This window comes from Lagopus leucura, unplaced genomic scaffold (genome assembly GCF_019238085.1).
Source record: "Lagopus leucura isolate 7727_CA_CO unplaced genomic scaffold, USGS_WTPT01 Super-Scaffold_73, whole genome shotgun sequence".
NCBI lineage: Eukaryota > Metazoa > Chordata > Aves > Galliformes > Phasianidae > Lagopus > Lagopus leucura.
The window spans coordinates 7,617,895-7,689,983 of record NW_024962252.1 but is presented as its reverse complement, the minus strand read 5'-3'; the positions used below and the strand labels follow the sequence as shown (position 1 = coordinate 7,689,983).

General features: G+C 40.5%; 1 protein-coding gene across 1 annotated transcript; it reads right to left on the bottom strand.

The window, feature by feature from the left end:
- Window positions 1-25,605: 25,605 nt before the first annotated feature.
- On the bottom strand, window positions 25,606-71,701 carry NOL10 (nucleolar protein 10). Its single transcript, XM_042888363.1, has 21 exons — window positions 71,613-71,701; window positions 71,227-71,272; window positions 69,966-70,064; window positions 69,285-69,362; window positions 67,487-67,524; window positions 64,224-64,360; window positions 63,426-63,491; window positions 61,903-61,963; window positions 61,313-61,398; window positions 60,970-61,048; window positions 59,497-59,646; window positions 57,123-57,189; window positions 53,545-53,597; window positions 36,346-36,472; window positions 35,482-35,561; window positions 35,264-35,362; window positions 34,817-34,906; window positions 32,882-33,055; window positions 32,273-32,520; window positions 28,176-28,278; window positions 25,606-26,004 (listed from the first exon to the last, which is right to left on the bottom strand). Exons 1-21 carry the CDS (start codon window positions 71,676-71,678, stop codon window positions 25,885-25,887), a joined length of 2,067 nt encoding a protein of 688 aa, XP_042744297.1. The 5' UTR covers window positions 71,679-71,701; the 3' UTR covers window positions 25,606-25,884.
- Between the last annotated feature and the right edge of the window lie 388 nt (window positions 71,702-72,089).

The following is a 72,089-nucleotide window of genomic DNA, read 5'->3' as shown; positions in this document are numbered from 1 at the left end:
GCAAATAAAAAAACACCCAGACCCATTCTTTCATTCTGAGGTTAGTGGACCGTGTCTTTCCAGCTTAGCTTTCTGGACACAGTGGCCATATCTGAACCTCTTTGTGAGACTGGAACTAAGCTGTTCACAAGGCCTGGATGAGGAGAAAGCCCAGACAGGGCAGACACATCCAGAGGCTCACAGCATCTTAGTGGAGCTGGACTGAGTGCAGGTTAAATTCATTCATGGTGGCGATTTATGGCAAATGGGATTTGGATCAGTGTGAACATGAATAAACCATATCAAACAGACCACTAGAAAGCTGCATGATAAAGAGCGGTTTCAGTCATGACCAATCTGATTTCTGGCCAAATCAGAGGGTGAAAGGCTCCATATCCCATTACCATCCACCCCAGAAGCTATCTTTAGACATTCAGACCATCCCAAATCTCTGGGGTGAGGAAAAACAGGAAGGGAAAAATGTACCGTGAAAAAGATAAAGCAAGTTTGGGCTTGTGGCCTGGAAGTAAAAAAGAGGCATTAAATGGTAGCAGCTGAGGAGGAGTGACAAAAAAAGAAACATTGAACCTTGAAAAGATAAATAGATTTAATGGCATTTTAATACTCATCAGCTCTTTATGCTGTTTATAGCTTATGAAGAAGGGTGGATTTTTTTTGGTTATACTTTCTTCTTTTTTTAAACTTATCTTCTTCAGATGTTTTCAGCACATCCTTAAATAAAACCAAGATCTGAGACTTTACCAAATTAATTTGTATCATATCAAAGTTGCATTTTATTTTCTGAATTGGTCTAAGCGAGAAGAAACAAGAGAAAATGTATGTACTGATTTCTGCACCAATGTAATGACATGCTTCAAAGCATGATTTAGAAAATCACTTGAGCACAACCATGTTCAAATTGACAATTGACCAATCTGAACTGGACAATATTAGATAGTGAGATTTGTTTAAATAAACAAAGAGAGAGAATTTAGATGGTTTCAATTCCTAACATGATCTAGAAGAAAATCAGTTTCCAAGAATGATTCCCTCTCTTTGAAGGGAGACACAGTCTGCACAGTTCAGGCGGGCAGTGAAGAAATTGCTCAGACAAGCCTACGGGCAATGAAAAGAGATTTCAAGGGTTTAGGGCGCTTAGTTCAAGGTGCAGGAACACAAGTAGTCTTTTGTTCTGTACTATCAGGGGCGGTCTGGGATTCAGAGCTTGCACGGAAGGTCCAAGCAATGAATAACTGGCTCAGAGGCTGGTGCTGAGCCAGAAACTTTGGATTCTTCGATCATGGGGTAGTTTACTCGGCCCCTGGCTTGCTGTCCAACCATGGAGCTCACCTATCTCAAAGGGGGCAACGAATCTTAGCTCAGGAGCTAGCGGGGCTCATCAATAGAGCTTTAAACTAATTATGACGGGGGAAGGGGGCAGTACAGGCCTCACAGGAGAAGAGCCTAGGGGAACAATTGTAGAGCTGGGAGTGAGGCAAATGACTTGGCTCAAGTGCATCTATACCAATGCACACAGCATGAGCAATAAGCAGGAGGAACTGGAAACGATTGTGCGCCAGGCTAACTATGATCTAGCTGCTGTTACTGAAACATGGTGGGACTGCTCCCATGACTGGAGTGTTGAGATAGATGGCTATAAGCTCTTCAGAAGGGATAGACAAGGAAGGAAGGGCGGTGGTGTGGCCCTTTATATTAAGGACTGTTTTGATGTTGAAGAGCTTGAGATTGCAAATGATAAAGTGGAATGTCTATGGGTGAGGATCAGGGGGAAGGCCTGTGGGGGAGACGTCGTAATTGGAGTCTGTTATAGACCACCAAATCAGGATGAGGAGATGGACGAAGTGTTTTACAAGCAGCTTGCGGAAGTCGTGTAATCGCCAGCACTTGTTCTTGTGGGGGATTTCAACTTCCCTGATATATGTTGGAAATATAACATGGCGCAAAGAAAACAGTCCAAGAGGTTTCTCGAGTGTGTGGAAGATAGCTTCCTTACACAGCTGGTACAAGAGCCTACCAGGGGTGGTGCCCTGCTCGACCTGCTCTTTGCTAACAAAGAAGGTCTGGTAGGTGATGTGAAGGTTGGAGACTGTCTAGGGCAGAGCGACCATGAAATTGTAGAGTTCTCTATTCTTGGAGATGTCAGAAGGGTGACTACCGAAACTACTATTTTGAACTTCAAGAGGGCGGACTTTGACCTGCTCAGGACGCTTGTAGCACGGGTCCCTTGGGAGTCGCTCCTTAAGGGTAAAGGGGTCCGGGAAGCCTGGACGCTCCTCAAGGTGGAAATCTTAAAAAACAAAAACAGGCTGTCCCTGAATAGCGTAAGGCGAGCCGTAGGGGGAGAAGACCGGTGTGGATGAGCTGGGAATTACTGTCAAGACTCAGGAAGAAAAAGAGAGTCTATGTCCTGTGGAAGAAGGGACAGGCTACTAGGGGAGATTACAAGGAAGTTGCAAAGGTATGCAGGGAGGAAGTCCGGAAGGCGAAAGCCCATCTTGAACTTAGATTGGCCACTGCAGTAAAGCAGAATAAGAAATCCTTTTACAAATATATCAATGGCAAGAGAAAACCCAAGGATAATCTCTGTCCTTTAATTGATGCGGCGGGGAATGTGACCACAGATGACAAGGAGAAGGCTGAGGTCCTCAACGCCTTCTTTACATCTGCCTTTAATAGTCAGACCAGCTATCTTCAGGGCACTTTGTGCCCTGATCTGGATATCTGGGCTGACATGCAGCGTATCTCCCCGGAGATCGAGGTGGAGACAGTTAGAGAGCTCCTCCTCCATCTGGACAGTCACAGGTCCATGGGACCGGATGGGCTTCATCCTAGGGTGCTGAGGGAGTTGGCGGGGGTGATCACTAAGCCGCTCTCGGCTATCTACCAGCGCTCCTGGTTGACTGGAGAGATTCCAGAGGATTGGAGGCTTGCTGATGTGACTCCCATCTACAAGAAGGGCCGTAAGGAGGATCCGGGGAACTACAGGCCTGTCAGCCTGACATCAGTGCCAGGGAAGGTCATGGAACAAATCCTCCTGGGAGAGACCACACAGCTTGTCCACGGGATCAGGCCCAGCCAGCACGGGTTCATGAAAGGCAGGTCGTGTTTGACCAACCTCATCTCCTTCTACAACTGGGTGACCAAACTGGTAGATGAGGGAAAGGCAGTTGATGTAGTCTACCTAGACTTCAGCAAAGCCTTTGACATGGTCTCACACAGTATCCTTCTGCAGAAACTGGCTGCCCATGGCTTGGACAGTTTTACCCTCCGTTGGATAAGGAACTGGCTGGAGGGCCGTGCTCAACGGGTGGTGGTCAATGGAGTGAAGTCCAGCTGGAGACCTGTTACAAGTGGTGTCCCCCAGGGGTCGGTACTGGGGCCCATCCTGTTTAATGTCTTCATTGACGACTTAGATGAAGGGATTGAGTGTACCCTGAGTAAGTTTGCAGATGACACCAAGCTGGGAGGTTGTGTCGATCTGCCTGAGGGCAGGGAGGCCCTGCAGAGGGATCTAGATAAGCTGGATCGCTGGGCTGAGATGAATGGGATGAGGTTTAACAAGGCCAAGTGTCGGGTTCTGCACTTTGGCCACAACAACCCCAGGCAGCATTACAGGCTTGGGGATGAGTGGTTGGATGATTGTGAAGAGGAAAGGGACCTGGGGGTGTTGGTAGATGCTCGGCTGAACATGAGCCGACAGTGTGCCCAGGTGGCCAAGAGGGCCAACGGCATCCTGCCCTGCATTAGAAATAGTGTGGCCAGCAGGAGCAGGGAGGTGATCATCCCCTGTACTCAGCACTGGTGAGGCCGCACCTCGAGTGCTGTGTTCAGTTTTGGGCCCCTCACTACAAGAAAGACATTGAGGCCCTGGAACGTGTCCAGAGAAGGGCAACAAAACTGGAGAGGGGTCTGGAGCACAGGGCTTATGAGGAGCGGCTGAGGGAGCTGGGATTGTTCAGTCTGGAGAAGAGGAGGCTCAGGGGAGACCGCATTGCACTCTACAACTTCCTGAAGGGAGGCTGTGGTGCAAAAGGGTCTGGCCTCTTCTCCCAGGCAAATAGTAGGACCCAAGGAAATGGCAAGAAGTTATACCAGAGGAGGTTTAGGTTGGATATTAGGAGAAACTTTTTCTCTCAGAGGGTGGTCAGGCACTGGAATGGCTGCACAGGGAGGTGGTGGAGTCGCCGTCCCTGGCAGTGTTCAAGAGGTGTCTGGTTGAGGAGCTACGAGAGATGGTTTAGTAGCTTGTGGCACTGATAGGAATGGGACTGGATGATCTTGCAGGTCGTTTCCAACCTTGTGATTCTGTGATTCTGTGATTCAGCAGGGCAGCTTGTTTGCAAAGAGTGTGGCTTCATCACAGTCCTCTGCTGCTCCCTAAGGGATTGCCACCCCTGAAGTCATGGATGTGCCTTCCCTTCTGGATGCTTCTTCTGGGCTCTGCAGCAAAGCCATTAGCCTCTCTGATCCAGTCATCACTGATTTATTGAATGGGACAAAAAAAAAAAAAAGGGAAAAATTAAATTAAAGCCATTAATCATTGTGTCTTCATTGCACTGTCCAAGGCTGCCAGGGAGTCCTCCGTGGTGCCATCACAGCACCCTCACTGTGGAGCTGAGGGCAATGGAGGAGGGCATCAACTAGTCAGTCTCCATGCTGACTACGCCTGTTCTGGAGGCCTGCTTCTCTGAGTGATTTCATCTGAAACAGAGGTTTTTAAAGAGACTAACAAACTCCTGATCTACCTGTCAGAGATGGCAACCTTGTGGGAGCGCGCTGTCATGGCAGCTTTGCGCTTACTTCCAGGAAGGACTTTCCTGCCTACATGTAGTTACTTGAAAGCTACACACAACAGGGTAATAATGTCTCTCCTTGGTTTGAGACTGCAGTACCTACAAAAAGATGAATGTCACGTGGCTATGGGAGACACCTGAGGACAAAGGAACCTCGACAAACTCCAGGCCTTTCAGAGTCCAAGAAGTTTTTGGACAACGCTCTCAGAAATATGGTCTGAATTTTGGGTGATCCTGTGTGAAGCCAGGAGCTGGCCTCAGAGATCCTGATGGGTCTCTTCCAACTGGGGATATCCTGTAGTTCTGTAATTCTGTAATTCCTGACACCATGATATCTTCACCGCTAGCAAACAGGATGCCTGAGTGCCCCACATACCAGCTGTGCCTCTCTCACACTTGTTAATTACTCTCATGAGCATGTTTCACAAACTTGCAAAGCTATTTCTCCTCTGAGACAGAGAATCACTCCTGTTCCAAACACGCAGCAGAACTAGACAGTTTCAGCGACTTTCTCAAAACCTCATGGGAAAAAGCAGGGAGGAATGAGATCTGAAGTTCAGCCCCCCAGCCCAGCGCCCTAACTGTAAGCCCATCCTTCCTTCCACACACTCAGATCTAACAGGAAGCGGAGATAAAAAAGGAGGCTACCAGCATGGCCCCGCACCGCCTGCCCGCGGTGCCGCAGGAAGCACCATTGTTATTTCGAGCCAGGCGATCCGCACACATCAATCTCTGCTCTGAAAACACAGCCGCTGGCAGGAGCCCCAGCCAAGGACACTGCTGATGGAGATGCCACGTCGAAACGGATGTCCAGGATGTTTGTGACCATCGGGGCTGGGGGCTGGGTGGTCTCTACATCTGCAGCTGGACCTGTTCCAACACAGAGCTGCTTGTAGCGGAGCATGCCCCATTTCCTTGTCCCTGGCTGCTCCACAGTTTTGGGTGACTTGTGCTCGTGCAGGGAAATAAGGGCATGCAGAATAACGTCCTTCGCAATGCATCGCATAAATAGAAACACTCTGCTTCTACTCCCACCTTCCCAGAAGACTCAACACAAATCCTACAGCAAAGAAGACAGAGTCCTGCAGCCTTCGGCGAGTCTGAGATCACATTGGTAAAATTCCTGCTGCCTTTAGGAACGGCGGTGTTGTCACAGTGTGCAGGACAAGCAGATCCCCTTCGCAGCAAGCAGGCCTTCCTGCTGAAGGCTGGAACGCACAGCAGGCTGCCGACCTTGCGGGGGCTGACATGATGAGTAAGGACAAGTCTCATGAGTAAGACCCACAGGACTGGACGCAGCTTGTTGCTCCTTCAAGTGCGTGCAGGCCTGCTGAAGCTGACCTGTAAATTAGTCAAGAAAATGAAAGCTAAATGTTATTCTGTCCTCCTATTGAGACAAACCACAATTCTTTCCAACAGTACTTCCTGGGTCTCACTGGTTAGGAGCATATCTGTAACTGCAGTGGTGCCAGCAGTACCATTAACACTGAGGGCACAAAATGTGAACCAAAGCACATTGTAAGCACTGGCCTGGGAGGGAATGCCATGAGATGGGAGTCACTGCAACTTGCCTTGTGCTAAATCTCAAGGAAATTGTGTTTGTTCTTCTTACTCATCTTTGCACACTGTTCATTTGTCATCATCAAACGGCACAAGCATGCAAGATATATACTATCATCAGCTTTTGTAGGCACCCACGAGTATTTCCTTCTGTTTGCTTTAAAACACTTCCTGCTCCAAGGCTGACACAGGGCAAAAGAGGGACAGCATCAGTGGTGATGCTGATGTAGACAAAGGTTTGCTGCAGCCTGCCTGTTTGCGGGGGCTTACCTCAGTGTGCTGATTAAAGAGATTGCAGTGATCTCTTTAGAAGAGATTTATGCGCTGTGACTGTGTGCATGCAAATCCCTTGCTGTAAGTAGCTGGGGGTGAAGCTGTAGTCAGATCATGCCAGATCCAAGTGCAAAGTATTTGGGATGAGAAACTACAAACCTCTTAAAAAGCAAAAAACTTCTCATCAGATGCCACTAAGACACAGGTGTCCAACCCTTTGGCTTGCCTGGGCCATACTGAGTGAAGAGGAATTGTCTTGGGTCACACACACAGTGGCCTCTGAAATAATGCCTCCTATTTATTTCCTTGGAAACTTGAGGCCATATCTGGAGTACTGTGTTCAGGCCTGGGGTCTCCAGTACAAGAAAGACACAGAGTTCTTTGGAGCGGGTCCAGAGGAGGGCCACTAAGATGATCAGAGGACTGGAGCACCTCTCCTGTGAGGAAAGGTTGAGGGAACTGGGCTTGTTTAGCTTGGAGAAGAGAAGGTTCTGGGGAGACCTCATTGTGGCCTTCCAGTACTTGAAGGGAGCATATAAACAGGAGGGGGAACGGCTGTTTACGAGGGTGGGTAGTGATAGGACAAGGGGGAATGGTTTTAAACTGAGATGGAGGAGGTTCAGGTTCGATATTAGGAGGAAGTTTTTCACATAAAGGGTGGTGACACACTGGAACAGGTTGCCCAAGGAGGTTGTGGATGCCCCATCCCTGGAGGCATCCAAGGCCAGGCTGGATGTGGCTCTGGGCAGCCTGGTCTGGTGGTTGGTGACACATAGCAGGGAGGTTGAAACTAAATGATTGTTGTCATCCTTTTCAACCCAGGACATTCTATGATCGTATGATTCTACAACTATAGAAAGAGCACAGCAGCACTATTTGATAGAACAAAATCTCAGCTACAAAACAGTCTCCATTACTAACTCTGCATTTTCAGCAATGAACAAAAGACTGTGTGCCATGCTTGTAACAATCTGCAAAGGTGACCCACTGTTGCTGTCACCACTGCTGGAGCATCACCCACCACCTCACTGTGCTCATATGCACTGTTCAGTCTCTACAAACATTCAGTTAGTGTTGGTCAGTGTCAATGGGTGCCATTGTTTCCGCATGGAGGAATTCACTGACACATCTTTGCTTTATACACACTTCCATGTCAGATGCCATTGTGTCAGACTGCCCTTCTGCTGCCATCTGTCACACAGCAGCAACGTGTGATGGGATATTGGTGAGAAGGTTCACTGTTGACTGCCATCCCACCAACATCCACCTCTGATACTGTAAACCAATATAATAAAATAGCAGGCCTTAGTTTTGGAGCAGCCTTCATAAAATATATGCTACAGTTCACATCTATAAGTACCAAAACTTATTTCAGTATTTAATATTTTTTATTAAAACAAAAAGAGAGCAACAAAAACACAGAACTGGTGGGATACGTGACCCTGTTCTTGTGAAACCAACACATCAGAGCAGGTTTGATGGCAGAGGCTGCAATTCTCAGAGAGCTCTCAGGGCGTTCAGTAGAGATTTTTGTTAAGGTTTTCCTTCTCCTGTAATTCATCCTTGAAAACAGTTGTTCACAAATGCATGTACTGCCAAAAATCCATGACATGAATAAGGTGTTATTGTGAATGAGGGATATGTCTCTCTGCTAAGATAGGGCTTACAAAAGTAAAGAGACATGGTCAGACTCTTGATTTGAAAGTCTGATTGCAACTCCATACGCTCCATTTGAAAATTCCCGTAATATGTATGTATACATATGGGAATTTTTGTATTCCCATAATGTATAAGATAATGTACTTATGTTGGCTGAAAATGGAATCACAAACATACAAAAAAAAACAAAACAAAAAAAAAAGAAAGATGACTGTGCTCCCTGTGCCCCTGCCCCAGGTGAGCTCTTAGTTTGTGCTGTAGCAGGGCTGGGCTGGCAAGCTCTGCTTCAGACCTTCCTCATCATCATCAGAGCTTACAAGCCAGCCAGCAGTAGTATTTTGGCTTGTAGAGAGTTGCTCAACTCAGATCTGAAGGCCATTGAGTTTTTTTACCAGAGCTAAATCTGAAACGATAAATGTTCGCTCTAGGAAGCAGAGCCTAAACATAGAAATACTTCAAAAGAGAGTAGCTTTTTCTTATCTTCTAGTTCAGTGAGGGCAAATGATTTACGACTGCCTGTCTCTTCTATTAACGACGCTCCTTACTCCCTAGCCTTATTCCTTCCCACTTTCTGTGCTCACCATCCTTAATTCTGAAACCCCTTGTTACCACACTTGGCAGTTCTCCCCTGTACTTATCCAAACCCTCTCTTCAGAAGAAGCATGGCACTTTTTTCTTGCCTGTGCTGATATGATACAAACTGACATCTGCTACAAAGCCATGTGATGAAAGGAAGCCCTTGCAAAAATCTTTAACACTGAATACAGAATTCTATTAGAATAAGAAAAAAACAAATTAACAGTATTCTGTCTCTCTCCATGCTCCTGCCAGAGATGCTCTGAAATCATCCTCATCTGCCACCCCACTGCAGATTTATAAGTGGCAATACTCCATAGATCCTTGCAGCTATGATTAATTCTATCTGGGAAGAAAGAAAGCCCCAGAATTCAATGAAGAAGTTACCACATACAAAAGAGATGTTGCTCAATAGTGGCTCGCTTTCATTTTATTAGGACTATAATGCTGAAATTAGTTGTTAGTGTTTTGAGGTCTGCCTTTGATCTTAATAATATATGTGGTGAGAACTGGACAAATCAGTAATTGGATCCAGCTGGAAACAAAGTAGTTGGAAAAAAAAGCCATTTCGGGATCCTCTGTAGTTGCTTAAGTAAACCCTAGGATTAAGGACATGCAAATTTTACTGGGGAGAGGGCAGAGGAGATGGGCTTGCAGTACTGAACAGAAAAACAAATGCAAATGACTTTAGGTGAGCCAACTGAAAATGCTTCATTTGAATTAACTTCAAGAAAATGGAAACCAGTTTTGGCCAGGTTTATCTGCAGTGAAGATTGTCGATTGCAGCCAGTGGTGGGGATACCTATCCACAAGGTTTGTCAGAGCTGGTGAAGGAGGTTGATGGAAGCTGGCTGTGGAGCTATGTCAGAGCAAACTTGGGAACTGAGACCTTCCCCTGAGCCGTGCCTGCTGATGACCTCCATATGCCGCCCGGAGTGGAGTCATCCCAACATCACCTGATGCAAGTGTGCTAAGATCTACAAAATATTTCAGTATTTGAACACAAGTAGCACCTCCCAGAGGAATGCTTTAACCAGCAGGCTATACAGTACTCAAGGCTGGATGTGGCTCTGGGCAGCCTGGCCCAGTGGTTGGCAACTCTGCCCACAGGAGGGGAGTTGAAACTAAATGATTTTAAGGTCCTTTTCAACCCAGGCCATTCTATGATTCTAACTTGATCGTCAGAGGTGTATAGAAAGTACCTGGTCCAGCCACCTGTGTCAGAGACCCAGCCTTCTTGCCACTTGTGAGTGATGCCCTAAGTCCTTCAAGAGTCCAGCCTAAAAAATACAGGGAATCCAAATCAGAGTTTAGATAGGCCAAGATTACACTTCTTAACAAACAATTTGCTCCCTTTAAACACTCATTACAATCTCTGTTAGATGTTGCAACATAATCTTTGATTTCCCTACTGCTGATAGCTAACAAGGACATGCAAACAATAATGGGCTACCACCACATCAACCCTCACCTTCACCTATTGTGCCATGGCTCCAGGATGCAGCTAGCTAAACCAGACACGATTCCATTTGTCTATTTGTGCTAAATGCAGATATACCTTCAGAACAGCAGAGGTGTGTTATGCTCTGCTATGCCCTGTTTTCCAGCAGGATTACAGAAACACCACCATCAAGACTACAAGCAGGCAGAGTGGCAGTCTGCCAAACAGGTTTTATTCCACAAACACATCCTCTAAGCTTCAGCGTTGTGTGCTGTGCCCGGATTTCATGAATGCAATAACAACAAAACAAACAAACAAACAAACAAAACTGTTCTCTTGTCATCTCAGAGGTTGTCAGCAACAGTTAAAAATAAGATGGAAATATTTTCATTTCGTTGCTCTTGTTTTAAGGGAAAGATCTTGCCCCATAGAACAAGAAAAGAGACTGGGGAACTGGAACGTATTTACAGACTGCAGGGAGCTGTTTGCAATTATCATTCGTAGAACATACCTTAATGGAACCACACTGAAGTGATTTGTTTGTGGTTTAAGAGCTGAATGTTACTCATACTTTACATACAGCAGACACTGTGAGGTTAACTTGGGCAGGAGCCAACAAGCGCTTTTGCTGAGCCTCATGACGTGCATGACACAGCCACAGGGACATCTCCAGGTCTCTGCACAACAGCCACCCAGGGCTGGTAGTCTGATTTGCCTCTGAGAAGGGATTTCCAGGCTCTGGCATTTGTGGTTAGATTTAGACAGGAGATGGAGGAATATGCAGCAATTCACTATTTGCTTGTACCTCTTCTTGCAGGTAGTGATTTTCAAATCACAGAATCACAGAATGGCCAGGGTTGGAAGGGACCTCAAGGATCATAAATCTCCAACCCCTCTGCCACATGCAGGGCCACCAACCTCCACATTTATTGCTAAACCAGGCTGCTCAGGGCCCCATCCAACCTGGCCTTGAATACCTCCAGGGACAGGGCATCCACAACCTCTCTGGGCAGCCTGTTCCAGCACCTCACCACTCTCTCTGTAAAGAATTTCCTCTGACATTCAACCTAAATCTCCCCTCCCTCAACTTAAAACCATTTCCCCTTGTCCTGTTGCTAACTACCCTTTCAAAGAGTTGATTCCCCTCCTGTTTGTAGGCTCCCTTCAGGTACTGGAAGCCTGCAATGAGGTCACCCCGCAGCCTTCTTTTCTCCAGGCTGAACAAGCCCAGCTCCCTCAGCCTGTCCTCATAGGGGAGGTGCTCCAGCCCCCTGATCATCTCTGTGGCTCCTCTGGACCTCTCCAACAGCTCTCTGTCTTTTTTGTACTGGGGGCTCCAGATCCGGATGCAGTACTCCAGACTCCAGGGCCTCACGAGCAGAGTAGAGGGGGACAATCACCTCTCTGTCCCTGCTGGCCACCCCTCTTCTGATGGAGCCCAGGATACCATTTGCCTTCTGAGCTGCAAGAGCACATTGCTGGCTCATGTTAAGCTTTTCATCCATCAGGACCCCCAGGTCCTTTTCTGCAGGGCTGCTCTCAAGGACCGCTCCTTCCAGTCTGTATGGATGCCTGGGATTCCTCCAGCCCAAGTGCAAAACTCTGCACTTTGCTGTGTTGAACCTCATTAGGTTCACCCGGGCCCACCTTTTAAGCCTGTTGAAGTCTCTCTGAATGGCATCCCTTCCTTCTACCACCAAATGCCAGTTTTCTCCATGCTGTTTGAGTAATTTGGGAGCTTAGTTTGCTGTGTAACTGCAAATACTTAACTCTAGGTGTTATGTTTTTTTAATCTTTCTCTCCTAACACAGTCTATTACATATTCTTGTCTACCGCTGTCTATTTTTTGATTGGTTTCTTTGGTAGAGAGGGACACTTGGTCACCAATAACTTCCCCACATGAGCTCTGACATGCATCTCCCCATGCCCTGCATCTGGCCACAATCCAGAGATAAAACCATACCAAGCAGAGAGACATAAAATCCCAGAGATGACGCTGCCACCTATCTTGTAAGCCCACTCCTGTTCTGCTTTTTCCAGTGGAACAATCAGGGCTCACAAGCTGCAAAATTGGTGCTTCATTTGGGCCATTTGTGCTGTGATCCTGTAACAACAGCTCACACCACGTGCTCATCAATTGCAGTTCCCGGCTTCCAGGACTTGAAGCGACATGGCTCTGCTGCCTCTACCGTTAGGCAGGCTGCTGGTAACACAGGAGACCAACACAACTGCGGCTCCAACGCCTACGGCCCAGCTCATGGCTTCGCCTGGCTTTTGAGTCACATCTCGGCATGTCTGCTCTGGTGTACGTCAAATGTGTAACGCACCCTCAGCCCCTACGGTGATGGTAGCAGTGGGAAGATTGCACAAAGTTTCATAGCCTTCCCTGGCACTCCTGCAGTGCTTCGGCGTTCTCCCAGCAACATACAAATACCCACAGCCCACTTACCTGCCCTGCAGCGGGTAACGTACAGAAGCATATAAAAAACAGAGTGATCTTTTTTCTCAGTACATGCTCCCAGCTTCAGGCAATCACCAATTTTTTGAGCTGGATATGGCATTCTCATGTACAGAAAGTCTCAAAGGACTTAGTGCTGGAGAGCATGTCTCAGCCTTTCCAGGACTGGTAAATAATGTCTGGCCTTCATAATAGCCTAAGATAACCAACTCCACAGGGTGCCTTTACATTGGACACATCAAGAGAAGTTGCGGAAGAAGAAGTTGTGTTTCCCAAGAGAAGCTGTGGGTGCCCCATCCTTGGAGGTGCTGAAGGCCTGGCTGGGTGGGCCCTGGGCAGCCTGAGCTGGTAGGGGCAGCCAGCCCATGGGAGAGGTTGGCTGGGTGTGCTGTGAGGTCTTTTCCAGCCCAACCATCCTGCAATTCTATGATACAAATGCTCCAGGTGTTTTCTTGAACCTGCTACCTGGTAATTTCATTTGGTGGCACCTTCATTTTACCTTATGAAAAATTTTTCATAGTAATTTTTTCATCTTCTACACACCACTCCATGTGCTTTATGGACTTCCATTGTACGCCTGCTCAGCAGTCTTCATTTCCAGGCTGCTGAGTGCCACTTATGTCATCTTTACTTGCAAGGAAGCTCTTAATGTCTCTTACAAAATCACTGTTCTTCTTCAGTCATACCATACCTTTTCTTAAAGTCAGGCAATCAGAACTGAACTTTACTCCCAAGGTACAGGAGCACTGGGTGCTTGCATCTGGCACGGATGTTTTTTTCTTTTCCTCTCCTGTCATGTCCAATAATATTTGTCTATGGTTGAAATCAGCGATTTCAGAGAACTTTCTCCAAGATTTTAGCTGAATACCAATAACCAGTTCAGAGCTCACTGCTATATCTCTGCAGCAATGCATTTTCCTGCCTGCCTCTATCACTCTGCATAGCTGATATGCCACAGTGATAGCTGTCACTTCATTTCATACATGTTTAGTGAATTTTCTTGCAGCTCTTTGCAGCCTTCTTCACTTACGAGTTTCCCGAGTGGTTAGATACCTTTGAAAATCATTTATAACTTATATAATTTATATATGGGAGGGCACAGATCCCATGGAAACCCCTCTTTCTGTCAGGGAATTTGCCTATTATTGTCTCCCTTTCTTTCCTATCTGTAACAACTCCCGGGAGGATCTTTCCTTTGACTCCTATAATAATTGGCAGAAACCAAACCTACTTTCTAAGCAAAGGGAGAATGCATTATTAAGAACTTTTCAGAAAATCAGTTGTGAGGAATTATCTGCACACTGACAGAAATCTCAAATATGGGGCAGCTTCTGTACCACGATTGACTGAATAGTTTAGGATCTCAGCCTGGAAAAGAGATGACTTGAAGACTTATGAAAGAAATCCAAAGACCAAGAGTGTTGTCAGAGAGGACTACAGTGAAACAGGTGCCTCAGTTTCCATCAACTCAGGGCATGGAGCGAAGCTGAATCAAAGGCAGCAGAGAGCAGGTTCAGCACATGAGGAAGGGGCTCACCATGCAGTGGTCACAGATGTGGATGCTGAAGGTCTGCAGGCTCCAAGGGGAAGCTGGACAAGCATACAGAAGCTAAGGCATCAAGGACACAGCCTCTATACCCAGTGGAATTTGTCCCCAGGAAAAACACTACTGATAATGGTGAGCCTGTTAGGTGGGAACCACTGTCATATCCCTTAGCAAACATGAACTGCACCATAACTGTATCCCACTCAAATAAAGGTTTTGCAATTGCTCTTTAGAAGATCACTGTAAGCCTGAAATACCAATACCTGGATCTGCAAATGTTTGTAGGATTTTCATCTCTCCCCAGGCACTCTGGCAGTTTGCAATCCTACTGCCCTTGCCTAATCCTACAACAACATAAGAAACCTATGCAATCACCTCCAGTTGCTGAACCGATTCTCCAGCATAACATTCAAAGCCTTCTACTTACAAAACCTAACCAACAATGGCATTTCATACCTAAGCTGTTACTGAATGTGACAGGAGATACCTTTGTAAGTCAAAACCATAAGAGTTGCAAGGGCACAAAGTATAAAAAGTTGACTTTGCTGATTTCCTTTTAGGAAATAGAAACAGATGAAAAAAGAATCAGTGAACTGCTTTATTTGTTTATAAATATTTAAAGATTCTTTCTCCCTTTCTTTTTTTCATCCTTGATTGTATCTTCTCAGAGAAAAGGGTGTCTCTGGTTTAAGTCCTTAGTAACAGAAACCAGGACACAGAGATGTTTTGACAAGTACTGTCTCTAATTAGATCACAAATTTCAGAGAGCAGGGAATGTACCTTTTTCTGCCTTCCGCGTTAAGGCAGAACCCATTTGCATTTAACTGCTAATAAATAACTCAAGAAATTTTCAGTTGAATAGTATGAGTAACAACTCAGGGCCAAAATATGCCTTTGCTGCATTAGCAATAATCCCTGCAGCATGTTGAGGTTTTGCTGGTCATGAAGGAAGCAATTACCTTATGCACAGCTTGATTAAGGCTGGATGCAACTACAGTATGGACTGCACCCTCTACATACAGTCCAGCATCATTAGGGGACAGGGCAGTGGCCATTAAGGCTCTCCACACCAATGGAGCCATTTTCCCTTATCTTTTTGCAGTATACTCCTTGCCCCCAGTGCTATCTACCATAACCATCCAGACTGACTGGCAAACTAAGCAGCCTTGCAGCTGTCACAGACAACATGCAGCCAACACCATTCCACCACTGGCAGAACTCCTCCAGAGTCAGTGACAATACAGCTTGTGTCAAAGCAGCAGGGTTGATCCTGTTGACTGGGGCTGTGGAGGTGGAAAAGACAAGACCTGCAGCTGGAGTCAAAGCCTGAAGAGAATCAATTGAGAAACTATGCAGGAACAGTTCAAGGCGCTGCATGTGGGATGAAAGCCGGCTTATGTTTAATGAATCTAAGAAATTATTCAGTAATAGTTCATCCCCTGCCATGGGATCCCTATAATTAATGTAAGTAGCATCCATTAGAGCCAATACAAATTAGGTACTGGTCGTTCAAATTAATTCTTTGCCTTTGGGCACCTTTAGTTACACAACCAAGTAAAAACTTAACAGAGAGAAGAGTAAGTCCATCTTTCTCAACAGCCACAAGCTAATCAGCCCAAGTTACAGACCTGTAGTTCAGTACGGTACAGATATGGAGCACAGTCACTGTAGCAGGCTCTCATGGTATCATGCTTCTCTTCTTCCCTGAAACGCGTGATCAGCTTTTCCTTACACTCAGAAACCCTCAAAACTTATGTGAGGACAATAAAATCTACTACAGACAGATGTGATTTAATGCTGTTCAGCACAGTGTAGAGAATACTGCTTCAGGAAGCATGAGGTACATGTCTGAAGCACTGATGATACGTCTGGACAGATTGGTCTCACAGATGTATTGAAGACTTTCAAGAAAGAGTAGGATAACTGCTCAGAGAACTGCTGCAGAGGGAAGGCCAAAAGTACCGGTGTTGTCAGGCTCTTCAGACAGCCTTCACCTAGGACTTCAGAGCTGTGGTCAAAGCAGGGGTATGCCTGCACTTTTAGATTCAAACACCTTTGAACTCTGAGCAAGTTTGGAGGACAGACTAAGTTCTGGGAAGATGCCTTAGCCAGGAGACAAGTTTTGGCCTATGGGAATTACTGTCTAACAAAAGAAGTTTGTTGGCCAGATGAGTACCTTACATAATGACAGATTCTTAAGCCCATCTGTTTCTTTATCCTGGTTTATTCCTACACTTTATTCCTATACCTACACTAGAATGAAACATCAGCAATGATCATTTTCCTTCTTAGTATTTCTATTTAGTGCAGAAACTGGTTTGCTGTTAGGACTTCATAACTAACAGCACCTTGAAGAAACAAAGATGTTGTCTATCAAACTTCCTGCAATGATTCTGCCCTCTGAACAGTACTCACTGGAACCATTTTTGGTCAGCTGAAAAGAGGTTAGGGAACCTGCTGCTGGTCACTTTCTTGATGCTGTCATAAGTATGCCTAACCAGAAAAAAAGATAGAAAGATAGAAAGGGTTCAGACAGCTCATCACTTCAGCGGTCACACTGCAGGCACTTCAGACTGCTGCTCCACACAGGCATCCACTGACTCAGACCCTGTGACACTGCTTAGCTAGTCCCAGTAACTCCACAAGTCAAGGTGGGAAAACAAAACAATATAAAAATTAGTGGAAATTGGGAAAAAATTAGTGGAAAAGTTTGAAAGAGGTCACTTGATTCTTTCTGTCTGATCAGCTTTAACAGCATTGTCACGTTGGCTGGAGGAATCCAGTGGGACTTTGTCGTTGTTTTTGTACTTTAAAAGAAATTGAAATGCAAAAAACAACCCCTAAAACAAAGCAGGTCAGGACAGGATTCCATCCTCTAGGAGAAAAGGGTGGTAAAATTAAAAGCTAGAAAGTTTTCAGTGAAAACCCCAAACCAGAACAGATTAATTTCAGCTTTTGGAACTTAGACAGTTGCATTGATAAGCTCTTCTCCGTTGGAAAGCGTTTCAAGAAAAAACATCTGGCCAGATCCCAAAGGATTTTCCAGCTCTCCTCTTTCTCTTCGTTCCCAGCTGTTGTACTGGCTGTTTTACTTATGCTACTCTTTTTCCATATTATCTATTTCTAATTCCTCTAATTTCATGGGGAGTGGTGGCTTCTTTGTTCTACTTCCCAGGATCTTCAGAGGCAAGTGGAAATTCAATTTCTTAACTGACACGATATGTCTATTGCTTCTCCATGATTAAGAGGAAACATAAGTATCATCAGAGACCCAGACATCAGCCCATTTGTAGGCATTACTCTCCAGAAATCACTTCAGTAGTCATCGCATGCACTCTCAGAATGAGGACCCGAAAAGCTCCTCTGTAAAACCACTGGAGCCAACAAGCTGCCTGCCTGGCCCATTGGTTATTTCACCCTCGGTTACACTGAGGTGTGACTCTTTGAACGCAAAACTGCCCTTGATTGGTTCAGTACTGGCAGTCCCAAATGTTGCCACTGAAATCTGCTTTCCTTCCCACCACCCCAGGGAGATCAAGCGCTTCCTGAAGAACCAAAACAGCCATGCTCTGCTCCAGAGAAGTTTCCAAGCTTGTTTAGCTTTTACAGAAGCCTCTCATGGGTTTGAGAGATTGCCCAAGGAACTAAAGAGCTCTCTTCTTTCAGCCCTCTTGAAATACTCTCCTCTAAGCCAATCAGCACTTCTGATTTCATCTCTAACTGGCTAAACTCAGTTTAGTGATGCTGGTGCCCAGCTACATGCACGTTGGGATGTCAGACATGGTGTTCTCTATCCACACCTATGCTTGTAAACAACAGTGCCAGGCCCAGGACGAAGCACAGCCCAGACTCTATTAATTTTTGAATTGCTGTCATGTGGTTACCATGGCATCGTGCAAAAGAGATGAGTTGTAACTTGTCTAAAATACCTCAGATAGAGGATATTTATTTGTTGTGGAGATCTGTTTAAAAAAATCACCTCTTATTTTCAGTACAACAGTCCTGTAGGGAAACCCCATATCTGCACGGGAAAGGAGGAAAACTGAGTAGCTATGACAGGAATGTCACAGCCTTCACTCTTGATTCCATGTAAAAGAATATCTGTGGAACCCCAACAGACAAGATAATTACTTTTCACTACATTGTCGTTTACATAAGAAGATAAAATCCTTACAGGAAAGCAGGCAGTCCATTACGGCCCCTACAGTATACACTTCCCTGGAGATACACAATTGCAGCGTTTCAAAGGTTACAACATATAAGAAAATACATTTATAGGAGAAACAGGGAAATGGTATGGACATAATATCCATTACTGAAATATGAATTCTGATTCTTCTGAATGTTGAACTTCATCTATAATTGCACACAATGCTTCAAGAGCTGGGATCATTTCTAGTAATGTAATAGTGAAACTACTGAAAAATTGTAACAAAAAACAGACTCCACCCTAAGCAACCAGATCCTTCCTAAAGTAAGGCTGCAATAGTGGTACAGGAACACACTGAGCACACTGGGAAGAAACGGGATTTCTTTTGTTAAAAAAGTTTGCACAAAGCATGTGCCAGCTCTGAGCCCCCACCATGCACTCGGATGGCCCAGAACTCTGCATCTGAGATTGCCCAAATCCGTCCTGTTCAACATTAGCCTACATGCATCTACAGACATCCATCTACTATTGCCATGCTAGTGGTCATTCTCAACACTGTACACATTTTTACTATAGATCCTGATATCAAAAGAAAATCTGCAATGTAGATACAGGCACCTCACAAGAAATAGCCAGATGTTAAAACAGGAGATAATAAGTAGGAGAGACAGAATGGCTTTGGCAGAAACTGCTGTAGGGAAGGGAAGGGTGGTTCCAGGAACTGTGAGTATAAATTTTGATTAGGGCTGGGCTGGTATTTCCCACTTCAACTGCCTCCCTTTCTCTTTAATGAGGAAATAGGATTTTCACTTTTGCCCCACTCAATGAGTGATTAAATGGAAACAAGGACTTGCTTTCACAGGTAAGCCAATCCAAATGTCACTTACGTATGCCAACACCAAGAACAGTGACATTTTATAGAAATACATGAACTCGCTGCAAAGCAATTATATTTAAACTGTAATTGAATGTAACAGTCAATGAAAACACAGCACTTATTTCTGCAAATGTTTCTTTCCAACAGTGAAAAAGAAATTATTCTTTTCTGAGCAGCAACAGCGTTCAGGGTCAATTTTCACTCCTCGAAAATGCACTGCAGTCTGAAAACACAAAGTAAGCAAAGAACAGAAGAGGAGGACCTGAAAAACCAAGGTCAGCAACAGACAGATAAGGCTTTGAATTTACACTAAGGGTTGCACAGACGATTCACAGCCGCTGCAATTTTCCTTCACTTATATTGAAGGAAATTTGCTTACTTTACCTCTGCTTATGCAGGGTGCAAACTCATCTGTACCATGGGTTGCTTGCAAGTTTTTCATATGGAAATGCCACTTACAGTGCAAACAGGACAACGTGTGCTGCTTTATCAGTAAAAATTTGCACTAGGCTCCATATAGATCTCTGAACAAAGAGGAAGGAACCTACAGTAGAACACAGCTAACGTGAGCGCAGTCACCAAAGAGAGGAAGGGGGAAAAGGGAGAAAGCCAAGATTATACTGGGGAATGGGTATGGGAATTAGGAATAGCCAGTTTTAGACAGAATGACTTAAGAACAGCATCACAAAGTTCACCTTTATCCATCTGCAAAGTCTTGAAAGTATGAGGATTCTTTTTGTTCTAGTTGTGTAAATTACAAGCTTGGCTGAATCTGATTATTGTCTGCAGGCTGCACTATAATTGTTCATTTTGGTGATACAATTGGACTGCTTCTTCAAGATAGCAAAGAGACAGTTATTGAGCAAAATGGGCTTTGAAACATGGAGATAATGATCAAGAGCTGAAGTTTATTAATAGATATATGCACTTTCATTCATCTTATAAAACCCATGCTTCCCAAGATCAGACAAAATATATTAACTATGGATGCACACCAAAAAAGTACTTAATCTTCATGAAAGAGATACAAAGATAAAACTAGTGAGCAATTCAGCTGAAGGATGGGGCAAAAGGGAAAAATGACTCCAGTCATTACTGCCGCATGCCTGTTCCCTGCTACAACCAACTCTACAATCACCACACTTGAGGGGTCCTCCCAGGTTTACATATCCATTCCCCCTCCTCAGACACGCTCATCTGTACCTCTGGGGTTCCTGCAGATGTTTCATCTGACATTGCAAATCTTCCAGTGGGCACCACACAGACTCCCCAGGCAAGCTGTTCTGCTACTTGCAGACAAAATTGGAAGTTTGCCCTTTGAGTCTTTCTTCCTTGAACTCAGGTCTATTACTCATTTTCCCACCTAATGCAAACACACGCACACAGAAAAGGTTGACGCAAAGGAAGATGGAATAGTTTGAAAATTCTTACTCCCTCAGAACTGGGCCTGGCTGGTTTGGAGTTAACGTTCCCCACGAGTGTTCTGAGCTGCAGCAGAACAGTGTTGATATCACACCAATGGTTTGGCTGCTGCTGCACAGCACCGGCCCATTACTAAGACTCTCTCCAGTACCCCAAAAGCCAGCAGGTGGCGGGTGGTCAAGAGGTGAGGAGAAGACATTGCCAGAGCAGCTGGCCTAAACCAACCAAAGACATATTCCATACCATGGCTCAGCACTGAAAGTGGGAAAGGGAAGGAGGAGAGCTCTTGTTATGAAAACGTCTGTGCTCCCAAATAACTGCTACGTGCAATGAAGTCCTGTGTTACAAGATTTTTCCAAACATCTTTTGGTGACAGGTCATAGAGAATAACTATTTTCCCTCTCTTTTCTTCCACATGGCTTTTCCTTTTTCCTTCTTTTTTTTTTTTCTTTTTTAAATTATTATTGTATTTCTCTTTCTTTCCCCCTTACTTACATTATCCTTATCTCAACCTACAAGCCTTTTGTATTTCATCATATTTTCTCCCCTTCCCTTTTCCTTTGAGGAGCTGGAATGAGAGAGGCTGCCCATCAGTGTGAAACCACCTCAGTTGTTTGTGGCATCCCCTTTGGGCTCAAGGAATTAAACTTGAGAATGATAACACAGAGAAGTAATGGGCAAAACACAGACTGGACATTGACTAAGAATGTAACAGAAGAATTTGACGTAACAGCTGTGAAGAATATGCGAGGTAGTAATGTGGTAATAAGATGAGGGGTGGAGTATGTGTAAATTGTCCACATTGATAGGTTGATTTTGGTGTAGAGAGTTCTTTTTGTTGATGAAACCAACACACTCTTATTACTAAGCCTCCATGTGCTTCTATTTCTTCCTAGGATTAAACAATTATTTAAGAATATCACCAGGTATCTGCCCCAAGGCAATGTGGTGATGGGTGGCAAGGTATGTGAGAGAACGTGGACAGGTACCTGTCATGGTTGTGATGGTTTTGAATTTCATCTCTGAAGTGCAGAATCATAAAAAAACCCCAATGGAATACTTGAATGAAAATACACCCTGAGCTCAAGAACAGGATAGAAATTGCATGTTTCAGACTCTGCTGGATCCATGTTCCATGTTGCAGGAACCCATCAGAAGTAGAAAGCTGCTGTATAGAGTCCAACGTGATGAGATGAGGAAGGTACTGAAGGAGAAGGCAAGTTTAACCTATTTGCAGAGGTAAAAGACATCCAACTAGCCCTAAAAATTGCCAAAAGAAGAAAGCAGACAGTAATCTACAATGGGTCATGGATTGTGCCAAATACCTTATGGGAGTGGCTACAGCAATGGAAGCAGAACAGTAGTGGTGCAGAGATGAACTCATCTGGGCTGTTGCACTGTGACAAGACATACAAGACATTGCTGTCCAAGCAGAAAACATTGTTGTAGAAGTACAGCACACAGATGCTCACATACTCAAGAAACAAACCTCTGAAGAATACCAGAAAAATAAGCAAGTAGACTGGGTTTCAAAAACTGAAGTGGCCCTCCTTCGACTAGGAGCTGTCTGTGGCTTCATGAGTCCATGAAATATCAGGGTGTCTGTGGAGAGATGCCACACACAGATGGGCTCTGGATTGAGGGATGGACCTGTCCATTGAGGCTACCACACAGCTCACCCAGCAGTGTGGAACGTGCTGCAATCAAGCTAGCTGTGTGATTGAAGTCCCTCCAGAACAGTAACCTGTGGAAAGGATTCCAATAAGGTGAGGCCTAGTGAAATGACCATGCACTAGATACAACGGTATAAGGTTTCTAACCAGAAACATACCTGGTAAATCATGCCACTGCCCAACGCACCATCTTGGGCCTGGGAAGGCAAGTTCTGTGATGTCATGGTATCCCTGAGAGAATTGAATCACTTCTGAAATATCCTCATAACCTCCTGGGCCAAGAGACAAAATAGAGACTGAGTGCTTCACATCACCCATCATCTGCTAAGTGAGGAGATGGTTAGAGAGTTAAGCATGGAGTTTTGCTGGCCAGAAGAACCTCTTTGCCACAGTTGAGGAGCATAGCACTCCTGTTGTGTGTAAACTGGAGGATGCCCTCCATTTCAAACAATTATGCAGCCACAGGAACTGCTTCTTGGTCTGTTAACAGCATTTTTAAAAGAAAATTACACAAGAAATTCTGGTTCATTGTTAGCTGAATGACTGAAGGCCTGATGTAAACAACAGTGCTTGTGGAATAAAGAAGTACTCAAGTATAAGCTCAAGTACTCAAGAACATCAGATTCATTCTCTTGCTAGTATTCCACAATTCCACTCACATTTAACCTCTAAAAGGGAAGTTACTCACAGTGAGCTTTTTCTTTTTTCTTTTTTTTTCTAACTAATTATCACCACTAAATTTCATACATACAAAAAGTCAGGGTTTCCAGAAGGCCACAGCATACAGTCACTTACCTCAGAGCAGGAATCTTAGATACAAAAAAATATCTCAGCAGCTGCTGAGCTTCTAGGAATGGCCATACTGAATCAACAATGATTCCTGTAGTATGGAAAGTGGTGTGGTTAGCTAAATAAAAGTTGATGTAACGAAAATGATACCCTAATAAATGCCTTTTTTGGCTGCATTATGAAGTTAATTAGTTGCAATGATGCTGCATTAATATGTCAGCTTCTGTTGAAGCTCTCAAATCTTCCCCTCCTATCTAGTCTTTTATCAATGCTTTTTATCAATCCCAAGAATCTGAACATGCTTCATGCCAAATCTCTAAGTACACTAACAGGCTCTGCTACCTCTTCCTTTGCCAAAGGTTTCATCGCCTGTACTTAAAGCCAGCTCTAGCAGAGTACAGCCAAGTAATTGGGTACCGGACTGCTACGAGAAGAGTTGTGTGAAAAAGCACTGGAAAGCTTTGCCAAAGGCTTTGACTGGGAACTTGATCCTCCTCTAAGGTATGCTGCAAGTATGCCCAGGCCCACCCAAGTACCTCCCTGATCCTTACCTGCTAGCTTGCCCTTGGATTTGCGTCTTCATTACAGACTTGTCAATTTGGTCTGCTGGTGGAACTTCATTACCATGAGCTCATGAACCTTGCTCCTGATTATTGCAGGACTGCACCTCCTTTAGAACTACAGACCCGTTTCTGATTAATTCTCACTGGTCTTTCAAAATCTGCATCAACCATTGGTGAGTATGAATTGTAGCTAAGATGAAGACTGCGCAGAGCTTTGCATTTTCTGCATATTACATGACTGCCTATTCCATTATGATCTCATGTAAGAACTGAGCAATCAAGTGCACAACAAAGAAATTAATGAACAAAGAACCATCAACAAGGCAGGTGCTCCTGGGCAAAGACAAGCCGAAGAATCTACAATGCAGTAGTCTCCCTTCTGAAGAGGCACATCACAACTGATGAAGCTACATGGGCCACTCATGAACATTCAGACTCTTGAGTCAACTCTAAGATTCTCATTTACAAATGCTATCTGAGGCCACCAATTTTCTAGGATTACTTTCCAGAATGGCTGGCATCCATTACTCATACTCCTATCTCTAGTTTAACTCACCGTACTGTGCAAATCACATTTTTAAATGAAAGGAAACAATATAATTAAAACCAGCAGCAAGAAATGAAAGCAGGTACAATTAAAACAGAGAGAAAAAAAAAATCCAAATGTGTGATCAATTATCCTACATCTAAAAGACAATCAATCTTGATTTAGAAAAGCATCAGGCTTTACAAAAGCAAGATTTCCCCATAACTTTTTGGTTCAATAGTACGATAAATACCGTCCAGAAGATCTGAATGGATTAATAATCTTTCTGGTTTATAAAGCAAAACTCTTAACGACTTCCAAGTCTCAAAGTGATTTATAGTCATGGGTAGATTCATTGATTTTTGATTTAGATTCATTGATTTTTGATTTAGATTCATTGATCCAAAGTTCTTGGATAGAGTGAAAAGACAATTTAAAAAATCATTTAAAAAGCAATAACAAAGCTCCCCTAAGATCAAAGGTAAAAAAAAATTATTCACTGAAGTAGTGAATTACACTAGTTTGCTCAGGGACACGATTTAGTGGAGGGCTGTTAGGGTAGCATGGTTTGGTCGTGGTTGAACTCAATGATCTTTAACGTCTTTTCCAACCAGTGCAATTCTATGATTCTATGACATACATGAATTAAGGGTTTTTTAGATTAAAAAAAATTAAAAAATGTATCAAGAAGAAATGCTCTACCCCGCTTAGCAACAAGCATTCTGTTGGTAATCAAAAATAACACACACAAAATAAATATATTCTTAACATATGTCCTGGTTTCTTAACTTAGTTACCTAAACCAACTTTGGAGGAATGGAGGTTACTTGTGTGGCCTTAATATGCCTTGTATGCAAATACACACTATTTGACCTACTTTGAATAATGGCTTGCTTACCAAAACATATCAAACCATTTCTGATTAAAAGCAATGCTCACAAAATTTAACTTGACTATTCTTCTCCAATTCTCTTTTGTACGAGTGTGGAAAGAGAATCCTGCTTATGGGATAACTCAATGAAATCTCAATTTGCCATTCTCAGTTGCTCTCACAGCAATCATTTTTACCTCCTCTTGGACATACAGGCAACCCAGAACATAAGAGACAAAGCCAATTTCTGAAAAACATAGTTGTTATGTCATACAAGAAGCAGCATAAAAGAAAAAAAAATTGTTGTGCTCTTGTGGAGCAAAGTTTTTAGACAAAATAATTTTCTCCCGATCGTGTATCTAAAAAGTCATAAAGAAAGACTTCAGAAAGCAAAACCAGTTTTCTTAAATTAAAGACAGTCAGCCTCATTGTATACATAAACTCTTATATAGAAAACATACAGGGTTACACAATAACCACTTGCTGGTGATTTCTGCACAAATACAGTTCGCTCTGGAGTTTATAACATACCATATGCACCACATCCCTTGGACAATACTTACACTTTCATTAACTTTTCAATAACTAAGACAGAGTTTACAAGTTCTGGTTTCTGTTCATCAATAAATCAAAATACAAATGCACTGGTACTGCAAAGCCTGTCTTTCAAATTAAAAATAAAAAGTTTCTTAAAAAGATAACATAAATCAATGAAACCGTTGTCCTCTTCCATGTTTGCTCTTGAGATGACTAGCAGAGCGCCTGAGAGCTTTCCTCTCTTGACGATGCTGCTTCTCAGCTTCCTGCTGTTTCTTCTGGTGCTCGGTCTAGAATGTTAAAAGGTAAAAAAAAAATAAAAATAATAAACAAACAACAAACCCTCAAGTTCTTGTAAAATTATGAACCACATCATTGTTCAAATACTTACATATCAAGTCAGAAATCCCCTAGGGAAACCTGGAAACGTTCCCAGAAATGGTCCCACATTATCTTATCCTAATTTACCTCATTTTACTGAAACAAACAGGTTTTATAAAATGTGGTCTTAGAATTTCATGGAAGTGTTTGCTAAGTTGTAGACAATTCTAGAATCATTTTAAACATGACAATAAACAAAAATCTCTGCACCTGTGAATGTTTTTCCTCTTCATCAAAATTGTACCAAAAGGAGTTAACTTGCATAATACACAGAGGGAAATGCTGTTACGGCCATAAATGTCTATTTTATTGGGAAGCCTGAGTGCTTGTCTTGAAAATAAGCATGAACTGGAACTAGCAGACTTGAACTATCCATGCTCAGGCAAGTGTCCATGTTATAAAATTCTTCAGCAATTAGAGTGATTTCAACAGCAGCACAGGTTAGCTGCATTAACAGTGCTAGAGTTACGGTAACTCAAACAGCTGCATCCCCACGGCATCAATAATTCTGTAATTAACAACACTTCTGTAATTCTGTAATTAACAACACATCAGCCCATTTTTCCCTGAGCCCCCCATTAAAAAAAAGAAAAAAAAGTATGTCCAATACTACTGTAAATACTTGAGCAATTTAGAATGTGTTTTTAATATTAATTTGCAGTGATATAGTACACTGAAATTGAAAAAACAAAACAGAACAGGACTTCACATTGTAGGAACCAATTAAAATCCCCTGAAAACTAAACTGCAAAATATCAATGGCAAAATTTCATTGCTGAATCTGCCAGGGGCAGCTGAACATCTGTGGGCTTGACTACAGCACAACAGCCCCAATCGCACTGACTTACAAGGTCAAATGATATCAGTCTCATGGGAGCACAACTCTTTCCTGCTAAACCTTTCTACTTACTCCTATATACTCCTGCAAGTTAAGGTCGGGACATCACAAACCAGAAGCTGATGATCAGAGTAATACAGAATTCTCTTTTGCCTTCTCTTTATCACAGAATCATAGAATTGCTCAGGCCTAAAAAGGAGCATCAAAACAAAGCACACTGCAAGGACTTCTTCCTAGCTCTCCCAACACTTAATGTAGACAATTTTTTTCTTTTAATTAGACTTTTAAAATCTTTTAAATACAAACGAGCACAACTTCTGTATTTCACTAAAGCCACATCAGTTAACAGTTGATGCACATGATCAGCAATGAATTAAAAAACTCAAAGCTACTGCATATCTGATGGAATCCAAATCTTCACAAAGTTTATTGTTTACCAACAATTGCAAGAAACGATGTGACTCAGCCTTTTCTAATTTAAAGTGGCTATGAAAAAAACTGTGCTTTAGAAGCCCCGGAAAGCCTTTTTATACAGCTGCAAGACACTGACGTATCAGTTACAGCAGTTGGTAAAATGGTTATTCTGCAGAGGAATCTGTGGCCGATTTAGACATCAGCAGACTTTAAATTCCAGAAATACAAGAATTGAAAGCAGATGAAGCAGTACAAAATTCCTCAAGATAGGAAAGAAAAACCCTTTAGGAAAGGCAGATGGGCAGCAGTCAACCACACACTTCAAATGGAATTTGGCAAACACAAGATCAGAGCTCATTCTCATGATCTGCGTCACACAAGTTCAATGATAAAAGTGGATGGGAGCCCTGTTTTAATCATGCTGAGACCCAGCAGCACTATCAGTCAGGAGAAAGCCTGTCACCTACAGCATCCCAATTGTGCCAGGACCTGCAAACCAAACTCTGACTAGTGCTGGCACTGATGTCAGCTAAGGTCACAAGCTTTTGATGACATATCTCTGCAAATGAACTACTAAAATATGGAAGCCAGTATTTTCCACTGGAACGTAAGATTTTACGAGTGCTTCCTGGCCTATAAGGGTATAAACACACAGAGTACTACCGGAGGCTTTCGTTCTCTTGGTGAGAAGCAGAAGCATTGGCAGCACATGAAGGGATGAAGAGGGACATGTGTTTGACCGCTTTAAATTCCTGTTCCTTCATGCTAAACCTAAAGATACCTTCTGCATCTCTTAAATGTATACATACGTATCTATGTATATCTCACCTTCTTTAATTTGAACGTAGCCTGTTTGCTGCCCACTGTCGTATCAGATACGTTGAGTGTGCCAAGTTTTTCTTCAAGCTTTAAACGATCTCCGAGAGTTTTCCTGCAGAGAACAATTAACATTAGTCTCTACTCTTGCCATCTTCTTACCATGAGAACTTCCAGTAATGCAGTCAAAATGAATCTTAGTCTCCCTGAAGCCCTTCAACCCTTCAATGCCATATGTCTAAAAATTAAATCACCAATGAACAGAGAAGAAATACAAGTTCCAATTACTCCCTCCAGATACTGCTTACATAAATTTAAACAATGTTTCTACTGAAAAGCTCATTGTCTTTTCTTCTAAAAAAGCATCAGGCCTCCAGCTGAGAAGGAGACCACACCCCACTATTGCTATACTCTTCCAAGACATTTTAGAAGAAGTCAGGTATATTCAGCTGCAGTAACAGATAAAAGCACGCACACAAAAATACTTAAGGCAAGATCGATCCAGTTTAGCTGGTATCTTAGAATTCCTAGCTTAAGAGACACTTCTGAAGGAATTAATCTTGACTATATCTTAGAATTAATCAGAGAAAGAATCATCACTTCACCATCAACAGCTAAATAATCCAATTAGAAATGATTATTCAGACACTGTGTCCCACAACAGTATAACTGAAATAGTTTTGCAAGTAGGAGACACGCAGACAAGTGGGTCTGAGAACTGAAGAGAGAACCTGACCCCACAGCAGTGCCACACACTTCCCTGAAGTAGAAGGTGGAAAATCAATCATCATAAAAATACACACGAGTAGCAGCCACAAAAGTCAATGGATTTTCTATGGATGAAAGACTCACACAGTGTGCTCTACACACAGAGCCTCTGAAGTCTGCAGAATTTTGGTTAATAAGCCATTTATGCAACAGTCTCTTCAGATTAACAGTGAAAAATTACTGTCGAGAATTACTTTATTTCTCATGACTAGGTACTTTGATTGTATGTCTTTTTCTGTAGTATATTTTTCATTGCCTACATGTAAAAACTTGTTCCATCTGTGCAAATCAGGAAGACAAGCTAAGCCTTAGAGCTAACTATGGCAGAAGATCAGTCACTGACATTGTGGTGGGATTTCTACATCCAAGCGAAGTTCCACTTTTTTCCCCTTTGAAAGCGAGTTGGAGAAATATGGCTTCTACCCAGCAATTATCTGGCATGACTGCCCAGACACTGCTTCAGTCAGGAGAAAAACTGAAAGGAGGAAAAGGCTTTAAGTTTGGGATTTTACTGAGTAAGCACAGATATGGCCATATTTATCTGAAAATGCACGGATCCCAAGTGACAGCGAATCACACACACCGATACACGCAAGCTTAGCACTGCTAGGAGCACTTTAAAATCATTCTCAACAAATAGATTCCATTGATACATTAAGAGTGTTATCAAAAGCAATCTCTCCTGCCTTGTGGTTAAATGAAAACTGACCAAGGGCTGCTTTTCCTCTTTACAAAACAACGGAGAAGAGTCTCTCATGACTGTTCCTGCTATTGCACTTAAGCAATGCTTAGGAAAGCCAGCTATGTTTGTTGGCTTCTGTTGACTGTACTGCATTGATCTATACTTGACTGAGTAGGATTAGTTCAGTTTGTCATTTTTGTGGGCTACAACTTCAATGACAACCATTCTGAAGGGATATCAAGAAAATCAAAAAAGCTTTGCAGACCCTGATTAAAAACAACCCTCTCTCCTTTTATGTATTCCTTTTAAGTTGCTGTGCAAGGAAATTATATGTTAAGTAAACAAAGAAAAATTCTGCATCTTTACTAATATGTTCAGCAGGTTTTCGTATGTAAGCATAAGAACACAAAAGGGGGAAGAGAAATGTGGACAGATTTGAGACAAGGTATTTGTTATGATCGCAAATAAGTTTGGCAGCTTTCCTGCACAGAGCGCTGCATAGACTGCTGGTCTGCTAAGAAATTTATAGTATGCACCACCACTTCAGAAGTTGGGCTTGGAGCCCTGCTGAGTCAGGAGCATGTCAAAAGAAACACCCAGTTTTATGTAAGTCATAAACTGTTTCCTCAGGTAGAACATTATATGATTAGAGAAAAAAGAACACCTAGCCATTAAGTGCGTAGCGAAGGTATTAAGGCGCTTAATTATATTGGTCACAGACCATCATTCCATAGCTTGAATAAATCAAATCAAAGACAAACATGCCAGCCCCACCAGACTGTACATGCCACTACAGTCCTTCCAATTTTCAGCACACTAGCTGAATTAATTATTTTTATGCTGACTATTATCACTGAGGAAGGCCAGCAGAAAACACATTCAAGTATTTTTCATAAAATTCAGCTGTGTAAAAATGCTTACTAAACAAGTTAGGTCACAACACAGACTAAATCATTAGGATTCTGTAATCATATCAGTATAACCGGCTGTAATTTTCAAGTTTGCTCCCTGAATTTGAGGAACACTGAGCTTACACTGTCAGAACAATGCCTGGATGAACACAAATGGGATCACTTCTTGCTTAGGCAAAAAAACCCAAAAAAGTCAAGTCTCATCTGTGAATCTAGTGCAGAGCGTGCATGCAGCCTGAGCAACCCTAATGACACATCACCCCTCAAAAAATATTCTGCATGGAACTAACAGCGACACTTAAGGCAGATTCTCTCATCCCTCAAGCAGTTTTTCGTAAGTCTTTCCATGGTTTATGACATCACTGATATTCCTCCATCTCCTGGACAGGACTCTGGTATTTGATTTCATTTTTTCCTAGCTGAAGCAAGAATTTTTCTTCCCCTAAACTACAGGTTAAAGATTTCACCTCTTTCTGTGTCACACTCTTTAAAAACACTTTTTTCTAAACGCTTCTCTTCTCTAAAGCTGTCTTGGCTTACTTGCCTAAATTTCAGTATGCTTTTTCACGTTCAAGTGTCCCATGTTTTGAGCAAAACGAACTCTTAATATTTCAATTTGAGAGTCCTTGAAAATTTCACTTAGAGGTCATAACTAAATTTGTGTGAAAGAACAGCAGGCAAGCAGGCTGCAGCCATCCTGCCTTAAAAAGGAACTATTTCAGTGACAAAGAGAACACAAGGCCACTTGACCACTTCGACCATTTGTTTCAGGCTCCTTTCACGTCATGCTTTTTATAGGACAATTCCAGTTAAAAATTTGTTTGGTTAAGGGAAAGGCTGTATTTTTATCACGTGTTTCTTTACGTATCTCCAGAAGATGGCTATCATGACGCATCTAAGCTGCATTGGCAGTTATTCATGACATAAAAAAACCATCCCTATATTATTCTTTCTTTTTTTCTTTGAATGTATTATTCCATTCGAAGTAAAAAAAAGTAATGGCAATTACAAGATCCATCTACACCAACAGCATGTTTCCAACACTACTTAAAATTCTGCCCTGCATCCAATGCACTGCGAGAACTTTGAAACTATTGTCCCTCAGTGTTTTAATAGTAGAGTCTGCTCTCCAAATAATAAAAGGCTACTAAACCTCATCTTCCAAAGGCCTAAACTCACTTCTGAGAAAAAATATCAGTGAGATTTACAGGCATTATTAAGCACCTCAAAGCCAAGTCTTCACGAATCTAAAAGATGTGTGCCCTTTACACAGCACAATTTTTTCTTTTACCATCTGGAACCTACTTCAGATAGGGACTAATCATGCAGCATTCCCAAGCCTTTCAGAGGAATCTATAGGCAGTATTTTACATTCAGACTGTCAACCTCATACTGACACCAGTGGAGAAATATAACCAGTCTCAGAGACATCACTGCTATTATTTGTGTGAGCAGCAGTTTGCCAACAATGAGTAATGGATCCTCAAATCTGGCTGAGAATATTAACCTCTTACTCATCTCATTCACATTGTCTCTCTGGCATACTTGAAATGTTGTATTTGTTTAAGAACAAAACAGAGCTTTCAACGACTGTGTCCCCCTAAGTCATATCCCTGAATCACCAGATGTGGCTTTATTAGTGCTTCCAAGGCTATCATGCTAACTAATGAAAGCCACTGGCTTGTGTCATAGAGAAATATTTGAGAATCTTTCACCCTCCGCTGTTAAAGTAGGAACATTTGTCTTACTTCATTAACTTTTGTTTTTTGGCAGAGTCTTTGAAGCTTCTGAATTCCTCTCCTTCTTTAATCTCAAAAAACTGAGGTTTTAGTAATGTTTGCTGATCCTCCTTGAACCTTTCCTGCCGCTTTACTTTTTCCTCTTGGCGCAGAAGCTTGCGCTGTTTCCTGACCTCTTCAACCCAGCCTTTTTCATCATCTGAACTCTCAGAACTTTCTGCATCACTTGGTTTTCCTTCTGGTTCTTCCTCCTCTTCCTGCAGACAAAAATAGTATAAAATAAGAAATCATCAACTAATTTTCTTTTCGAACCATTCCTGCAATTAGACTGACAGATTTTACACAGATACAGTTGAAGAGATACACAATTGAATGAAAGCACTATCAGCTAATGCAGCAATGAAAAATAATAAAATTATCTCCGCCTACACATCGTATGTCCTTCAAACTTACATTGATGTAGGCATACATCTGAAAATTAGGATAATATTATAAATCACATCTACGTAGTGCAGCTGATAAGAGAGACTTGCATTGCTTCCTTCTTTCAGGATGAAAAATCTGAAAATCTGAAACAAAGAAAACTGCTTTTCCCAGTCCAAAAAGAGAATATTTTACCTGTTCTCTTGCTTCCTGCTCCTGTAAGAGCTTAAGTTTCTTCTTTCTTTTCTCACTTATCTTAGAAACAAGTGGGTTAAGTAGCCTAAATTCTTCACTCTGCTCATCTACCTGGAAATCAGGATTCTCAAACATGACCTTAAAACGATCATCTTTGAGAAGGTTAGGCAGATTCTGGAAAAGAAACGAAGCATCAGTTAGTTATAAAATTCCAAAACAGACATTGGTAAAAATATGTCACACCTTTTCAATTAAGCAAAGTTCAAAAGCAGTATGTGTCAGTTATTTTGTCCTTCCAGGTCATATAAATTGAAATTTTTCGTTATATCGTTATGTATTCTATTACTTTCACAAACATCAAATAAATATCATTCTAAGCTTCCTGTAGGCAGGACAGGCTTTTATGCACACTACAGACACCTTGAATACACAATTACTGGTATTTCTGAATTAATGTTTCTCATACATTCAGCCAGATAGTGTGGAGACATGCTGGTATCTATTGACTAATCAGCAGTACCGCTGAGTACAAATATTCTGCCTGGATGAGAATGACTTTACAACACATAAAACAAATTATCAGGGTAAACACTTCTTTATGCAATGCTACTGCTGTTTTACTGTAAATACATAGAAGTGTTTCTATACGTCTTATGACAGTTTCTTCACTGTCCTCACATACGGAAAGGAAAAAGCAGTTTCATTCGTGCTGAAGAAAAAAAAATATGAACCCAGTATAAATGAGGTGAATTAAGAACAGATCAAACTACAACTTCAGCTCATACAAATACTGGCTGTCATTGTTTCAAATCATTAAATACACACATTTTACAATAAAAGCTTATCTTTTAATATCACCAAACATATCCCATTCAACCCACACTAGCACTAGATTTTCATTTTTATCTATCAAGTGGGGAAAAAGGATAGAGAAAACAAGTGTAAATTTCAAATGTGGAAGTTGTTGTCAAAGTATGACTTGCAGTTTCATTTGGAAGCTGAAAATTCAATCAGTCCCACAGTCATAAATAATCAGAACATGCATCTTTATGTACTCTTTAATCTATGTAAAGATGCAATGTGTTCCTGGGCAAATCACCCCCCACATAAGGTACTCATTTCAACAGAGGCTTAGAAGGCTGAAATTTAAGGTTTTAATACCACCCACTTTTTCAGTAGTTCATACTTCCCACTGTATCAACTGGTTTCATTACATGCCACACAAAGCTAATACCTGCCTGCTGTGAATGCAGCACACCTGTGAGAATGAGCACCTAGAAAATGCTACCTATATAAAGAACCTGAATTCTGCTAATATAAAGAGGCTGATAAGACAAACTTCTGCTGTGCCATCTGCTCCCATTAGAAACTAAACATTAATGACTTTTTTCCTTTATGCTAATTCCAAGATAAAAATGGATTACTTCAACATCAGTAAAATTTTCTGTTGCATAAGAATGAGCTATTTTAGCTACTTTATATACAGTTGACTACATTTTATAAAGAAAGAAAGGCAATTATATTGAAATACAACTTCAGGCAGCCTCCTGCTCCTCGTTTATACCCATTACATCTTGTCACGGTTACCACCAAAATACTAACAAATGAAAAAAATGCTTTTTTTTTTTCTTTTTAATTGAAAAACTGTGGTATTGATTTTGTATTCAACTATCTTCTGGACCCCTACAAAGCTCATTATCATCTTCAACGGCAGGTATTTCAAAATTTGCAATATAGATGACAATGTTACTGAAGGGCCTTTCTAGCTCTTTAGTTATAGAAGCCAATCTTACAGTCACCCATTAGAGTACGTTATTTATGAGACAAGAAAGAATGGATTTTTGAATCTTTTGGGCAGAAAAGAGCAAGTCAGTAACTGTAAGCATTACCATTTCTGCATTCCAGGTCAGAGAAGCACCTAAAACAGACGCTCACCTTTTGTTTCCTTTTTCTAGTAGCCTGTTGTTCCTCTCCTTCTTCTTCAATCAGTTTGAGGGCAAGCTCTTTATTGACCTTGGGAAGTTTCTAAAGAATATACATGGAATGCTGGTATAAATAGAATACTGATATAGAAAACAGTATTGTGTTTATATATCTCCTTTGAGAGTACACATTTTAATGAAATAAGGCTTTTAGGTTAAAGACAAGCAGAAACAACAAGTTTTATCACCAGGTTATCTGCTCAAGCAGCAGAATCACCCATCTGTGGGATTGATATGCATAAGAATTTTATGGCTCCAATCAAAAGTTTGATAAATTAAAGCTAAGTTTACTTTTTGTCTCTGATGATAAACAAAATCAAGTCCTAAGTAATTACACCTCTAAGATACACTTAGGAATACATCACTCTATGAATATGTTTTCAGAAGCATATTCATTTACCTTCAGCTGAACTCTCTGTGCACGTGTTTCTTCTATTTTCTGTCTTATTTTCTCTCTTCTGTATTCTTCATAAGCAAAAGGGTTGGCCATCATTTTTGCCTTTGATTAAGCAGAAGAAAGTAAAAAGAACATCATTAATACAGGATACAGTCCTGTTTGTGGGGAGAAACATATTTTATTGTTAATAGTGAAAGTTTACAAGCATCATCCTCTTTTACCTTATGGTAAAGCCTTATGTCCATGAAAAAACCATGCATATATGCTCTGAGCAATGATGATCCAATGAGATGAGCAAGGCCTGGGAAAAAATTACAGAGGATTTCAAAGAGCTTTCATGGATAAAGAACTATTCCAAGCTAGCCACTTCACTTACTCAGTTCAAGACAAACAAGAACTGCTGACGCGATGCATCAATCTCTAACAGTCACACCCAGTACATCAAGACTAAGTTAAACAACAACAAAAAAATCAGACAGCAAGAAATCTAAGCTACTTCAGAGCAACAGAATCAGTATTTCTTACATGTTACGCTTTTTAAAGATGCCTACAAGCACTGCAAACCATAGCCACTTTATAAAGAAAAACTAAGAGATTTTTTAACAGAAAGTCTATACATGTTTGACAATCACTTTTTTTACTGTGGCATAGAGACGTTTTGATTCAGAGAATTTTGCCTTAGGTCACTATCTTTGAAGAATCAACATGGTGAAAGAAATACAGTACCATAACAGATCATAAAACTATCACCCCAGGCCCTAACCTGAGAGTAAGAACCAAAATACTTCAAGAGTTTTCAAATTTTCCTTCCACGTATCTTCTTAGAAATTCAAAACCGAGAAAAAAGAAATCTTTTATAACAAACCAAAGAACAAAAGGTCATCAGTCTGCTATATTAATAACCAAGATGACTGGAAGAAACTACTGCCAATGAATTTTGAATGGTTCCCCAACATTTCTCACTGATAGGTCACATACGAACTACAAAACTTATAAATGTGTAAATGATAAACAAACAAACAAACAAGGCGAACAAAAAAACCTGAGCAAAGATGTCAACTAACAAGGAGATTCAAATGTTTTACCTAAATTTTCAAGGTCTTTTCTGGTTACAAATTTGTAGTCATCATAAACTGTGCTCTCTGGGTTCTCTTCCAGCTCTTCAGTCAAGTTGTCCAAGAAAGAACACCATTTAGGGGCAGGTCCCAAAACCTGTGGATATTATAGTTACAAAACTGCATATTTTTACACACAAAAAAAAACAAAAATAAAAAGCCTACAGTTACATTCTCAGCTACTTTGCTGTAATAAATGAATCCCTCTGAAGTCAAATAAACCTTAAGAACAACAGCAGTTAAACCTACTGCCTGCATTATCAATAAGGAGTACAACTGATTATGTGTTAATTTAACAGAGGTCATTTATTTGAGATCAACAATATAGAGACCTAAAGTGTTCCATGTGATCCTAGTCTGACCAAGTAATTTATTAAAAGCTCAGAGCTCAACGTTACAAATACAATTGAGAAGGTAACTAAGGGCAGTAGGTATCAGCTAATGTGTAAAGCACAGCTGGATCGTAAACTCATTACTTCACTACATAATCATGTCAAATCCTATTCTGCCCTATTTACTTTAATTAAAACAGAACACCACAGGTATATTTAATGTACTTTTATTCAAGGAAAATTCAGACTGTGTGAAAAATAGTGGGGAATACTGAAAAACAAAACTTGCATATTTCCACCATGAGGCAAAGGAATTATTTGAACAACATTATGTGGCACCATCAACTTACTTTTCCATATATGCTTCCCCAACTTCCCAAGTTAATCATTATCTCCCTTCACTTTTCCCTCCTGCTGTTCTGATTGAAATTCCACTCTATCTTGATACACACAGGCATATTCAGCTGTTCCAATATTGTTATTTTAGTAGCTAAGCTAGCTGAATGGAAAAATCCAACACTACATTTTTCTCTCTAGAGCAAATCAGATGGTATTTTAGAACATAAAGAAATCAGCTATCTCCTAGAGAAGGACTCTGAATGAGACTTCCATTTTGTTTACTAAAAATTCACATGAAAAACTACACACACACACACACACACGTATATACAACATGGTTTCCCTAACAAGAGAAGGCAATCAGTAGGCATGTACTACATGTACTGTAGTAGTCTTCTACTAGAAATAGACTACTACAAGTCTATACAGATCTTTGAAGACAACTATAGGCAAAAATTGTAAGCTTGTATTCTAGACCATAACAATCTACTGATATTCTAGACTAAAGCTCTGGACAATAATACTCTGCAATACCATTGCCTTTGTATCTCACATGATTTGTCTTTAGATGAGAACTGTAACACCCAATTTTATTCATTCATTCATTTGTTTATTTATTGGCTGTATATTTTAGTCCAAATAGTAAGAGCTTACAGGGAAAGCCCTGAGATGTCACTGACAAGAAAGTTTCCACTCCTTAAAGTATTAGCCAAACTCCCACTTTTGATCTTGTAACAGCTTAAACATCATACAATTTTCAGATCAGTTTTGTGTCAACACTGCAGATTTTCCATGTAGGTTTCTGTTATTTCCTCTCAAATTCACTTCTAAATATAAATGCCAATTTTTTATATCAATTAGAAGTCTAGAAATATAAAATGTCCCACTATTTTTCATGCCATTGAATAAATCAGTAGTCATTTCTTCATTACCATATCAACAAAACATGACTAGAATAGGGAAATCTCCTTTAAACTATACTAACTAAACATAACTTCTGTAATCAAATCTAAGTTTCTGTGCTCATGATTTTTAGCAGTGAGAGTTGAGACTCCTCGACTCTCCAATTAAATAAAGAGTTTCCCTTCATTCCATCTTGCTGACACACTATGTAAAGATCACTATCACTTCAATAAACTTTTTTCATCACTGCCATTTGCATGGCACTTATCTGTTCAAGCATTACACACCACATATTACTCATTAGAATTTAGACAACTGTAACCAATTAGGGTAATCCCCACATGTGATCTTGACTGGTGTAAATCTTTAAAAGAAGAACTAAAGCACAAGTTTCAGAAATCACGGAAAAAAGTTTATCTGCTCTTCAGCTATAGCTCCACTCCGTATTGGAACAGCAGCAGTCAAAGCTGGAACTTAAAAGCCTGCAGTACAGTATTTTGCAGGAGTATAAGTTTTAGGGGAAAACAGTAAATATATAAAATAAAACCACAGCAGTGTAACTGTACGCATTATGGGAACCAGGTTACGTTAAGACAAGATTCAGGAATGCAACTTTTCCCCTGTACCAGGTCACTGGTTTCTGTCTGTGCAGCAGCACACGTGGAAAAGCTGGGCTCCACAGCCTCAACTTCACAGTTTTATGAACTATCAGATAGGTTTCTCTGTGAGTATCAGAAAAGTTACATACAGCTAATGGGAAAGTCCTTATTAAACGAGTGCACGTCTAAACCTGGCTTTTGCTCAAATATTTCTTAGGCTAGGAAAACCAGACATCATCACCAATGATGTGAGCAAAACAATATTTTTTCTATGTTCATTATTACTCCATTTTCAGCAGAATTACCACTTCTTGAAACAATCTCCACTGATTTCCAGTGAAAGTGAAAAAGACCATCTTTGAAACTATTTTTGCCTATTAACACAGCAGCCCAGGCTGTAGGCTGAGCCAGCTGGCAGCGACACAGGCAGACTGCTTCCTGCTTTCCCTCCTTCCTCCTGAAAGGATTCCAAACAAGATGTGATCAAGGCCTGGGAATCCTCTGCTGCTGGGCAAGGCCACAAGGCACCCCTTCTCCTGAGCAGGAGACACAGAGCAGGGCACGCTGACCACAGAGATTTCTCGCTGCAGCCCTCATTCAACATGGATGCTACAGGTGACTTGCCATTGATGTGCTTTACAAAACCACATGAAGCAAAGATACAAGCTTTTAACTAATATTATTAGCACCAGGCCATCTAATGCCAAATTTTTATTAGTATACATTAGAATGTCTTTTTTTTCCCCTGTGTAAACACGGAAAACAAAATATGACAAATAACGTAGCATTCAACTCATCTAAGTTTACAAGCTGGGCAAGGCCAAACTGCCCAAGAACAGGAAGATAAAAACAAGTTGACAAACATTTTGAAAATACTGTAAAATAGCTTCAGAGAACACAGTTCTATTTTACAAGACAATTCAACCATCTTGTACCACCATGTGCCTTGCATGGTGCAGCCCTGCATAGCGCTGTACTGTACTCAGGGCCATGCCTATTCCTTGAGCACCATTCTGTATCTTCCCTGCAATTAATGAACATGAGGATACACTAGGCGCTACTCTTAGCCCACAACAGATGTTCCTTATCTTCAGTTTGGAGCACCAGACAGCACTTGCACACTTTTAAATGCCACGTGACAACATGACACTAAAAGAACGGGTCTAATCCTAACAATTTTAAATGTGCAATTCACTCAACCTATAAGCAGCCCAAGATGCTCAGCAGCTTCTACAGTCAGATGTCATGAGATTTATATTAATCAACTTCAAATGCACAAACCAATGTATGTGCACACAAGAATCTGCTTGAAGATCCGCCAACAGATTGAGGGAGGTGATCCTGCCCCTCTGCTCTGCGCTGGGCCTCACCTGGAGTACCACATCCAGATGTGGAATACAGGAGAGATGTAGACCTGCTGAAGTGCATCCAGAGGAGAGCCACAAAAATGATTCAAGGGATGGAACACCTCTCCTTCAAAGACAGGCTGAGAGAGGTGGGGCTGTTCAGCCTGGAGAAGAGAAGGGACCAGGGACACCTGAGAGCGGCCTTTCAGTTTCTGTAGAAAAGCTGTGAGAAGGGGACAGATTCTTTATAAGGATCTGTTGTGATAGGAGAAGGGGAAATGGTTTCAAACTAAAGCAGGGGAGATTTACACTGGATATAAGAAATAAGTTTTTTACAATAAAGGTGGTGAGGCGCTAGCACAGGCTGCCCAGAGAGGTGGTGGATGCCCCATTGATGGAGACACCCAAGCTCGGGGCTCTGAGCAGCTGATGGAGCTGTGGGTGTCCCTGTTCATTGCAGGGGAGTTGGACCAGATGGCCTTTGAGGGTCCCATCCAACTCAAACGATGCTACGATTTAAGGTACCAAATCCACAGAAGTGAACTCAGCAGTTGGACTTTCCTCAGATGGTCAGAACAGGTTCCAAAATCTACTTTTTAAGACATTAAACAGTGAATTCCAGGAATAATTCATACAAGACAGCTATCTCTTCAGCTATCAGATATATCAGAAATACGTTGAGTCAAATATCAGAGACTCCTCCCAAATTTTATTTATGTATTTTAACAATTAAAAACATGCAAATGTGTTTATAAGAAGCAGAGATCGGATTTTAAATAATTAAATTGAATTTGTCAAGTCTAAACTGCCTAAATTCCCTCTGGAAAACTAACAGTGTGCACGTGGACATCATTCAACAAAACGCTTAAGTGCTTCCAGAGTCTCCGCCTTAGCTCTACAGGACAGCACCATACAGCTTCACAGACACTAGCACTGTGATGCTGCACCATGCCATACCCACAGGAACACATAAAATTATGAAGTTACAAGTAAGTATGAAAATAAATCACTATTTTTCATGACATAATGCAGAAGTAAAACCTCCTTTCAAAAATCTTCAAATTGTTCATCCATCCTTTATGGATTGTGCAGGATTACCAGTTAGATGATAATTTTAATAGCTATAAGGCAGGATACGGACTGGCTAATGAGAAACAGTTTATGCTAATTACTGCACAGAAAGGAGGTTACAAGTGAAGCTATTGAATATTTTCACCAGTGACTGCCACATGGAGTGGGAAAATGCCTGAGAAATGTACTAATGACAAACTCCCTGAAAACTACAAAGCTGCAAATTGAATGACATTTACAGCCAATCACTATCAGATGTAAAGAACAGAATAGGCAAAAATGATACTATCTGACCACAAATCAATAGCACAATCATAAAGTCACTGCATTAGGATAGGACAGGGACACTAATACAGCAGAGACATCTTGTAAAGCTTCAGGTAATCATGCTCAGCACACACGAATGCAAAGCGTAACACAGACAGCCACCAGGATGATTTGTGAAGGACTAAGAACAAATACATGCAAAGCTATCACAGTAACACTGCCAACTTAGCTAAACATCAGAAAATGCGTGGAGATAATAGGAAGAATCACAACTGATTTTAAGATGAAATGTGACATATTTATGGACAAGATGATACAATCTGACCGCCTGTGATAAAACAGCCTGGGACACCGTGACCCAAGGAAGACCTCCAACTGCACTGTTCTCATTAAAATAAAAAAATGCCTTCAAGCAGTTGAACACAGAAAATTCTTTTCTAAATTAAATATACTTTATACACATGACTCAATGCTTTCACACACATATCTTACCTGTCAGACACATACATACATTTTTGATCTACATACACACGTATGCACACACACACATTTCATAAAGCACCATAATCATTTTAAATTTGTAACTATTTGCTGGAGAAAGCAAATGCACATCTACGTGTGCACACATTGCTTCAATTATGCTAGTCAACAGGAGAGGGAGATTAGAGAAGGTCTCATGAGGGAGGAGAAGAAACTGGGCGATCTCCAGGGTGTGGGCAGTGATTGAAATGTGCAATTGTGTTTTCAACGTAATTAGCTCCCTAATTGCATAGCCAGGTTTAATTAATGCAATTACATGAGTAATTAATTACTATTCATTTTAAGAGTACTGTTTTTAATGTTTTGTTCTCTAATTTTAAGCATTAGACAGATCTCAATATGTAATAATTTTGAAAAGTTTCCATCATAGGCATCGAAAAGGGAAGAGGAAAAACAATACCTTGCTATACCCTGTTACCCCTCATGGTTACATCAACCACACCGGTAACTCCCAAAACCCAGCTGTACTATTTCTGGCTTGTACATGCGATAGCCTCCATCTCTCCATTCTTATTTCTCACTTAGGGTTTCGGTGTGCAGAGGCCACATACTTTGGGGAAGCCATGAGATGAGCCTGTGTTAGAGAAGAGCCCTGGGGTGACGTTACCTTGTTATGTTTCTGCCTACATTTCCATATACAGTACCTGTCCCACAGCAACCAACGTCCTCCAAACAATTCACAATTTTCAATATCATCCTGCCATTGCTTTCTATTCTGCTTTTTCCCTATAAACGCTCTACAACCAGCTCCAGCTGTGCCCTTTCAATCTCTGAAGTAATCCCATTTAATTTACGAGTAAAATTCTTTAATTCTCTAAATTAAATGGATTTTGACAATAGATTCCAAATGAATTACCCATATGCTTTCATTTTTCATTTCATGTCTTCTTTCACTTTACATTATTATATGGATTTGATTCTTTTACAGCAACTAACTTCCAGGGCCAACAAGTAGCTCACTGGAGCACAGCTATGACCAAGAAATTGAAAAGCTCTTTTCTTTTTCCTCTCTTTGCTCCTGACAACAGCATTGCATTTGGTTTTAAGCCCATACACTCATAAATGTCAATGAACTATACAATGAATTGGCTTTTTCTCTCACTGTAACTCCAGCACATCCAGACATTTTTGGCAGATTAATTAATCTGAGGGAGGTTGCTTTTTCTACCTTTCACTATGCTATGGGAGCTGCCAAATGAGCACTTGGAGGTTTTGCTCCTTAGCAGAGCACGTTAAAGAAAATGTTGCTCTTTTAAGATCTTTCTAGTGTTAAGCAAGAACTGCTACAGGAACTTGCACACCTCTTCTAATAGATAGCAACGACTTCTTTTTCTAATCCTACGTAGTTTGGCTTTGTAGATGGTGTATTTGTTTTTATTAATCTCAGATCCTCCCAGCTGGCAGATATCAGTTGCTTACCAGTCACAGGCCTGCTCTCATTAAACTGTCTTCTCATAGAAGCTACCACATTCTGAAGAAGGCAATGGTCCTGTTCCTTGTAATGTTGAGAACAAAGTGCCAAAATAGGGATAGCAAATAATTTTTCAGCAAAGACAGAACATTACTGTCACAACTAAAGAAAATCGGTAGATTAATTCCCTTTCTCACAAGACAGGAAGAAAAAGGGATACTTCTTAAATCAATCACCACCAGTGGCATTAAGAATTAAAGAGTCTAATGCTTTCATCAGTATCCCTATCATGTTCTGACATGCTGACATACAGAAAAGATAAATCCTAGACAGTATTGCTATGGTCTTTTCTATTTTCCAAATTCCTTATTCATTTTTTCAGCTCTCTAGACATACAGAGCCGTGAAGATTAGATGACAGAAAATAAGTAAAAACTTGAAGCACAAGAACCCACTACTTTCATTTTAAGTCAATTAATCAAAGCTCAAGGTAAGAGAATGGCTTCCCTAAGCCATTAGAAAACATGACTTTCTTTAAGCACTTTCCCACCACAGAAAACAAATTAACAGTTCTCCAAACTCTCCAAGAGCACCACCACTCTCACCCTTTATTTTCAGGTGTGATGGTAGGGAAACAGATAAGGAAGGTGAGAGAATTCTTAATTGCCCTGGATATGTCAGCTATATCAGGAAAGAACTTCCACATAAGTTCTGCTTGTTTCGACATTATCAAAAATGTGCATCACAAAATGTAACAGCACCAGTCACTAGTACTAAGGCCATGGGCCAACAATGGATAAAGCTTGAAAACTATCACTTAGATTGATTTTATGCTGCTGACTGCAACCTACATTACAACCAAGCAGGAACTAAGAATAAGCTAGAAATGCAAGATCTCTGATGGAACGGGAAGCTTTCCAGCTGTCACCCTGCATGGTGACTTGCCTCTCTTCTGTGATTGGAAAACTGGAGTCATGCAATACAAGCCAGATAGCAAGTAATTTTACAACATAATTATCTTTAAGCTCACGAAAACCAAACTGACTATTGCATTTCAGAGCATGACCTGCATTTTACAGACATTCAAGGAAAGCTACAGGTAAAGAAATAGTAGCAAGTGCAGCTGTACTACTTTATGTAACAGACAAGCCACAGGAAATCCAGGAGCATGTGAGTTTCTGATAATTCCCTATCATGGCAGTTTAATGGCTCTTTGCAAATCTGGCAGCAAACTGGTCTGGGTGTTTATACCGCGTCTGCCAGACAATATACAGGAAAGGAAAAGCAGCTACCTGTTAGGAATGTGCAGCTCCTCCAGACAGATGAGGATACCTTCACACAAACCAACCTACTCTTTCCAGAGAACAATTTCAGTAATAAGTTTTATGGAACTTTGGAAATGATTTTCTCTGAGTAGGAAATATCTTTCAAAACGTTTCTGAATGCTAGCTTCCATACATTTGATTAGCTCTATTCATCTATCAGGTTTGCATGATAGAAATCTTAAATCCTTACAACTTTGAAACTATTTCTGTACATAAGTCATAACTCAGCACATCTGATTCGCTGGTAATGCAGCCAGACGACAATACAGACAAGCTACGAGATCCTCCACTTTCAAAAATACAGTGTAATCTTCAGTTGAAGTTACACAGAGAATTATCATATCCTTTGTCTTTTCTGATAAAAAAAGCTTAAAAACTCACATGTTGACAGAACATAGTACAGCATAAAACTTCCTTCTCAGTGATTACACCTTTTAATTACTTGTGATGGTGCTGCTCATTAAAGGAAAAGGAGGACAAATGTCTATCGTACTGTTACTCATAGCAGCAGTAAGCAGGACTCATGCTTCATAATCCATTCATGATGTTAAACTACTACATCAGTAGCAGCATCACCATCTACAACAAATTTTAAAGGAAGATCAGAAATTGCTTCCCACTTATCACAGATCAGTGCTTTTCTTCTGCGTATGTGTGAAAAGCAGTTACCTTCTTTCACTCAGTGCATGGGAAAGAGAGGATATCCTTTGTTGGGAATAAGCCTAGCGTGTTATTTTTCAGTTTGATAGTGTTTAGGTTAAAAAGAGGAAGTTCACATTTCTGTTTATCAAGATAAACAATTTTTTTCCTAAGCTTGTTAATAGTGTGAGATGGGTAATATATCATTCAGCAAGCGTTCTTATATTGTTTGCACAATTTTATATATAAAGGATTAGAATGTTCTGAATGGAAAATTGTTCTAGAATGATACACAAAAACTCAGTTAGCTTAAAGGCCAAAGATGCACTTAACTGTCTCTTTATTAATGGAAAGTTTCTTTCTTTCAACACCATCCCAAAGCATGATTGTAATATGCTACTCCATAACATCCTTGCTTTATAGTTATTTCAGATTCTGAAATAAGCTGAACTACAGTTGAGACCAATATTTCCCATTCTATGTCATAACTACGGCATTTTTGTTTTACAATGTTTTATTCCCAGGGAATGAAATGTTTTCTGGACAGTGACAAAAAAAATCTCTTGGCTCAATTCAGTTCCATGGTTGCTTTCCACCTTACCTAAAAGGTCTTCAGGTAATAGCTGCATTGACGTAGATGAACAACTGTCTTCTTGGAAACAATTCAGACTCAACATACCATCGTCAAGAAGACAGTTTAAGCATTTCAGGATGACCTAATAATACCAGTCAGAAGACATGAAGACATCCTAAAAGAAATCATAATCTTACAGGCTACTCCTAATCTTTTCTACTTATCAAAGTGCCAGTCACTACAACTACATGAAAGGAGGTTGTAGCATGGTAGGAGTTGGCCTTTTTTTCGTGTGTAACTAGTGAAGGAACAAGAGCTAATGGCTTCAAGCTTGCCAGGGAAAGTCCAGGTTGAATATCAGGAAAAAATTCTTCTCAGAAAGAGTGGTAAGGCATTGAAACAGTCTGCCAAGGGAAGTGATGAAGTCACCATCCCTGGAGGTGTTCAAGAAAAGGGCAGATGCCAAACTGAGTGACATGGTTTAGTGGTATGGTGGTTATGGGTAGATGACTGGACTAAGATGATCTTAGTGGTCTTTCCAACCTTAATGATTCTATGATTCTGTGAAATATGAAGAGTTGTACTATTTAATTTATAGCTTTTGCCATGCAGAAGCCAAACATCAGATTAGAAGATGAGACTCATAACACCAAATGGCACCCACAACCACTTGAATGCTGGCTGATGATACACAACACTGGACTTAGCACAGCCGGTGGGGAGGTGTTACCCTCTAACCATATTCCACTATATGAAGATCCAAGAGAGAAAGGACAACAGTTAGTAGACCTTAAAAAAAAAAAAAAAAAAAAGAAACGTTAGACTGATAAAAATTGATGGGACGGTTTTGAAAGGCTGTAACACAGAGTTATGTGTGGAGCATGCCATACACAAAGAATCTCTGACGTCTTTAAGTGAGAAACAACATAACTTTAGAATAAATCTCTGATTATTATAACCCTTGTATAGAGCTAGTTAATGGCCCTGTCACCAGACTGACAACGCTTCATCTCTTCATTCAGTTCAGTCAGAAGTGGCAGCTAACTTGAAAACTTACAGTCTAACCAAAACACGTTCTTCTAAGACTTTTTTTTTTCTTTAAAGACTGTACATTTGTGAGTAGTACAAAAAAAAAGAAAAAGAAAAAAAAAACAGTGATAACGATTAATACAGGTAAGCAGAGAATCTAAAAACCAAAGAAACAAAATTATTTAAAATAACATGTATGAAAGGAAAGAAGCACCAAGAGTATCTAGTTTGAAAAGTTTGAAAAGCCACTTCGTTTGATGAGGACAAAGTCAATAAATATTTCTAGCAATAACAAGATACATACATCCAAAGAGGGTATTGTATTAGACCCAAAATGAAGATATTCTTGGAGAAACCGAATCACTGAATAGGTAAGAAATAGCTGCCCTTGAAACACTTCCACTTTATAACTCCAACAGCCCTGAATTAGGAGAGCACCGGGATATCAAATGATTCTCCAAAACCACCTGAAGAAAAGCCAGAGATGCTCCAGGATTTATTTCTTCTTAAAGAGCTTAATATCTTCCCTACACCAAAAGTACATTGCTTCTAGCCTCAACAGGGAGTTTTCTGCCAAGACTGCAGGCAAGTAAAACAAAAACAAAACAAAAGAAAAAAATACATATCCAGAACATAGAATATTACACTCAATTAATTAAACTCTTAATTGCTCTCTTCTTTTAGCAGCCTAATGAATACAGCAAGTTTAGTTTCAGTATGCATATGTAACCCAAATTTTCAAGTCCAGCGAAGGAGACAAGACTGGTTTGAAATGTCTGCACTAAGATGAGATGTGTTCATGTAACCAGTAATAATCATTCAGAATGAGTAACATATGTGCTCCTTTCTTTCCAACCAAAGCATCCAGAAGCTAATATGTAGGCTCTGAAAAGAGAACATTACTTGTTATGGAAGCTGACAGCTTAGCTTAAATTTAAGAGAATACAGCTCATTTTAGATCTCAGTCCAGTGGACCAACAGATGCCACATGAGCTTTTTCCTCCCTTCACTTCTTTGGACAGAACCAGGTTGCACTATTGACTCAACTTACGTTTCTGAGTCAGTAGTCTGAAAAGTATCCCAAGGCGCACACAGCTCTCATTTCAGTCTTCCCGAGGCACACATCAAAGCGAGGTACCAGGAAGCCAGCTGGCAAGAAGCAGGTTCCAAGTGTTTGCATAAACTGCAAGTTAACTATTAAACTGTTGGCAAACAGCCCGATTCCAGTCAGAGGCACTTGCCTTCATTAAAGCCCAACAAAATAAAACAAAAACAAAGTCTCTAAGCAAAGGTGCTCAAGATGTTACCTATATAAAACAAACGTTTCATTTTAACGGTCAGATTCAGCTGGGATTTAACTCACTTCCTGCACCATGTACCTGCACAGGGCATCTTCCCTCCATTTAAAACCAAATCTGTCCTTTCTAGTAAACCCAAATCGCTCCCTGCCTTTACTAACAGTTTGCAGACAAAAGAAACAATTGCTCTGATTTTTTTTTTTTTTAAGGAAAATACAGTTCTCTCAGACATTCCAAGTCTCAAATATCATACCTATCATGCTGAAAATCCTGCAGTAAAAGCTGAAGCATGTCATTTCACTTACAGACAATATTATGATAGCTGTTGTCAACTCCTTCATAACCCTGAAGTTCAAGAGACAAGTCATTTTTTTGCAGTGGAAATTGAGCTTTGGCATTAACAATGGAGAGAACGGGCATATGTAGACAGATAATTCATTCAGACATGAGCTCAGTCAGACCGTATTCCAGGCTAGCCAGACACACAAACCAGCTCCAGTTCAGAAGTCATACAGCCATGTTCACATAGCACTGTGCCCACACCAATAAAACCTGCTGAGAGGCTGGGTATATTAGGCTGGGCACAGTCGTATGCTGTCTGGCCAGCTCCAATCAAGGACAGAGGATTCTGGGTCTTTCTGCATTCATCCATGGAGACATGCCCCTGTGCTGCAAGACCTCTGCACAACTCTTCTGAAATGATTGGTGGGAATGATGGGTGCTCAGGGAGCTGGCAGGGGTGACTGATGAGCCACTCTCGGCCATCTACCAGCATTCCTGGTTATCTGGAGAGGTCCCAGAGGATTGGAGGCTTGCTGATGTGACTCCCAGCTACAAGAAGGGCCGTAAGCAGGATCCGGGGAACAACAGGCGCGTCAGCCTGACCTCGGTACCAGGGAAAGTTATGGAGCAAATCATCTTGGGTGAGATCACACGGTGTGTGGGGGGAGATTAGGCCCAGCCAGCACAGGTTGATGAAAGGCAGGTCATGCTTTACCAACCTCATCTCCTTCTATGACTGGGTGACCAGACTGGTAGATGAGGGAAAGGCTGCTGATGTAGCCTACCTAGACTTCAGCAAAGCCTCTGACATGGTCTCTCACAGTATTCTTCTGGGGAAACTGGCTGCCTGTGTCCTGGACAGGTATACTCTTCTCTCAGTAAAGAACTGGCCACAGGGCCGTGCCCAGCAGGTAGTGGTGAATGAAGTCCAGCTGGCAACCCATTACAAGTGCTGTCCCCCAGGGCTCGGTACTGGGGCCCATCCTGTTTAATATCTTTATTGATGACCTAGATGAGGGGATTGAGTGCACACTCAATAAGTTTGCAGATGACACCAAGCTGGGAGGTGGTGTTGATCTGCCTGAGGGCAGGGAGGCCCTTCAGAGGGATCCAGATAAGCTGGATCACTGGGTTGAGGTGAATGGGATGAGGTTCAACAAGGTCAAGTGTCAGGTCATGCATTTTGGCCACAACAACCCCATGCAGTGTTATAGGCTTGGGGATGAGTGGCTGGGTGAGTGTGGAGAAGAGAAGGACCTGGGGGTGTTGGTTGATGCTCAGCTGAACATGAGCCAACAGTGTGCCCAGGTGGCCAAGAGGGCCAACGGCATCCTGCCCTGCATTAGAAATAGTGTGGCCAGCAGGAGCAGGGAGGTGATCATCCCCTGTACTCAGCACTGGTGAGGCCACACCTCGAGTACTGTGTTCAGTTTTGGGCCCCTCACTACAAGAAAGACATTGAGGCCCTGGAACGTGTCCAGAGAAGGGCAACAAAACTGGAGAGGGGTCTGGAGCACAGGGCTTATGAGGAGCGGCTGAGGGAGCTGGGATTGTTCAGTCTGGAGAAGAGGAGGCTCAGAGGAGACCGCATTGCACTCTACAACTTCCTGAAGGGAGGCTGTGGTGAGGAGGGGTTTGGCCTCTTCTCCCAGGCAACGAACAGAACCCGGGGAAATGGCTGCAAGTTGTACCAGAGGAGGTTTAGGTTGGACATGAGGAAGAAGTTCTTCTCTCAGAGAGTGGTCAGGCACTGGAATGGCTGCCCAGGGAGGTGGTGGAGTCGCCCTCCCTGGCAGTGTTCAAGAGGTGTCTGGATGAGGAGCTACGAGAGGTGGTTTAGTGCTTGTGGTAGCAATGGTAGTGGGAGGACGGTTGGACTAGATCTTGTAGGTCCTTTCCAACCTTGTGAGTCTATGATTCTATGATTTTTTCATATTTTGTAAACTAGAGCCCAGCACCATAAAATTCAAGATTTTAAATATCTACAGTACTCCCTTGTAGTTACTCCAATAAAGACTAAAAAAAAATCCAACCCTCAAAAAGGAGTAATAATTACTAGCACTACAGGGCAATGAGGGCTGGGGCAAACAAAGAAGAAGTACTTCCAAGAGCTCTGAAACACAACTGTCCTCCATTGCAGTAGTTTCTCCCTCAGGCGTTTATTCTGTTGTGACACTGAAGAATTAAAATTTTGTTCTTGTCATCATCTCAAAAAAGAGAGGATGCATCTTAAGTTCTATTCATGACTATCTCAAAGCAAACAGAAAATTAAGCTATTCTATGAAAACAAATAAACAAAAAAACAAAATATTGAATCTTAGTTGTTATGAAAAGCCAGAATATTTTCCTATGAAAGAAGATCAGGTAAAACAGAAAATCACTTGGTCTCTCAAGCTTTGCTCCAAAGATGCACACAGCCAAACTCATCTTTGTCTGTACAAAGGAAATTACTCAGTGTTCCAAGCACAGGTAGAAGACATGCCTTAATAACCTACTGACATACAAACCAAAGGACAGGTGTGCATTGCTGAGCTCAAATAACGAGCCCCAAAGATCAAGGAATAAAAGCAGAACATGAACACATTACTAACATTGCGTTTTTCTTAATAACAAATGGCCTGCAGCCCTAAGGCTGACATGACTTCTCCGTTTTATATTTTCTTCATTTTCTTCATTTAAAAAGATTAAACAAATAATAACAAAAACGGCCAACAAAAGCAGCTTTTGTGAGCTACCTACTCGATTTTTAGGAAATATGGCAAGTAACCCTTCAATTACAGCATGCTATTTGTGATTTGTGCCAGTCCTTTCATCCTTTCATTCCTGCCAGTGAAAAGGCACACAGTAAGTTAGCAGAATGTGAAACTTGTGCCTTTATATCGAAGTGATTTCTTCTACCTTTAACTCTTCTGTTCTCTCAAATGAATATTACATGCTTTATGCTATCTGAAAATATTCACTTGTAGTGAACTAGAGACTGCTGAATAAAACAACCATGCCAACACTTAAGGCACCTTCATCAGCCTTCAGATGTGAAGACATGAACTGGACAAGTTCACCCTATTCAAAAAGCAAATATAGCCTGGGTGGTAGCCTTCAAAACAAGTTTTAAGTGTTCTCATGCACATACAAAAAACAAACAAACAAACAAAAAAAAAAAAAAAAAACACAAAAAAACCCAAAAGAACACACAAAACCCCTCTTATTTGTATTTATGCTTTAGATTCATCATTTGGGAACAAATCTTGGATCCCTTTGTATGCTCATGTGTCGCTGTGAACCTAAAACCTGTAAAGAGTTATGATTTATGATTCAAACAAGTTTAGGTGGACTTAATCAGGGAATGCTGAAAAAGGAATATGGTTTAATGCTGATTTTCATTGGAACAGCCTGTATCTTGAAAAAGTACTAGACAGTATTAGGCAGTATTTATGTTTGCAGTTAATGTCTGTTGGGTATAATCTTAGATCTAATACAGAGTGTTTACACTTCTTAGCTAAAAACTCCATATTCAGTTTTAGAAACATAAATACAACATTCAGAGTGGATTCAATGAAAGTGGTATCTTTTGAAAACAGGTTTTGCTTTTTTTTTTTTTACAGTCTGTGCAAAGAATCAAAATAATGCTGACTAGAACAAATTCTAACAACATTCACTGCTAGTGACAAATCAAGGAAATGAAACTTTTTCTTTGCTCAGTAGCAAGATTGAATATGAACCACTAACATGCTATAGTGGTAGTGTTTAATCATGCACACCTGAGGACAAAACAAAAATCTCAATGAACAATTTTCAGTGAGAAGCTGAACCCTAGCCTTAGCAACAGAAAGAATGTGCTTTTTTTGTTTTCCATCCGAATTATTTAGATGCAGCAACCAGTCAATTTAAGTTTTAAAAACTGAAGAGACTCTGAAAATGTGAGAGTTTGCCTTCTCCAACCCACTAATTAAAAAGCAGATAGGTAAAAAAGGCTTGGAGACCTACTCCTGAAACCTCTACCTACTGATAATATGTGGTCTAAAACAGAAAATACTTCTTGTCCCTCTGCCCCTTGTTACCTAAAGCATGGAACAGCTCCAGAAAGTGGTTAGAATTCAACAAATAAGACAATTAAGTGATTAGAATTCAAGAAATAGACAATTTACCACCCCTGAAACAATCTCACACAAACAACACACAGAAACCTTATGTATAAAATTCTACATTTCTTCAGATGCAAAAATCTGACAACACAGCTTGGTACAAGCAGTGTACAGAATAATTCAGGGGAGTTACTACTGGAGTTACACATGTATATGTAACATGTATACAGTGTATGTTCCACAATGGAAAAAGCAACCTAGTGAATCTATGAATCTGCTCTAAAGGGCAGAAAAATAAAAGAAAATTAAAATTGATCTCTAAAGATCAATAGTTTGTCCAAAATGTGAAGAAAGTGATTTAGGGGGAGGCGTATGTAATTTTTAAGCTCAGTATGCCCTTCTGCCTGGAACATCCATACATACACCCCAGTATTCAACTCCTACCAGGCCAAGAACACCTAGTGACAGTACTGTAGAATCAACAGTAAAACTAGAGAGAAATGTGGTGCAGTTCGCAGACACCCAAAGAGCTGCTGTTGAGTCTCCCTGAAACCTGCAGGAAAATGCCCAGTTATCAGGTGAGCCTTTTGAGAGAAGAGCTCCACACTGGGCACTGAACAGAAGCTACTGCTAACAACCATACACAAAACCACGCAGTAACACATCCTTGTCAGAAGAGAGAATAATATTTACTGCCATGACTACGTCACTATGTACTACAAACTGAAGACATTTATGAAATATTTCCCAACAGAGCAAAACCATCACCTCAAAAGTAAGCTATACAGTCCCTACTTAGGAATTCTCTTCTGACTGGCTATCAAAAACATTTGGCTTCTTTTTTCCACATCAAAGCTCTACCTGCATTTATTACCACCACTTGCCAGGTTTGGAATCAGTAGGAAAAGACAAATTACAAGCTGTTTTGTTTGCTTGTTTGTTTGTTGTGGGTTTTAATTAATTCAACATAGTACATGAATAGATTAGGGTTAGATTAAATGCACTTTATCATGAGAAATCAGAGAATGTAGACATGAATTTGCAGAAATCATTTTCTGACATGACAACATGAATGGCACCAAACTACTGACAGATTTACAGGAGTAGTATCAGTAACAACTTGTATTACTTACTGGCATATAATAGATATTCATTCTAGGGGCTTCATTGGCAGTCATTAGCATTCCTAAAAAGAGATTTCCACAATAAAAAATATCAGTCACAAGAGGACAGCTCTTACTTTTAAATACACACACACATATACTTGAAGTATTTAATTCACAAGAAGTGGATTGTACACAGGACTAAGGAAAGAAAAGCCTGATAGCAGTGCAATTAATCAAGTGTTATTTCCTATATATTCATGCCCTTTGTACTCTATCTTAGCTCGGCATCACTAAGCAACACTAAGCTCTAACAGCTATCAGACTATCAATTTTCTTAACAAATTGAAATAGTTCATCTCGTGACACCGTCCAGAACAAATTCAGTTTGCCTTACATTTAAAATCTACTTTGGGCACAAACTAACACAAGCGAGGGGCTGGGTTTTGTTTTACTATTTTCAAGCACATATTTATAGTCTAGTCATAAATCATAATAAGGTCTGCTGCTTTACTCATATTTCATCTTGGGAAATCAACAGGAGATTGTCAGCAGGAGAGACAGGATACTGTGGTTTCAAATCAAAGTGGTGTTAGTCTGGTGGGGAGAGCAAAATCTGAAATCTCAATGAATTTTCCTAAAGAACGCTGCGAATAAGGGTTGCAAACACTTTGAATAGAAAAAAAAACTACTGTAAAATCCATGAAAAATTTGCAACTGTCACAGGAATATGGATACATTCAAAATGAGAAATACCCCCAAGTTTGCTCTAGATAGGAGTTAGTAAGGACATCTGGCGTATACTTGTTTATTTCAGTTCTGACTTTCCAACGTAGCTGATCACTATGTAATACATGAAGACAGAGCATGAAGAACAAAAGAGCAATCAAGTTAGATAACATTCTGATCTTGAAGTAACACATGCCACTGAGACTATGAATAAATGGGGCAGTTACCACACACCTGGAGGGCAGAAATATAATTTACACCCAACTACAGGAACACAATTAACATGGGTGGAGTAATCCTTCCTACCTAATCCTTTTATTAAAAACACACAATGCAGCTGGACTCTTAATATCAGAAAAAAAGGGGGCTTGCTTTCCTGGCAGAGGAAGACATTTGTGAAAGCTCAGTCAGCAAACTGAGGCTTAACACCAAATCTGGAAGGAGTTGCAGGCAACTGAAGGAAAGAAGAATTCCCGGTGTATTTTTCACAGATGATGTGCTCCCTTGGTATATCAGCATGCTCACTGCTACTACAGGAGGCAAAGCATTTCTCCACTGACTGAGTATGAATCACTACAGATAAAACGACAGAAATTAATTCTGCAGGTGCTTCAAAGATGACAGCAAAGGGAAAGACTCCTCTTTGAGAGTCTTCCACTACTAATTAAAGGCGGGAAACTGCCTTCAGAAGAGTACAAGGGCGTGTACTAAGGGGGAAATACAGAAATAAAATTAAAAAAAAAAGGGAACAACTCCATGAAAGATGTCTGTGTGCACTTTCATCATTTCAGCCTGTTAGTTCTAAACAATTTTTACAAGAAGGACCACACCCAATCGAGCTACACAGCAGTCTGCTTTGATCACTTTGAAAGGGAAGTAAATGAGAACTGCTCTTTCACGGAAGTAGTTTTTTAAGACTGTCCTTAGAAAGGACACTGACTGTCCTTAGTGATCAACTATATGGTATCACTGATTTAAAGGAATGAAAATGTGAATATGAAGCAGTCGTAAATGGGAGAAGCAGTTTTAGAAAAACTAAAGTTCCTACAGTTTCTACTTGTGAAGAAAAAAATAATAATTTGGAATGACTGAAACTGTTGCTACCTTCCACGGTCTAAAACACAGCTTGAATACTGCCAGTAGTACAGTAAGATTACAAACAGAAAAGGTAGAAGTAAAACCTCTAGAAATACTAGGCATCAATTTTCTCAAAAGAAGAGCCTTCTAAAAAGTAGGTTCAATAATTTCTCATTCATGACATTTCTGATACTATTCTCTTCCAGTTTGAAACAAAACCTGCGAGTTTCTCATGAGAGAAATTCTGAGTTTTGGCCCATGTGAGTGAGATAGAATAAGGAAAAAGTGTTTTGTTTCACATGACAGCAAACAGTAAAGCTTTTCTAAGTGAATAAGAGAGGATAAGAGTTAGATTACAGTATGGATTTTCTCAGCATTCACTTCAAATTAAGTACAAGAGCACATATTGGGCAAAGGTTGTGTGATTTCCTGTGCCTTGCCAGCTCCTAAACGTCCAGGTGTGCCCTGGGAGTGCTGGGACCCCATGACAACACCGAGCTACAGCCATACTGGCATTTACGTGTCACTGCCTCTCCTGGCTTTCCACAACTGCAGTACTGGTATGACTGGAAGTACTTCCTTCAAACGTTCATACTTGAAACTCTATCAGTGAATTAGTGTCAGGCATCTTAAATTTTGCTATCCTCTTCAGCGCTCAGGAAAACCCAGCCCAATTGCTTGTACTGGAAGACCACTCTGTTTCAGAGGGGCAGAATCCTGTGCGTTAAGACAGTGAGCTGACATTTGCATTAGCAGGATCCTGCAGACCTTATAATGTTGTTGCTACATACAGTCAAAAATGCCTGCTGTCTCAGCAGAGCTCAATATGCAAGTGTTCATCTTTAAAAAAAAAAAGAGATTCTTAACTGAAGTTGGCAGAAAAGACAAGATAAGTTTTAACTCGTTAGAAATCTCAAACTCCCTTATCTACAATCTTGAGTCGAGCAGTTAGTATGATTCAAAATCCAAGTTGCTCTGTGTTCACTGCTACCTCTCTAAAATTAAGATAATAGTACAGTTTGCAACACAGGCATTTTCCGATCAAGAACTTTGTCCTCTGCCATCCTACACGCCATGATGTTTCTTTCACCTTTTCGAGTGCTGCTTTCTGAAGAGAAAGTGTTTATCATGCACTAGTTAAGAACTAAGCAACTATGGGAAAAACTAAGGTCAGCTGCAGTCTATCTAAAGCACACGTGCACATTCAACCACCATTCTGTAAAATATTTTTTCTCCCATGAATTAGGATCTGGAAACAGGTTAAAAGTGGCCCTTTTTTGACCTTGAAACACAATGTTATGAGACGCACCAAATCTGAGAAGTCACAAAAAGCATGCAAACCTGTGGACTCCCCTGTGCTTAAAAACAAAAGTGTTCTTTCTTAAGAAGGACACAGCGAGTACTGTACTTAAAAACAGGAAAGATCAAATGGTCGTAAACATTTGTAAAAATCTGTAAATTTGTTGAAAGAGGTTTTTTTTTTCCCAGCTCTAGAAAGTACACTCATCTTACACAAAAGGACAAAGTTCTTTTTCTTATGAGATATTTAAGATACTTGGAAAGGCAAAAGTCAGTCACTCAGTTGAAAGTACAGCAGATTCTAACTGCTGAGAGTCTTAATTTGATTTAATGCAGATGCAGAGCAAACAATGACATTAACTAGCAAGTAACTATTTTTCCTAGCTGCATAATAAGAAGTAAAGGAGACCTAATTTGTATCACTTAAATTAAAGAAAGGCAACGTTATGGACTAACACACTTTCCTTTTTGAATTACATATGACATAAATACAGATAACATACCAGAATTTGGATAAAGACAGACATCATTGATATCATATTCTGGCTCCATTGAAGTAAATATCTTCCCCTGTAATTGAAGGAAGATAATGCATTATAAAGAATTCCAAACAGTACAGTTAAATATAGTAAATCTAAAGATCATTACTAGCTATTATAGAAGCTAAGGATGATAGAGTAAAGATAGCACAGAGTTTGCAGAACAATATAATGTTAGAAAAGTATCTGAACATAACATAGAAACTCAGTATTGCATTCTGTCTCTGATCAGGTCTTTTAAGCATAGCCCACAGGTTACTGAGGACACTGCAATGTACAGTGGCACTTCTTAGTTCATAATTCTGTGCTGAAAAGATACACCAGTTTCACTTCATTTTACTTAATGCGAAAAGAGGATGAAGGCCACAAGTTCCTGGCACATTGCCTCATTTTGTTCAAGTCTGAACATGGTAATCTTAAACCTTCTCATTTTGCTAAGTGTATTATCCGAAATGATGGATTGGGAGTGGAATTTGATTGTGCAGTTTGGTACCTCCAGCCTGCCCACATCTACTTAGAATGAAATATGGCTTGGCACTTTATTTGTAACTTAGAAACTCAGTATTAAAGAGGTCTAAGCACAAGATAAAAATAATAAAAGCATCCACTAGTATGCAGTTCAGCACAGTAATGAAGTTATTTGAGAAAACGGTAAAAGCAGGAAACAAGATTTTCAAAAATTCAAAAAGAATTGGAACAGAGTCTGAAAAATCCAGACAAAATACAGGTGCTCTTGTAAGCCAAGACACAAGACAGCCAGTTGAAGAAGTGTGTCTAAGAACTGGGCCACAGAATACGAAGCATGAGAGTACATGCCTACACGGTTCTAAATGAGCGACAGGAACAGAGCAAATTTTCATCCTATTCCTCTTTTCTCTTTCCCTGCAGCAATCCCACCTACCTTTCTGGGCCCTTCCTTTCCCACCCAGTTATATGCTGGTACCCCACCCATCCCTGGTCTCTCCCCGATGATTAATAAGAGTCCTCCCCCACCCCAGTCTTAGCAGACAAAAGCCTCACGCTCCCCACCCCAAGGCACGTCTCAGCATGGGGCTATTCTGGTATCAAAGCCATATGCTCTCCACCCCACAGTCTGCCTCTGCAGTTGGTTCCCAGCCAGAGATAGTCAGGAACCAACATCTGGGAGAGGTGGAGCCAGCTGGAACACACTCTAGGAAAGAGTCCAAAGCTATCTTTGCCTTCCAGCGCTAAGAAACCCTCCCTTTTCCCACTGCAGAGGCCACCTGACAAACCTTGCACTGTTAAATTCTCAGTGAGGAAAATCTCTATACCTAGGAAAAATGGAGAAGGGCCATTGCAGATGTTTTAAATAATAGACAATAAATTATTTGCCTTTTTAAACAATAAAAACTAACTGAAGGGCTTAAAAAAATTGCTTGCAATCACAGAAAAAAAAAAAAAAAGGGCTGTTGAAAGTTCATGAAGAAATACAATAGAAAAATGGCTGCCTGAAATAGTTAGAAAATAAGTGCCTCTAAACTACTGTAACTGCTCTTGATATGTTTCATTACGAAGCCAAAAAAATCATAGATACAGAACGGAGCAAGTTTTTTAGAAGGAATACAATGACTAAAGATAGCCTCTTTGACCAAATCAAGTTACAGTACAACTGGAGCCAATCTACAGGATAATGTATTTTGTACAAGCTGCGTCGACAGAAAGACAAGAAAAAAAATTGCATAATGTAAGAAAAGAAAGTCTTACAGTAATTAGATTGCAACTTTGCCTATAGGTGCAAAAGACAGGGATAAAGATGTTGTCTCTTACGACATAATCCATTAATACACCATAATGCACACTGTTACTTGGATCTTGGCATAATATCTGCCTCAAAATTCCTTTAAGTTCCTGTAAAAGTAAGAAGCACTTGATTTTAATACTTCATAAACTAACTGATCTACATTTGAAGCTAGCTCTCCTTTGAGCAGAGAACTGGAATGACTAATTTTTCTCTGTAGTGGATGTTCACGGTCCACTTAGAGAAATACACACACCAAGGCAATGGCTGAGATTCCACTTTTTGTGTTCAAATCCTTCTACTGAAAAAAGCATCATCAGCAGACATACACAAACAGATTAAACAAACAAACAAAAAAACACCAAGACTGTACTTTTATACCTGACAGGCTATTGAATACCTTCCCAGATGCAGGGTTGCTTAGCCACACAAGGAAAAATGTTATGTAAATTACGACACATTAGAAACCCAACTTCCTACTTCAGATTTCAACTTTATTACTCAAATTGCACAATAGATAAAAAGAAAAAAGAAAAAAAAAAGGGAATGATACAAACGCAGCAACAGAAAAGCACTTACGGTATCTTTGTTCCACATCTTTATGATTCTAGAATCTGCAGAGATTATTAAATCCAACTGTTGCTGAAACTGAATTGACTTAATAGGCATTCCATACTGGTGATCTTTGACTATCAGTGGGTTACTAGACCGAAGGTCATACAATAAAACCTTGAGGAATAAAAGACAGATCAATTTTTCAATATTTTAAGGTTAAGAGGTAGTCAAACTAGGTCTTCATTATTGATTTAACTCAACTTGAGACTTTTTTGTTTGTTTTCCATAAATAAATCCTCTCAAGTTCTGAAAATGATTAAGTAAGCCCATTTTACTCTGACAATGTATTTTAACCACAAAATCTTTTAGTTTAATTGGAAAAATTAAATTTGCATTCAAGAGTTTACTATCTTTCTAAAGTCTTTTTTCATTTCTATTGAAATTAAAATTGAAAAAAATGAAATGTTTTCAAGGCACTCTCAGTAGTTTTAAATCATTAATACTGCACTTTCACATTCTTGTACTATTCATAGAATCAAAGAATCACCAAGGTTGGAAAAGACCCACAGGATCACCCAGTCCAACCATCCACCAATCACCAGTAGTTCTCAATTCTTACTCAGAAGGTTTAAGTCTTCAGATTCCTTCCCAGAAACCTTCAGATTCAGTACCCCTTTCACTCAGAAAAACAACAGGGAGCGCAATTAATTTTTTAGAGAAGTGGTGAGCACAGGCTGTCTTACAGAAATATGCATTTTTTTATCTAAAAAATCTCCAATGGAATCTCTGAAAAAACCTTAAATTTATCTCACATGTATGAATACTAATAATTTGAGGGAAAAATGTTACCAATTTGTTTAGCTCAGATTATAAATATATCTCCAGTAAAGCTTGTATGTCACATATAATAGCATTATTACAAGCACAATTCTTACATGTATGACTGTCTCCAAAAAGTAGTTTTCTTAACCCATTAAAGGATCACTAAAGGCAGACCAAAATTTCCTCACACTCTACTTGATGACTAGCATGGAAACAACGAATAAATGAATCAAAGTGATGCTTCATAGGATAGGACAAAAAAATTCCAACACATTAGTTGAAAAGCAATAATTCTGCTTGTTTAGCTGCAATCAAAATAAGGTAAGAGCATATGTATTGCACTGAGACAGTACTGAGAGTCTCAGAAAGAGGTAACTTCCTCACAAAACTGATTCTTAAGTCTTAAGAAAACCACAAAGATTGAAATTTTATAGTATGCAGATCGGAAGTTGCGATGATATTAAGTCAACCCTTCAGTACTCTGAAGAACAGGATCGTTTAACAAATCAATTTGCAGCTTAAGAATGACTGTTACTGCTCCATACACGTCATTTACAGTCTTAGAAATACTTGTACTATTGTGTATTGCATTAAGTGCACTCAGTGTACAATAGACCTGGACTGACAACTGCAAGAGGATCTTCTAAGAAGTGTTGTAGAAGGAGTTAAGACTACCTGCCCAGTAGATGTTCCAACAGCCATATTCAAAGCTCCATCAAATTTCAGCGCTGAAATAGATGGCAAACAATCCACCCTGCAAAGCACAATTCTTAAAGTTAGATGTTCTCTCTCTAAACAATGCAAAAAATGATGTTAAAAATAGCTAGAATAATAGTGTAAATTATTCAGACATACCACACATAAGGAGCTACTTGATAACTAAGAAAACCTTACACTAGAAATGAGATGGCAGTGGGCACTGTAAGGCCAAGTGGGAACTGTTTTTAGAAAAACTTCTCAAGACAAACAAACAAAAACCACCAGAAGAATGGCCTTTGCAAAGGTAGCCTTTACTCACTCTGTATCTGCTGTCACACTGCTTAAAGCACAATCCAGCAGCCCAACTCGATTTCGAGTTCTAGGATCCCAGCATTCCACTTTACCCTAAAGAGTTTAGAAAATATATTTTAAGTTTATGCAACAAATATAAGATACAGTGAAAGTCTTTAAATAAAATTATGAATTCTTTTTATCTATGAGTAATAAATCAAATTTCCTACAACAAGAGTTGTACTAATAAAGGCATACAAACTCCACACATTTCATGTGTATTTAAAACAAATGTTCTCTGAATCAAAATGGTTAACACTAGATTTCCCAAGTGGGCACACAGGCCTGCTAATTTCAACTGATAGTTACATTCTCAAGCAAGATAACACTGTTTTCTCTCATCTGCAAAATCTCACATATCTCAGCAAGCAAGATATTTCAGAAATTATACCTGCACACCACTCTAAGTCTTCCTGTTTAACAGATCTATACTTAATACAGCAAACAAGATCAGATTACTTAAGTTCCTGTCATGATTCCTTCTTATCCTCACGCAAACTAATACAAAAGAGATACAAACACTGCTGCCCTTTTCATAGAAGGAATGCAAACATTTACCTCAGCTGTCCCTGTAGCAAATAAGTAGTGTACAGGATTGATGTCACAAACATTATTCTCTCTAAAACAGAAAAAAGAACAAGTTTAACGACTTCAGAATAATGTAACTAAAAAGGTTTCTGTAATCACATATACCGTTGTTCAGTCTGGAAAAGCAAAAGCGGTGAGTGGGGGGAGGGTGTATAAGTGGATGGCAAATTAATAGCAGCTTCCATACTTAAGGGGAGCTTACCAAGAATTTGGAGCTATCAGAGAAAATCAGAGACAGTGCTGATATCTTGAGATGGGTGAGGTTCCAACTGGATGTAAGGATATTTTTATGCCTTGAGGGCACCTCATCTTTGGAACCGGTTGCCAAAAGCAGCTTTGGAATTTCTATCCTCAGTCTACAAAAACCCCTGGGAAAACTCATCTGAATTCAGGACTGGCCAAGCTTTGAGCATCAGACTGGGCTCAGGGTCTCTCCAACCTCAGTGATCCTACAGTCTTCTTCCCAATCCCACCACTTACCACCAAGTCTTGCCATATTGCTCTGCTCCTCTGTATTCTTAACTCAGTTACATCAAAAGGTCTTCCTGATTACACCTTTGGAAGCTTACATCTCCAGCATATTCTGATGAACAGCCTGTCTACTCTTTCCTGCTCCAAGTACCCTAATTCTCAACTGCTCAAGCTAGAACTCTGCACTTCTCTAACAACTCTTCCAAAATAGAAATGTCTCTCCTTAGACCCCTTATCTCGACTTCTTCTATTCTAAGAATGCTACCTATAATTCTATAATTCATCCAATTCCCCTGCCTTACAGGCTTTCCAAATCTTCAATTCTCATTTCTCTGATTCAGATTTTCACTCATGACTCAGCTCTGCTGCTCCAGGATTTTCCTTCCCTTCCCTCCCCAATGCTACTAGGTGTCTATAATTGTGCCCACCTAAATACTGCTATGCTCCTTAAGCTATCTGACCCACTGAGCCCCACCTGTGGTTCACCAACCAGTGACTTTGATGAGAAGAAGCCTGTTCTTCTCATCTGCCTCTCCCCACACAAAAGAAGCCCAGCTCCTGCTACTGCTATGGTTTTCAAAAGAATCAAACACATGCTGCTGATATTAAAAAAAAAAAAATCAATCAAACGAAAAAAAACCAGCACTCTTTGGGCTACTCCAAGAGTAGAAGGACAAAGACATGTCAGGGAAAGTACATACCCCGTGGGCAGGTTTCTATGTGATGGCTAAATTGAGTTGCAATGGCAAAGTTTGTATTTATTATATATATAAAATAAGTCTATATTAAGCAGTTTTAATTGAGTTTTCTTTGTGGATATTTTAAAGCATAAAAATTGTCACAAAGAATGACAGGACATAAAATTAAATAAAATGAGGTTCAAACTAGGCATACGTTGCTTTTCAATTCTACTTTAGTGTGTATTTGGGCAGTATTCAGATACAGTACTGATGGTGAGCATATTAGTAGTTTGGTTCCACCTGGTGGATGGAAGACAGACATCATACATTACAGTTACTTACGAAGCATCAGTTGGCAGGGAGTTCAGAAACCTTCCTTGTTCCAGATTTAGCCTGTATACTTCAGAACTACAAAGAAAAAACCACAATTACTTCTTTCCTATATACTGGAGAAAAGATAATTCTTTGAAAGAGTAGATAGCAGCAGGACAAGGGGAAATGGTTTGAAGTTGAGGGAGGGAAGATTCAGGTTGGATGTCAGGGGGAAATTCTTTACAGAGAGTGGTGAGGTGCTGGAACAGGCTGTCCAGAGAGGTTGTGATCCCTGGAGTGTCCCTGTGTCCCTGGAGGTGTTCAAGGCCAGGTTGGATGGGGCCCTGGGCAGCCTGGTCTGGTATTAAATGGGAAGACTGGTGGCCCTGCATGTGGTAGGGGAGTTAGAGCTTCATGATGCTTGAGGTCCCATCCAACCCTGGCCATTTTGTGATTCTGTGATAATGTGTATGTTCATCAAACATCACAGAATAGCTTCATAGAATCCTTAGTGTTGAAAGGGACCACCCAAGGCCATCTAGTCCTACTCCCTTGCAATGAAGAGGGACACCACAGCTAGCTCAGGCTGTCGAGGGAGGGCCTTCTCCAGCTTCACCCTGAAAGTCTCCACAAAAAGCTATTTTATTTTCCTTACTATTCATCACTTTTAAAACACAGTACACTGAATTGCACTGCTGACAACAAATTTACAAGTGCCTCAATCAAAAAATAAAAGTCTTAATGCAGGAAACTGAATTAATTTTGGACTTTAGTTCTTGGAAAAAATTCCTGACAGAAGTAAAACAAAATAATCCATTCAAACACTACCTTGATCCAACAAAATACAGGTCACATGATGGGTAGTGATAAGAGAAGTCTCTACCAAATTTTGGTATTCTTGTCCTGTAGTAATGTCCGTGTTGTGAATGAAACTCCACATATCTGTCACACTGCAAGAAGACAATCTGAAAATAAAATAGATAGAACTGAAATACAGAAGATAGAACTTGCCTCAGAAAACAAGCAGTGATTTTTCCAGGCTTGTATCAGTCTATCACAATCCACTTAAATACTTTCTACTAAAATGACAGAATTCATTCTCTATTCTCATTAGCCACAGCAATCTCTTTATTAAAGATAAAATGAATTGAAGGCACTAGAAAGCTAGATCGACATAGTAAATAACATAGCAAAACTCATATACATATAAATGAATTCCCATCACATTCATGCAGTACCTTAAGCCTTGCCCAGATACTATGGGATGCATTAAGCATCACTCTGGCCCAAAATCACTCTATGATGAAGGTAAACAATGACATGGATAATTACAGGTCAATAACTCACTCTAACGCTCAACTCTCTTTAGATTAGACTAGAGAGGTGCCAGTTTAGAATATGTGTAGCTGTATATCTTCACACAATAGTAAATCACTGAGATTCTAAATCTCCCCCTATTGTACTATGCTGCTATCTACATGAACAGTGAGCAGCTCAGGAAAGACAAAGTACAGTGGTTGTTTAGAAGTCATGTTTATTTACACTTTCTCCCTTTCCATGAGGTACATACAAAGCACTGACCTGGGTGACTACTTTATGCCTATTCAAGTCCTCTCTGTACTTCCCATTTTTCTAATTTCAGAAACTCCAGTGTTCCAACTTTTATTCAAGGGCTCACTCTCTTGAGATCCAGGATGAAAGTCAGGCATCACTTTTCACAAGTAATAATTACTATTTCATAGAAGATTACAGATGCAGCTGCACAGCTGATGCTATACAATGATGTTTTTCATACACAGCCCAATCTGCCCTTTGTGTGCTTAACTTCTTTATGTTTTTAACAGGAGGTTTACAACAAGCAAAGCTTTTTACTTCATTGTTTCAAACAATAACAACATCAAGTATTTTGTGATTTTGCAGTGACAATATTGAAATTTCTGTGTCTTCGTGTAGTTTAGAAGAAATCATGAGAACACAAAATTAAACCACATTTAACTGAAATTATGAGTATCACCTTGCTAGTTCACTATCAGTAAGCTACCAAGAAACTTTCTACCAGGAATAAGGAAGATACAGTTTGCTGAGTTCTCTTTTACTACCTCCAAAAAGATTTTATTTTCTAGTAGTTGACAAAAACAACTAAAGACAAACAAAAGCAGATATTCTGCTAACAACTATGTTACCTCTAGTAATTTTATGTCTTAAGCTACTTGAAGACAATTATGTTCTCTTTTATTAGAAAAGGATACAACTCAACTAGAAATCATGCTTGTTTTTCCTACGTAACTCTGAAAACCACAAGCTTGGGGTAGCAAAAGCATAGCCACTGGTGTGTGGTAAAAAAAAGGCAGAGGAAACACTTGCCATTTTGGAAAAGGCTACAGTAGAAGACACACCACTCTCCCCTAAGTCTAAAACTTAGTCCACGTCTAAATCTTGAGAGAGTGCAGAAACATAACTGACTTTACAGCTACAGACATGAGCAAAAGTGAACAGTATGCTCTGTGGAAACACAAATGAGCCTCAAAATGATACCTGACAAGGTTAGTGGGAGCAGACCGGGGAGGATATATTTTCATTTTTCTGCACAGTGCCCATGAAGCACTGTATCTAGAGCAGGGGCTCTCAATTCAAGAGGAATGTTGAGAACATCAACAAAGCCAAGCCAGATAAGGGATAGATGAAAAATCTGGATGAATCTGAGGTTGTTAGTGAGGCAAAGAGGACACTATGCAACAATCTAGAGGCAGCCTACAACTGAAACGCAGTTACAAAAATGACAGTCAAACTCACTGCAGTAGCAAAAATTTCAGGTTTGGGCAGGCTGGATAAGAAGGAAGAATTCTTTAGGAGGTGATCACAGAGCATTGGTCTTATATCGTGCAGGAAATGAACCCTCGATGTCTCCTTGTAAGGAATATTTTTATGATTCTAATCATTTCAAGTGCAATTTCTCAAATATTGTTCCCTCTGTGTCATATTTAAAATATTATAACTTTCTAAAATCAGTTTTCTTTCTAACAACTTAGGATGTTTTTGGAAAATACAATTGAAGATAACGTTGTCAAGGTTCAGTTTGAAATGCAGTACCAATTCCAGTTCAAAACACACATAAGCCTTATTGTTTGCTTGACCAGTCAGAGATGGGTGAACAATGAGAATACACTCCTCAGCCTTGCAAATAATTGCTTGGTCTTTACAACCAGAAGCAGGAGGCTACCCTACTATATCAGTCACTTCCTTCTTCTATTGAGTTCCACATTCCTGGAAAACTTGTAAGGGAAAACTTTGAAAAGCCTAGAGCCAGAAGGTGAGATAATGTGTCTGAAAGTATAAGACAAACCTGTATCAGTAATGCTAAAGTCTCTGAGGAAAAAAAAATACAATAAAAATTCAACTATTAACATGCTGTGTTCTAATGAAACCAGCAAAATTATGTGCTTAAATTTCCATATTTCATTTTTAGACTGAATACTCTGATGAATCAGCAAAGTTTATAGGAACAGGTAACATCTTTTATCACACCAAGTGCTGCGGCTGGAAAAAACACAAGATTTTGAGCCTGTTTCTGAGGGCCCTCAACAGAATTAGGAGTAATAATTGTACTGAGCCTGAAAAAGGCACACAGTTATAATAACTCAACTGTTTCCTCCAGATACAGCAACTCATAAACAAAACATGTTCCTTCTCTCCACAATTTCTGCCTCATTGATACACTTAGTTATCATTGCTGTAGCAAATCAGCCTAATTCAGCTGTAGGTACCCCATTTCTCAAAAAAGGTGCATGTTGGCTACTGTCAGCAATTATAACCAAATGTTACACTAGCAAGAACAACTAACTATGTTTTTCACGTTAGTTTGATCACAGGATAGCTGACTATTTGGAGCTTTTCTCTACAGCAGACAAAAGACTTTACAAGTGGTAAGGCAAATTACAGTACAAAGAGGCAAAGAAAACAATGCTTTAAAGGTACAAAAAAATATTTATCCTGTTTGTTTTTAAATAAAAAACTTTACTATATATGAAAATGTATTTTAATATACATATTACACAATTTTCTCATTTATACATTGAAAACATTAAACATACCTTTGAGTAATCATCTGATAAAATCTCAAATGTAACCACTAGAGGAGAGAACAAGAGAAGTTTAAGTTAACTAAGTAAGCAAATTTATTTGCAAACACTGGCACAAACCCTGAAAATAATATTTACTCTGATGCTAACCTTTAGCCATATAAGTGTTCCCCACAGGTGTCAGTGCATAACGCAGACATCGTGATAAAATCTTTAATTAGACAACATTATTTGCAAAATAATAAGTCACTTAAGAGAACCTTAGAAATTTATGAAGCATCTTATAATCTTTTTATCATTCTTGTATACTGGATATGCTCCTCAATGCAGTGCTCAAACGTGTATTTAGGAAAGTCTGATCAAATGCTTCTCAATGAGTGGGTGGTCCACGGTAAACCATCAAAGATGATAAGAATACCAGGGGATCTAATGTACTACACACATATCTTCAGACACAGCCTTTCTAAGGTTCAGCTTCCAGAGATTGAGCTTTGAAGGGCCCATAATCACAAACACAAAGGCTACTGATCAGTATGCTGAGGAGTTCAACAGAGACTCCAATTAGCTTTAAATAAGGCGAGTCCGGAACATTAGGGAGAAGCTGCTTCGCCTGAACTGTTTCCAATTAAATAAGGTAGGTTATTTAAGGTGACTCTATGATACAGTGCAAGTTAAACACATTTAAAAACCTTGCAACAAGAAGCCAGTTCAAAAAAATTAACTTTGAGCTCTAATTAACAGCAAGCATTTAGCACTACAATGACTCATATTCTGTTTCAAAGTGGGTCTCTCATGCCACGCCTTTCTTTCCCCAGCCTTCCTGACTCTCCCTCCTCATACTACTTGGTAGCACTGTCTCTACACCATACAAGATTCCTTGCAGTACTAAGGAATCAAATAACAAAACACCACTAAGCTCTATTTCCCTTTTCCTGACCTAATTCAATAGCATCGTTCTTTTTTGCTTTTTTTTACATAGCATATCAAAAATAGACCACTTCCATTTCTCACTAGTGATTCAATCTTGCACTATTCTGTGCTTTCTGTGCTCAGCCCCTCAGTTTCATTCACCTGTCTTCTGCCATTAGTCTCCAAAGAAAAAAACCAAAATAAACCCCCAACTCTATAGATCCCAAAACCTCCTCCCTCAGTCTAATTTCCAGCACATTCTCTCTTTCTCAGAGCCTGGATGGCTCCTTGCTCTCATCACCACAAAAGTTCTCCCTCCAAAATACTAGCAAACAATGTGAAACTGGGGCCTTTCCTATGTCTAATAATAATAATAATAATAATAAAGAAATACACAAAACAAATCAAGGAGTTCTCTTTAACTGACTGGGCTGCAGTGAGAAAACAAAAGAACTCATTTCAGTAAGAACGGAGCAACCCCAGAGCACTCTTCTACCTTACTGCTTCAGAGTGGGAAGACAACAGAAGGGAGAATTGCCTGCTGTAGCTATCTCTCTTTCTCTCTCTTTTTCTCTCTCTCTCCCCCTTCCTCTCTCCCTCTGACACACACAGCACTCCCCCTGTGAGAGCAGCAGCCTTCAGCCATGTCTCTCTCTGAGCTCCACACTTACTGGCTCAGAGCAGATCTTACTGTCTTCATACAGCTCCAAGAGAGGAAAGAACTTTACAGAAAAAAGAAGGAAAAATACAGAGGTGAAGACTGGTGAATTTTATTCTAGATTCCTCTGTTCCCCCAACATATAATCTGTCTCCTTAGAACAGGGAGATAAATTTCTGTTTGAGTCCAACCTGAACTGTAGACAAAAGATTTCTCCTACTAACAGCCACAGCTTATACTAACCTTCAGAATCTAAGCACCTTTCAAACTTCTGGGATAACTGGTAAGTATCATAGCAGCGGATCCTCGGTTTGTAAGTTCCTGAAAGAAGAATTTGACTTTTAACAAAACAATTGAACAAAAAGATAACACTAACACATTTTTTTTAAAATAGGATGTTTTATGTATACATTCTTTACTACTACTATGTTTCTGTGAATGGAGAAAGAGGCTTCTTAGTAACAGAACTTAACAACACCTTCCAGCGAGCGTGAAAGACCAAGCCTCCCTGTGGTATTAAGGCTAACTGAAGTATTCATGTTAGGATCTCACTTTGGCAGTTATGAAATGCAGCATTATCCTCTATCCTTTAAAAAAACACTCAGTGATACTCAGAAATTATTTAAACAACTTTATGAACACACTATAGTGTGTTTAGTTTATGAACACACTATAAAAACAAATAAGTTGTTGTTTTCATAGCACAGGTATTCTTCTAATACAGCTGAAAATTAAATGTTTCTCAACTTAAGTTCCAAGACAATCATTGCATCACATCTTAAAACTAGGCTTCCACGATAATGTTCAATGCTGCATTAAAGAAATAAAACAAAAACACCCTCTATCTTCTACCTGTCATATTCTGTGATAAAACATTACTAGTACTTTTGGCCTCTGCTACCAAGGGATCCTTAGTTAACTCACCAACTGCCATAATATACTGTCCATCTCTTGATACCTTAATCTTGGTGCTAACTGTGGGCATTTCAAAGTCTTGAATAAGTTCAATTCTTCTACGGATATCTACAAAGAAAAAAGAAATACTCATAAAGAAAAATTATTTGTAAAGCTAGTACTATTATTATCAGTCCAATACTGTAATGATTTCTTATGAAAGTACGTAAAGTTCACTGAATAAAACTGAATATTTTTAAAGGTATATCTTTGTCTTTAACACAGGCCAGGAGAGCAATGCAATACTCTAACGCTGAGAAGCCAGCTATCATCACCACACCAAATAGATCTCTGTCACAAGGCACTAACCATGTGATAATTATAACAGGCATTCACAAAAAGGTGACATATTCTACACAGCAAAGATGCATAACACATTCCATCACACTGTTACCTCCATGCCTATTTTTCAGTTGGCTGCTTTACACAATGCTCATGATGGTACGTAAATATTTCCTTTGATATTACAAATTTAGAGTAAAATTGAAAGGTTGAGGGAACTGGGCTTGTTTAGGGTGGAGAAGAGAAGGCTCCAGGGGAAACCTCATCATGGCCTTCCTGTACTTGAAGTAGACATATAAACAGGAGGGGGAACAACTGTTTACATGGGTTGACACTGATAGGACAAGGGGGAATGGTTTTAAACTGAAACAGAGGAGATTTAGATTAGATATTAGGAGGAAGTTTTTCACACAGAGGGTGGTGATGCACTGGAACAGGTTGCCCAAGGAGGTTGTGAATGCCACATCCCTGGAGGCATTCAAGGCCAGGCTGGATGTGGCTCTGGGCAGCCTGGTCTGGTGGCTGGTGACCTGCCCACAGCAGAGGGGTTGAAACTGGATGATCATTGTGGTCCTTTTCAACCCAGGCCATTCTATGATGATGATATGATAAATCACAAAGCTGGACTCTAAGCTCAGCTTAATAAATATACAGGGGTCTATAGCTAGATTTGATCATAAATATACGTTGGATGCATCCACCACACTTGTGTACAATCTACCATCTCCCAGTATTTAATGCCTAAAAATGATGCTGACAATGTTCTATCCACACAGCACTATATAGGAAACTAAAGTATGGCCTTCTAGCATTACGTATAGCTTTAAATTTGCATTTATGAAAACAAGTTGTGCACAATTTCCTCGTGTTAGCAAACTGCCTACTTCTGGAGTGGCAGATCAGATGTGTACAGCCTCATTCTGCTGAGGGCTGCGATGGGAAAACTCACCCACATCTTTCTTCTGTAATGCTCTTTTCTTCCTGTCTGAGAGCCACTGTAAGGAAACATATCAGTATTCACATTACAGCACATCTGCAGAATCACAGAACTGTTACAATCTAAGAAATCTGAAAAAAAGAGAGGTTTTTTTTTTTTTTTTTTTTTTTTTTTTTTTTTTTTTTTTTTTTTTTTCTGCCTGAAACATCACTTCTTTCTTCTTAATTGCATTCAAAATTCCAGTAGTACGCTCTGAGGTCCCTTCCACCCCAACCACCCTGTGACCCTACGAAAAAGAAGTCCGCAGAGCAGCTCGGCTCAAACGCCCGCCAGCTGCGGGGGCGCCCACGCGTCCCGCCGCCCCCTCACGGCTCCGTCCCACCCGAGCTGCCCCTCACCTCCGGGAGGCTCCTGCCGGCGCTCAGGCTGTAGATCTTCACTTCGTTCAGGCTGGAGACTTGCATGGCGAGCCCACACACCTCTTCCGGGCCGCAGGGGAAGCGGAAGGCAGGCTCGGCTCCGACCCGGCAGCAGTGTGCGCTGTACGGGCGGGGCTCCGGCTCCGGCTCCGGCTCCGGCTCCGGCTCCGGCAGCTTCCCGTTCCTGGACGGCGCCGAGCGTCGGCGGGCAGCGGGCCGGGGGTTGGGAGGGAGCTGTTAGATAAAATCGCGTTCTGCAGTGTTAAAGCTTAAAGGCCGCTGCATGATGCTATTTCAGGCGGGGCTCGGGCTGAAATCACAGAGTAGGAAGGAGCTGCTTGGGCAGACGTGGCTGAGGGGGTTCGTGTTCTTGCCTCACACAAATCCTGGGAATCACTGTAGAATCGGGTTGGGCGACATCCTTCGCAAACATAAAAAGTGGGACGCCGTTTAAAT

What these genes read in the sequence shown, in the direction of transcription:
- NOL10 (XM_042888363.1), bottom strand. Translation starts at nt 71,678, where the DNA reads ATGCAAGTCTCCAGCCTGAACGAAGTGAAGATCTACAGCCTGAGCGCC. An exon ending in CACAGAGAGTTCAGCTGAAG is followed by an intron (nt 34,907 to 35,263) that starts GTAAATGAATAT and finishes TATATTCTTTAG; the next exon opens with AAACTTCCCAAGGTCAATAA. An exon ending in CTACGTTCAAATTAAAGAAG is followed by an intron (nt 26,005 to 28,175) that starts GTGAGATATACA and finishes TTAACATTCTAG; the next exon opens with ACCGAGCACCAGAAGAAACA.